Source organism: Sorghum bicolor, chromosome 5 (genome assembly GCF_000003195.3).
Source record: "Sorghum bicolor cultivar BTx623 chromosome 5, Sorghum_bicolor_NCBIv3, whole genome shotgun sequence".
NCBI classification, from domain to species: domain Eukaryota; kingdom Viridiplantae; phylum Streptophyta; class Magnoliopsida; order Poales; family Poaceae; genus Sorghum; species Sorghum bicolor.
The window spans coordinates 61,756,440-61,827,084 of NC_012874.2; the positions used below are offsets into that span (position 1 = coordinate 61,756,440).

The following is a 70,645-nucleotide window of genomic DNA, read 5'->3' on the forward strand; positions in this document are numbered from 1 at the left end:
TTCTTCTTATATAAATTTGATCAAATATATTCTTAATATGTCTTTTAGTAGTAAAGAAAAAGAAAAAAATAAATTTCCAATTTGTTTTCTAAGGACAAGGAGTTATGGCAACGGGTCATCCTCCCCAACGTAACTGTTTCATAGCAGGGCACTTCCATTAAAGTGTCTTTTCATACATGGTGTGACAACACGAATTTGCCACCCCATAACATTATATGTGGCCAGAACTATTAATTTTGAAAAAACATGTTAAAAGTAAAAATAGTATTAAAAAGGTTAAATAAGATTTAGAAAAATCACAAGCGTGGGTATAGTTTTCCAAACGGGCCAGGCCCGATGGGCCGACACGAGCACGACCCGAGAAAGCATGGCCCGGCCTGGTAACCTCCGTGCCCATGCCTGGCAGGGCCCGCCCCTGTGCCCATGACTGGGCTGACATTTCGGCCCATGGGCTAGCATGGGCACAGCATGGCAAATCGGCCTGGCCTGCCTCAGGCACGGCATCAGCGCTGCCAGCCGTCGGATCCCCCTCCTCGGATGATGCCACTTGTTGGATTGGAGCGTTGGAGATGGCGATTATATAAGTCACTGCCGCTGCGACTGTGAACCCTAATTAATTCTCCCACTCGACCACTCCCAGTCTTAGACTCCCCAGTCCCCAGCCTCCTCTCTCCCGCTGCTGCGACTACAATTGCGAACACTAATTCATTCTCCCCAGCCTCCCCTCCCACACCAGCTGTCGCTACGATTGTGACTGCGACTTTACGAGCGAGAGCGCCTCACCTCTCTGCCTCTCTGAGTCTCTGTCAACCATGGCGAAGGGCGACCAGCAGGGTCAAGGGCAAAGGCGGCTTGCTGTCGTCCCCACTCCTTCGTCTCGCACTTCGGCAGCGGCAGCTTCATAGCCGAAGCTCCAACGATGCAGGTAAGCAACTTCTCACCTAGCCACCTCTTCTTCTCATCCTAACTCTATTCTTCAAATTTGCTAACCCTAACTCTGTTCTTCAGATCTGCTGATCCGCTATTGCTTGGAGCTACTGCTCCTTCTCCATTGCCACCCACTGTGAGGTAAGCAACCCTAACCCTAACTTCTTCTTCTTCTTTGCTTCTGATCTTACTTCTTCTTCTCCGATCTGACATCTTCTTCTTCTTCTTCTTCTTCTTCTTGGGTTTTGGCAGCCATTTGAGGCTAGGGCCAGTGAGGATGCCGACCCGGCCGGCCTCCCTTTGTCTCTAAGGACACGATGGAGGCTAGTGCCACTACCATGGCTGATGAGATGGAGAGGGTCCATGACCTCCCTAGGGATGACGCCGACAACATGTGTGACGAAGAGCTAGAAGAGCTCTTTGGCCATGGAGTTGTACCTGGTGGAGTTGGTGTAGAGGACCAGGACCCCATCGACCTTGATGGTAATGAAGGTGGCGGTGGAGAAGAAGACGGTGAGAACGACGACGACGACCAAGACCAGGTATCATGCCCCTCTACCTCTGATGTGTGGCAATATTTCAAGAAGCTATTCAGGATGGGTCCCAAAGGTAAAAAGGTCAGGTATGGCGCTGTCTGCATTCATTGCAAAAAAGAGTACTCTGGTAGATCTGTGGGTGGCACTGGCCACCTCCGTCATCATAGGGATAAATGTGCTAAGAGGCGAGAGAAAACTAGGGGGTTTAGTCAGTCTCAGATTTCATTTAATCCTGATGGTTCTATGTGTAATTAGGATTACTGTCCTATGCGCGCTCATACTAAACTGTGTAGGTTACTTGCTAGATTAGATGTTCCTATCAGCTTTGGTGAAATTGCTGCTTTTGAGGAATACATTAATAATGCTCATAATCCTAAGTTTCAGGCTGTGTCTACACATACCACCACTAGAGACTTAAACAAAATGTTTTCTGATAGAAAGAGTAAACTTGTTGAGTTACTGTCTTCTGATTCTGTTAATTGTGTGTGCCTTACCTCTGATATATGGTTTGGCAAAGCTAAATAGGATTACCTTAGTGTTGTTGCTCATTACATAAACTCTGATTGGCAATTAGAGAAGAGGGTTCTTGGTCTTGTGCTTAGTGATTGTTCCCATAATGGACAGAACATTGCTCATAGGTTTGAATCTGTTCTTGGTGAATATGGTGTGCTTGAAAAGGTGTTTGTTGTTACTTTGGACAATGTTGCATCTAATGTTTCTGCTATGCGTATGCTTAGGCCTATTTTGTCTAAATATCTTGGTCTTGAGGTCCCTACAGAGGATCCAAGACATCCTGAGTCTATGGTTAGTACTATGTTCTTGCATCAACGTTGTGCATGCCATATAATAAACCTGATTGTTAAGGAGGCACTTGATTATCTTAAACCTTTGATTGAAGCTTTTAGAACTACAATATCATTTCTAAACTCATCTAACCAAAGAATTATAGCATATAAGAACTACTGCATTGCTTCTACTTATAGGCCTAGAAAGTTTTAGTTGGACATGGATGTAAGGTGCTACATATCTCATGCTTAAGACTTTGCTTCCTCACAAGGATCCTTTCACTACTTTCATACATGCCAATTATCCTAGAGATGAGGAAGGTGAGTTGCTTCTAACTAAAGAACATTGGGCTATTGCAGAAAAAGTATTTAAGTTTCTTGAACTATTCTATGATGCTACTATTGCCTTGTCTAGTGTTTACTATCCTACATCTCCACTTATGCTTCATTATCTGGTTAAGATTGCTATACACCTGAACAATTATGCTAATGACATTCACTTGAGAAATGTGATTCAACCTATGGTAGATAAATATAATAAATATTGGAGGGACATACCTTTGCTCTATTCTTTTGCATTCATCTTGGACCCTAGAGCTAAAATGAAGGGGTTTTCAAAAGTGTTGAGGAAGTTGATGAAACCAACCAGTACATAATACAGTGCTTACCAGGTTGGCACTAGAGCTAAGCGTACTGATGTTTACAATAAGTATGAGGAGAAATATGGAGCTGTTAGGTTGAGGAGGACTGTCCCTCAAAATCTATCTGGTAAGAAAAGGTCTACCTAGGATGAATATATGATGATGATTCTAGTTCTTCTGGTGGGGGTACTTCACTGCTGCATTCTACTCTTAATCTATCTAGAGATACATCTGCTACTGCTTTTTTGCATGCTGCTACTTCTACAGCTTCTAATGCTTCTGAACGTGTCTCATACTTGGACTATGACACTGTTAGCCAGTTGTTGGATGATTCATTTGACATCTTGAGATGGTGGCATGAGCACAAACTAACATATCCAATGTTGTCCATCATGGCTAAAGATGTTTAATTGTTTGTGTGTCTACTATATCTTCAGAATCTACGTTTAGTATGACTGGCAGGATCATCAAGGAGCGGCGGAGGAGGTTGAAGGCGGAGATGGTGGAGTGGCTGACCTGCATCAAGGAATGGGAGTTGGCGGAGGCAAGGCTGCAACATAGTATGGAGGACAAAGAGCTTGAAGAAGAATTTGAAGAACTCTATCTTGATTAGTGCTCGACCGCCAAGTGACTAGAAATTTGAACCTTTTGAAGACCTATAGCTAGATTAGATTTTGCCTTCATTTTTTAGCATAATAGGTCTATAATATGAACTTGGACCGGTGAACAATGATGTAAGGACTAAGGACTTTGAACTATTCTGGAGCTTGGCTGTACTTTTTTTTCTGCCTAGGGTTTCTCACCAGGGTGAGTTTTACCTAGGTAAGTTTTTAATGAGGCAGTCATTGCACTAAGCTCCAATATATTTTCATTTGCTTATCTTGTGTTGATGTGTGATTGATTGCTTTTCCTTCATTTTCTGCTCAGTTAGAACATTTGTGCAGTTCATTCTGGTAAATCTATGATGTTTTCTAGCGTAGTGCCTGGGCCGACATGGGCACTGATATGCTGCGGTGCCTGGTGGCATGACACGACACGGTTGAGACCTAGGGCCGTGCCTAGGTTGCAACCTTGGCACGACGGCACTATCAAGCACGGCACGATGGGCCACCGTGCCTCATCATGCTGTGCATCACCGTGTCCGTGCCCATGCCGTGTCGGGCGGCCTGTGTTGGAAAATTAGAGGTGTGGGGTGGTGCCAATTTGTTTCTTAAGAGCATCTCCAAGGGCTTTGCAAATCAACTTTGCATTGCCCAATTTGCAAAAAAGAGTAGAAAACACCTCTCCAATGGCTTTGCAAATGAGGTTTGCAATTTGGTAAGGTTTGCAAATAGAGGTGGAAACTTTGCATATATGCAAACCTCCTCAAGGCTTTGCATTTGGGATTCGCAAGGAATTCGGTCCGCCACGTAGGCCGCTCGGTCCCCTCGCGCGAAATATTTTGGGCGGCATCGCGGTTGCCCGACTCGGCGCGCCAAAGGACTCCCGCACGATTTATCTCCCCCCGCGATCTCCCTCCGCCGCCGCCACGCGACTTCTTCATCGCGCGGCTTCTTCATCGCTCGGCTTCTTCATCGCGCGACAGCTCCCTTCGCCGCCGCCACACAACATCTTCATCGCGATCTGGCACTGCGCGCGAAATTTTTTGGCCGGATGGCGCGTGGGAAAAAATTTCGGGAAAGGACTTGATGAGAATGCAAAACGGTTGGAGATCTCCCCCTTTGGAAACTTTGCAAACTCATTTGCAACTTTGCAAATCCCCTGAAATGCAAAGCTGAGAATGGAAAGCCCTTGGAGATGCTCTAAGGACAAGGAGTTAACGAAACCATATTATCCTTTCCAACAGAGTTGTTTTATAGTGCGACGCTCTCGCTAAAATGTCTTTTCATGCATAGTGCGGCAGTGTGAATTCGGTACCCATGGTATTAGGCGTGGCAAGAAGCATTAGTTTTAGAAAAAAAAAGCGTTAGAAGTTAAAATAATATTAAAAACAGGTTAAATAAAGGGTTTTTTTGGATTCAGGCCATCACAATTCTTCAACTTTTGATATATACCATTACTATTCGCATATTTAGAAACTTGCCATTATAATTTTTATTCAGCTTGAATGTTGCCATTTTCTACGTCAGTAGTATTGGACCCACATGCAGATGACTAAAGGCCAGTGTATTCTTGTATGGTCCAAAATACCCCTACTGCTTCTCTCTCCTTTGGTCGCTGACGCATGGGTCCCACATGTCATCTTCTTCTTCGACCTCCAGCCTCCTCTTCCATCTTCTCTTCCTGAGCAGCAGCTGCCACCATCGATGGAAGATGGAGCCGTCCCCACATAGCGCGAGCAGCAGGAGTAGCAGCAGCCACGCGGCCCTGGTTGTGTGGACGCCGCCCCTCCTGCTGTCAGCTTGATGGATCTTTCCCACCCTATAGAGCCACAGCAGCATCGAAGGGGAGTGGCTAGTTTTGTGCGTCAGCTCCTGCTTGAAGGATCTGATGTGTGGGCAGGAGATCCATCAACTAGGGCCCATATTGGCATGCATCGAAGGGGTGGGGAAGGGAGCCGCCATTGGCACTGCCAAGCGCTCAATAGGAGGAGCTGTGGAGGGATGGGAACATCTAGAGAAAGATGCTGCTGCTTACCTGCATGGCCAGCCGGCCGCGTGCGGCTGCTGCATGCCCTCGTGGCAACAACGGTGGTCGCTGCTGAGGAAGAGAAGATGGAAAAAGGAGGTTGAAGAAGAAGCTAGCGTAAGGGGCCCACACGTCAGTGTGTGGAGGCAGTTGGGGTATTTTAGACCATATGAAAATACAAAGGCCTTTAATCACCTACGTGTGGGCCCAATGCTGCTATATACGTAGAAAATGGCGATATTCAAGCGAAGGAAGAACTATAATGGTAAATTTTTAAATAGGTAAATAGTAATGGTATATCTCAAAGAATTGTAATGGGTTAGATAAAAAAGCCCTTAAATAAAAATAAAAAAAACTGCGAGCGTGCGGCCACGGGGGTGGTGGGTCGAGGCCATGGACCTGTCGCGACGTGGAGACGACGTGGGAGCCACTCTTCAATTTCTAATTTCTTTCTCAACGACAAGGAGTTTCTTCCTCAACGCAAACTGTTTCTTCAGCAGATTTCAAATCTTCCATCCCAGAACCCAAACCCCCCACAATCCGCGCCGCGATGCTCCGCCGCCGCCGTGCTCCGCTCCTCCTGGCTGCTGCCGCCGCGGCGGGCGCCGCGCTGGTAGCCAACTCTCCCTCCGGCGAAAACGGGCGAAGCGTCGCCTCCGCGCTCCACCACGGCGTCGCCCGCTCCTCCCGCGCCGTCTACACGGTTCACCCCCCCCCCCCCCCCCCCCTATCTGTTGCTATTGGTACTACTCCTGAGTTTCGGATGGTGCTTTTGCTCAATTTTCTAGCTGTTGGCTGTCACAGATTGGTTTTGTGGTGGCTGATTACAAGTTTTCGCTGAGGGGTCTGGATGCTGGGTCGGCCGATTACCGTGTTAAGCTCCCCGAGGTATGGGTTCTGCCCAGGATGTGATGCTGTCCCGTGCCACTTATATGAGATGTATGGGTGTTTGTAAGCTGGTTGAAGGCATTTGTTTTGCAACCATGTTATGAACTTATGATCGTTGTATTGTACTTATCGTTGGTCAGCTGTTTTAAAAATGATAGCTAGGTAGGTTTAGAAACATTAACTCCATGGCTCCTCTTGTTCAAGTTGTCTGGTAGTAATACATAATTATTGGAAACCGAGTTTGTTTTGAGATGATGTGAAATTCATGTTTAGACAACAAGGTCACCATGTGACCATGTGTTCTTTCTGTGCTGTCTAATTGGGTCTGTGCTGAAACATGAGGAATCAATTGTTTCTTGTGTAGTAACTATTTGGGTCACAAGTTCAAAATTGTTGCTTAGTAGGCAACATAATAGAATGCTTGATTGGCCTTGATGTCAGTAGCCTCCTGGACCTAATTTTAGTTATTTCTATGCTCTGTATTGAATATATACAGTTAGTGTTTCATTTTAGAATGTGACAGCTGATATACCTAGAGCTTTACTCCTTTCTCTGACTGAACTCATTATTCCCTAAACCAACTTGTGCAGCTGAATAGACTGTATTCTGCAGGTCCTCCACTCATTTGATTGGCATGCCATAGTGTTCTTCTCTTTTAGAGTGGCCGTACCCTGTGATATTACATCTAATGTTTCCCATGCATTTAGGAGTAGCCATAGTCCACAGATTATTTTAGATCAGATAAAGGCTTAAATGATACTCCTTTTTTTTTGGCTTGAGTATAGGTTCATCTGCGTTCAGCAAAAAAGCTACTTAAACTATGTGAAGCAAATGGAGGCTTTTATGTAAAAGCTGGCCAATATGTTTCATCACTAAGACAAGTGCCAAAGGAGTACTCATCAACTCTCTCCCGCCTGCAAGATCAGGTTCACTATTAGTCTCTACCTGAATGATATTGTATAAACATATGACATTACTTGTTATTTACTATATTTTTTTTTCCTAAAACTCAGGCAACACCATCCAAGTTTCAAGATATCAAAGCAGTAATACAGGAGAATTTTGGCAAGGAATTGCATGACATGTAAGTATGTGAAAGTTTATCCTTTTTAGATTGGCTATTTATTACTGGTACCTGTGGTTGGAATGGAATTTTTGTAGTTTGGCTTTGTGTCTTCACATACTGGTAGTTCTGCAATTCACCTCATACCTTTCATTCAGCTGCTTGTGTTGAATGTTCTTGCCAGCTTGTTCCTTGTGTACTACCGCAATTCCCTACTAGCATACTTAATAAATCATTTGGCTGTTTTTTACATTAATTTGAAATTATGGGATAGTAAAAAGAACTTTATCCTCATGTCCATGCCATTGATATCATTTGAATTCTTGAACTTGTGAATCTACAAACTGTTGCATTTCATCTCATCCTTTTGTTTGTTTTTCTGTGGATTATGTGCTATATAATTCTTTCTATAGTACCTTATAGTGTGAAAAAATCATAAATACTAATATGTGAGTATCAGATTCCTGGAATTTGACGAACAACCAATTGCTGCTGCATCAATTGCTCAGGTTCATAGAGGTCGTTTGCATAACAATCAAGATGTAGCTGTCAAGGTGAGGTTCTTGTTCAACTGCCTCAATTCCTGTTCCATTTTCGCTAAGATATATTGTTGTTTCAAGGAAGATATCATCATGATGTTGCTTACAGTCTTGTCTTAAAGAGCCGACAAGAAAATTTTAATTGCAATGTTACATGGCATATCCAGTTATCCACGAATTCAACGTTCTTGTTTATACCGCGACACCAGTTTTTTCTGTGTGAGATACAATGTGACTTACTATTTTTAGAATACAATGTGGCTGCTGTTTTAGTATACAACAATTCACCCTTTTAGAAGAGTGTAGGTATTTATGGATTAGCTTTTCAGTTCAAGAGTAACGTATAATATCTTATTTCATACTTAAGTAAAACCAACAATTTAATGGTGCACATTATACCAGTTTGGACTCATTGCATTTCATAAAGACCAGAAGTAAATTTAGAAGTTGGGTCACTTTTAAATAGGTGTTAATTGTCACCTTCAGGCATAATTTAAGTGGAGCATTGCCATAAAAAGCTATATGGAGGGAATTGGTTTGAAACTGAAGCAACTGAGCTGAACATGAATATTTCATCAGAATTGCCTTGGGTTGAAACTTTAATTGAGGTTATTTTAAGTATAGTGGATTAGTGGTATACCTAACTTGGCCCTTATTGTTTAAGTCGTATATATATATAATATATGTTTAGCCTAACGTTGAATGAACAGAATTGTTAGTAAACAAGGTAGAAACATGTCTCTGTTGCATATATTGTTCTTTCCACATTGCTGTTTTTAGCGGTGCAGTGAGCACAACACCATCACTTAGTTCATTCAGAGTATAGAAAACACCTGCAACAGATGTCCTCTTTAACATATGCATAGATAATAGATCTATACATATCCTGCCATGTACACATGTAAATTTTCTTGAGTTTGTGCTAAATCTATTAAAATCGTAGCAAGCTTTCATGCCAGTTTTTGTTACATTTAGGTTCAATATCCTGGATTGGAGCAGCGAATGAAGATAGACATCATGACAATGTCATTCTTGTCAAAAGCGGTCTCTTGGGTATGAACAGCAAAATTTTGTTTCCTTTTTATTGTGCAATGCTAATAATTTACCAGTCGGTACATATAATTCATCTTGTATGCTAAAAGCATTGGACACAGTTCATTCAATTTTATTTCAATATACTTTAAGAAGATCAGTAAATGACCCCATTTCATTAGGACTAGTGGTTTGTGTATCATATTTTTTGCATTATGTTTAGCTAAAGGAAATCATAGTCTAAGTATATACTTTCATGTGGCAACATTGATTGCTAATTGGTACAGTTCTAAAAAGACTTTATTTATGCTGAATGAAATGATGCCAACATTGAGTGTTGAAAATGGGTGCACTGGCCTTTTATATGGCAGTTTCCATTATTGGGTAGCTTTGGGTAGGTTGTGGTTCAGTGACCACCATTGTTCCCATCGTCTTGTACTCCATTGTGGTCATTGTTTTAATTCATATTTTTGTGATCCTTTTTCTTTATTGAATGAATTTTGTGGACACTCGACACTTTGACATGCACCATAATGCTGTTGCCACGTGCTTTATCCTTTTGAATGCTGATTGCCATGAATGTATGGCTGGGATTTGGTGGCAACTGTTCCCATCCTTTGCCCTCCACTGTGATGATCTTATCTTTTTATAGATTGACATGTTTCGATGGTCCTTATGGTGAACTGAATTTGTTGATTTAAAATCTGACATGTACACACTGAACAATGCATTTATAAACAAGTTATTAATTTTAATGTGTGCCTTGGTGCTAGTACTTTATTAGATTACTGTATATATAGTATGAATGGAAGTCACCATAAGTCGATTGCTTTGAGCAAGGACTTGGTGCAATAGTACCTACTGTATCATCATCTTGTTTGCTGTGTTATTGTTATAATGTGTAGGGCATGCTTTCATGATTGTTGTGCTAATTAATTTTCTACCAATCAAAACCTTTACATGAATCACTTTCTGTTCTAGCATAGTTTCATATTGTTCTTTTGGCTGGCACAATGAAAATGCTTTATCTTTTCTCTGCAGGTTTATCCTGATTATAAATTTGACAGAATACTAACTGAATTCGAGAAATCCATGACAATGGAACTTGGTAAGTGCATCCAGTTTCTTTTATTATAAACAGTGGATAACTCTTTTTTTTCTTGAACAAGGTAACTTTTATTTAAATAAATGATCTCTGAGAGATTTCCTATTTAGTATATCTGTTTGATTATTTCTTTTTTATACTCTGTAGTCATAACCAAAGGCCATTTAATTTTTTTTCATTGAACAAATTTTGCATATTCAATGCTAGTTTCTGTTGCCTACTAGTTTCTCACAATCCAATCAGAAAATAAAAGAACAATAGCCATGTGAGCAGACAAATAGGTCCATGCCTATAAAAGAAAATTCAAATTTTAGGTTCTTTGTGCACTTATTTACAATTTTCACATGGATTAAACTTTTTTTGTTGGGTATCATTCATTTAGATGGTTTGTTGATATGCTCATTAATGATTCGCTTAATATGTTTTTGTATTATTGAAATAGCTGTACCTTGTTCATTTACAGATTTTACACGGGAGGCTAAGAATTCTGAGAGAACAGCCAACTGCTTCAGGAAAAATAGTGTTGTTAAAGTGCCTTATGTGTTCTGGGTATGAGCCTAATGAAAATTGTGGAGTTGAGGTTGAAGCAGTATCTTGAAAATTAGAAGAATAAACAGATTGTGGTTAAATCAAGTGTTTTAAAGTCAAATCGTTAATTTTATTTGTTTTTGTGCAACACATACACCCACCACATATGCAGGCACACACGGTCAATAAGAACATAAACTTGTTCTTAATGACTATTCAGTTGTGTCACTTTTATTTTTTCTCAAACATGCTGGAGAGCTGAATATCAGTTCATTAAGACTTAAAAGAAGAGGTAAGATTCTTAGGATATACTCCTCCATTCCAAATTATAAGACATTTTGGTATTTCTAGGTATATAGTTTTTACTATGCACTTAGGTATATACTATGTCTAGATACATAGTTAAAGCTATGTATATAGAAAAGCCAAAATGACTTATAATTTGGAATGGAGGGAGTAGATCCTAACTGCCTAAACCTACAACTGTAGCACCAGTAACAACATGAGAGATGACCCAGCTTCCTAAACCTACCCCAGCAGCAGTAGCGACTGGAGATCCCTTGCGCCACCTGTACGCCACAAAGTTCCTTCATTTATCACACTTAAAATACTAATGAGTTCTGCGGACACACCATTGAAAACACAATCGTTCTGGTGTTTCCACAGCTCTGAAGCGACCAATTGGACCAGACTATTGGAACCTTTACGATGTGTCGATGTCTCTTGTCCATCCTTTCTTAGAACACAATACTACTAGCTAGAAAAAGATCTCTCTCTCTCTCTCTCTCTCTCTGTGTGTGTGTGTGTGTGGCATCACAGTGGCGTCACTTACGCTTTTACATGTCAGAATTTGACTATGATGTGAACTACCTGCCTTGCCATTTTTGTGACAATAGCTAAACCTGTTGCAGCAACTGACGACCAGGGAGGTTTTGACAATGGAATTTTGTTATGGACACAAGGTAAATGATTAATCATTGTGCTAACTTATGTATACAAAGATTATGTTTGCGCATCATTTATCTATCAGTGGGTTTGATTAGCAATTCTCAGAATTTCATCATGCAATTGCTTGGTTGCTTAACCATAAACCATGTGCCAAAATATCGAAAACAAGACATATTCCATTACTTAAAAGATTATGGAGGAAAAATAAAGGGAGGTCAGCCTGAAGAGAAGGAAAAGAAGAAGCAATCTGAAATCACTTACTACTCCCTTTTGTTCTTCTGTTGTGACAGGTTAATGACTTGGACTTCCTGCGGAAAACAGATATTAGTCCTACAAAGGTTTAGCTTGACTCTGACATTAATGTATTTCTATGTCATGAATCATTTGATTGAAGGCTTTTTTTGTGTACATATACATATACATATACATATGCATATGCATATGCATATACATGTACATGTACATGTACATGTACATATACATATACATATACATATACATATACATATACATATACATATACATATACATATACATATACATATACATATACATATACATATACATATACATATACATATACATATACATATACATATACATATACATATACATATACATATTATATGGCAAAAATTATTATGTATTTTTCTATCTAAATGATTTCATCAAAGGATTTTGTTATGTGGCTGCTGGGATTGAGGGAGATTGATTGGGATTGAGGGAGCGGCGGCTGAAGGCGTGAACAGTACCCCGCGGCTACTGTAGCGCGGGTATCACAGAGGTGGCTGTGAGAGCAAGAGAGGAGGCTAGGGTTTTGGGCGCTAGAAACGCCAACCGCGGGGCTCTGCCCACGGCCGGCAAGAGAGAAGGGATTTCCTTCTAATCTCTTGCTTCATTAGATTGATACATCTCCTCTCTTTATATAGAGAGGTTTACTTGACTTACAAGCAAGACTTACTTGACCCCTAAGCAAGCGACTAATTAACCCTAATGGGCTAAGGCCCAATAGGTCCTTGACTCTTCTAACAGCTTTCTTGTGTGTATACACATTACAAATTTGGGGAAAAAAAATCTTCAGACAAATTCATAAACTCACTAGATTCAGGCTCTCTACTCAGACCTCATTAAATTTGTTAAGTTCACCCACCAGCACCAGCTGCTTCACCAGAAGACAGAATCTTGACCTACTGAAGGAAGGGCGCACAATATATTTCAACACTCTGTCACTAAGGTCCCTCATGCCTTTGCCATAGACTGGGATAGAAATGGTCTGCAATTGTTCCTTATATAAATTTGTGTTAGCCAAGTACTAAACCAGGGTCTTTTCTCTAGTACCATGTTGATTCATGAACCGACCACCCAAAATCTAAAATTTGTTGAGGAAAGGTGTGGACTGGTGGTGCACAAATGTAAGAAATGAAATACTACTTTATTAATTCTCTAGTCCATAGCTTCATTCTGATGAACTTCGGCCAGTATAACATTGATGTTGCTACCATACACTCATTGTGATGGTAACTTGTACTGCTTGTTGCTTAACCACACATTTGGTTGCATGTTTGGAACGGCACATGGATTTTCATCCTTTGTCGCATCAAAAAAAGGGCGGTGTTATTTTTTTGGTATTATTTTACATAAGAATACTTAACACATATCAATAAAATGCATAGTCATTAATCATGACTGTATTACCTGAAAGCATGACACCATCTAAAGTTCTAAACTATGCACAAGCATTTTTTTCTTATATTTTTGTCATTTATTTCTGTAACTTAATATTACCTATGTCTCTTTGTACTTGGTAAAAAAAAATCACCTGCCTTTGTATCTTCCAGGTAGCTAAGGCTTTGATTGAACTCTTTGGTGAAATGATATTTGTACATGGTTTTGTTCACGGTGATCCACATCCTGGAAATATATTAGTTTCTCCTCAAGGACATGGGAAATTTTCACTAGGTACTCATTTTGCTCCTGAACATGGTATCGTTATACTTACCTATAATCATTAGACACTTAAAATATTACAAGCAATAACACTGTACATGCTATAAACAGTAGTGAAGAAATACTACTTGCATTGAAGAAAGTGGTTAGCCCTCATTATATTTCTTCTCTTCAGGAATTAACACATGAAACTCCCTTCAAACTTTTGATTGTCACAAGACTCTTTAGCCAGTAGAGGGTAGTCAGTAGTGCTACTTATCCCATGCAGTCATGTGGAAATGTTTGCATAAAAATTACTTTACTTAAATACCTATGGGAAAATTTCACCCCAGGCCCTAGTTAGGTTTCTTGTCCACATTGCATCTCCTGCCAGTAAACAGCTAAATCAATCAGTCCTGAGACAAACTGGTCAATTCATAAATAGGAGATATCAAAATATATATTTTCTTGGATGGATTGACTCTGAAGGGCAAATCTAAAATATCACTTAGACTTGAATGTTACTATTACTAAAAGTGCTGTGAGCTGGGTTTTCACTGGTTTATGTGCCAAAATAAAAACTGGCATCACCTAGTTTGCTGCACTTGTTGTCATGACCATTGTGCTGGTTCACTTATAACTGGTTTGAGAAATGAACTCATTTGCGTTGACAATTAAATATTTGAAATTTGATTCTTCTGGAATCCCCAGCAATTGCAAATGACAACCTGTGTGAGGCATTGCTCTTTTTGGAGCAGAGCTCTCTTCCTGCTTTTGAAAAGGCGCATATTTAGTTCTTGATATGATCTTTTAAATCCATAGGGGGTTGATAGGAGGCTAAGGGACTAAAGCTCCCAAAAAGCAGTACCAGGCATTTGTTCTTGTGGGAGCATCTTGTTCTCCACTGGATGCTATCTTTATAATGGGGTTGTAGGGCTTGGAGGGAGCTAAGCACTCACCATTGTGTGGAATATGAGTTCACCTCTTCTATTTTATAGAATCTGTACATCTAAAACGGTGTATGGCTTTTGCAGTTCTGTTGGATCATGGAATTTATAGAGAATTGGACCAAAAGTTCAGATTGGACTATTGTCAATTATGGAAAGCAATGATATTGTTGGATGAGAACAAAATTCTGGAATTAGGTGAACAGTTTGGTGTTGGCAAATATGCAAAGTACTTTCCTGTAATATTCACAGGGAGAACCATAGAAAGGTAAATGTTTATTTCTCTTATATATACCATGACACAGTAATCATTATCATTGAGCAATAAATATTAGAAAGTTTGTCTCATCGTTCTTGAGACAAGAATGAAAAATGATAAGTTCATGCTACACAGTTTAATTCTTCTCGCAAGTGAAGCCAATGCACACATATCCAAATGGGTAGGAATTACTTTAATCAGTTGTGAACAATGTTCAAATTTAGTTTCAAATAGGACTGGCATAAAGGAAAAAAAGATGAATCAGTATTGGTTATTTTTTTATTAGTGTACATAGTATTTACTGTATGTGAATTGGATGGAGCCTGCATCGCCTGTTTGTTCCACTAAAGTATTGAACTAGAATTAACTTTCATAGAACTTTCTATGTTTCCTAGTTTGATCCAAAAAAAAATTGCCTAACCATGGATGGCTTCCGTGTGATTATTTTGATGTGAAACTAATGCATCCTTGGTGTACCTCATGTGCTTGTAGCTGATGTCACAATCTATTTCCTGATTCCTGAGTAAACTATGTTTGTATAACTCATTCTGTCATAATTATCAGCAAGTCGGCTCTTGGCACACAAATGCCTGGTGAAGAGCAGAGGCATTTAAGAGAGGAATTAAGGTCTCTAAGAATGGATGATATATCTTCATTTATGGAATCCTTGCCACCGGACTTTTATGTCATACTGCGAACAGAGTAAGGAAATTGTTGTCAGAGCCCATCACGTTATTGTTGTTAACTTCACTCTTGGGGCACCACCGGACTTTTATAAAATATTCGATCTCAATTCCAGCCAACTATTAAGGTCCATTTTAGGGAACCTTGGGGCACCACGCCATGTTCGGCTTCTCACATATGCAAAATGTGCTATACATGGCCTTGAGAAACAGCCCAAAATGGAGTCTGGTACGTCTCAAGTCAACTGAAAATAGTATTTATCATCTTCCTATCCTAGCTTACACCCTGTTAAGGTCTTGGAGATGTTCAATTGTGTTCAGGTGCAATCAGCCGTATGTTCTTGAATGTCAAAGCAAATGTCAGCTATCTCCATCTGAGAGTAATTATTGGTGAGTAACGACACCATCACTGCCCTAATGTTTCATGTTTGTCTAGCACTAACATGTTTGCTAACCAAAACTGCTCAGAAATAGTGGGATTGTTAGCGAAAGCAAATGGTGCCACACAGAAGGTCGTGAACAAACTCAGACAGATGTTAAGTCAAGGTTTTCATCTCCTTATGTGATGCCCAGAAGTCAGGGACGTGCTGAAATTAAGGGTACGAGAAAAGTGGGGGAAGCTGGAAGAACGTTAGGAGTCGAATCATAACTGTGATTGTTCTGTTGCAACTTGTAGAATTGGAGGTTGTGTTGTGTCAAGGAGTCAAATCATAACTGTGATTGCTCTGTTATGATTCGACTCGCTGACGTACTTTAAAAAATGAATCCACCCGGACTTGTAAATTGTACGTTCGAGTCTCTGGCTCCCCAGTCCGGGTGGTATTTTTTTCATTTTTTGGGTTGGATCATGTAAGGTTCATTATCAAAGTGTCAGGCAGTAAAAAAAAATGCTGCCCCAAGAACCAAACTTGTGCTACAGAAGGTGCAATGGAACGCTGAGTGAAAACGGATTTGCCTGGAAACTTCACAGCAGTCATAATAGTAAATATATGCGTTCTGTTGAATCTGGAGCACTGACTTTTCTGGTCCTACAAAATTTCAGCCGGTCTCAGGATTTTAGCAGTGAAAAAAAAACCATACTGATTGCCATACACTGCATGAAACCCTTAACTCGAACTAGCAAAAGCCTAGCATACACCAATCTGGGGAAAAAAGAAGAGCATTGTCTTAAGGCACTCTAGATTGCCAAGCCTTAGCCATCTTCTTCCCGAGGTATTGAGCAGCAACTGCACCACCAGAGGCGAGCAGACCGGACACTGCTTGCCGCACGCTCGAAACCATTACTCGGCGCCTCAGGGCCCTCCGGACACAGTTTGCTGCCATGTCCTTTGAAGAAACTATGGCGCGTGGTGGCATTTCTACAGAAAAATTGCCTGCAGTGAGAATGTGTTACGGGATGAACAAGGCTACAAGATTGATGAGAACATCAAGGGCATTCCAACCTTTTCCATGTAATTTGTGTCTTCCTTGCATTTGGCTTTGGATCGTCCATGGAAGAACAGAGAACAGCTCATTTGTTGTAGATAGACCACAATCCTGTAGACATGCGACTCTAATAGTTAGACATCCAAACCAAGCAAAGTACATTTAATGAAGTCATGTCAGTTGTCATGATTTATACAGGCTCACTCCGATCCCATACAAGTCCATCAGGAGTTCAGGACATTGACATGATCTTTAGTGTTGCACCGACCAGTTATATCTTTAAGAATATATCATTTTATTAAATCAAAAGAGTGATATATTATGAAAGCATGTTTCATGATGAATCTAGTAACATTAATCTCATGTTAGTAATCTATAAAACTGCTTAGTTACTGCTAATCAAAGTTTACATAGTCTGACTTAGGAAACAGTTGAGTGGACTTATATTTGAGATCATGTGTAGTTACAATTGCTACTAGGATGGGAATCCATACGAATTTTCCAGAGTGGTCTGGGCATAGAAAAGGTAAGAAAAATAAAGCATTAAGGCAAGTGCAAGAGAACATTTTGTGTGGTCCACAAAGAAAGGTGAAAGCCAGAGGCAAAGCTCTTCTATAGTTTTATCTCTTTGAACAAACTGAGTACGTGCAGAAGGTAATAAACCTGCTGGAAAGTCTTATACTGTCCATGGGATGATGTCTTCAATAGCCCTTCAACAATATACTCTTGCAAGAGGGGTCTGTACATCAGTTGAAACGACTGAAAACTACCCTCAACAATCTTCTTCACCTGATTTATAGTAGGAATTGGGTATGAAATTATAAACCAAATAGAAATCCCATTAACACACTATCTTATCCTAAACTTGCAAACAACAACAAAAAGTAATGACAAAACAATAATTTATACAATCGTCGAACCCGGTATGCAGATCCAATAAAAGCAACAGAATTTAGAGCCTAAGATCTCAAAGGAATAAATTGTCAATTGTCTTATCAGTCCCTCCCAGGAAATAAAATAACTACGAACCATATTTTGCTCATCACAGTGAAAACAGTAATAAAATGGTATGCAGTACCTAGATGTATGTTCCATTTTGCCACAGTTTAGGGCACCACAAATATATATGGTGATATGGTCAAATGGGCCTAATTTGAACAGAAGAGTATTGAAGTTCAATACCGTGTACCATGCTACAATCCATTTGTTTGTGGTTGAGTTTGCAAAGGATAAGAACATACCTTTTTTTTGAAAAATATGCCATTTTCAATTTAGAGAAGTACATAAATGAGTTGGTTTTGGACGTGCCAAACAGACAGGACACATTTGTGAAGAGTGATGTAATATTAAATTGAATTGAAATGGTCACAAGTATAGATCAAAGATGAACATGATTTATTTTGTTGATACCTTATCTTTGTCTTCTGCAAACAGCATTCTCAAATCACCCATATATGATAGACTACAAATTTGAGCGTACAGGTCATACTGCACAAAGAGGGATAAAAGAAGGTAAGATCAGAAATTCAGAACCAACTACCAAAACAAAGAAAATAATTTCATGGCAGGAAGTATCAAGTTAGCAATAACCTCGGTGAACTCTTCTGGTAAAAGGAGTAGAGAAGCTGAAGTTGCCATTTCTAGGTTAATTGAGTTGACCTTCCTCATATCCCAGTTGTCAACAAGAATATGAACCTACCAAAATACAGAGAGCAAATCAACTACGATAATGTCAACTTTGCAATGCAAGATATCCATATATACACATAAAAGGCACTACAATTGTGCAGTGAGCAACTCAATACAAGGCAGCCAATGAATATTCAACCGGCAAAAGAAATAACGTAGCTACACGAATATGGTCCATATCAGGCAAACTGTGTATCGTCACAGCCACAAAATATAACTGGAGCCACTGTCTAAAAATAAGACAAGAACAATATAAAGTGCACAATCCCAATGAATCTAGCAAAACCAGCATTATGTGATTTGTACATTTGAAGAACAGGGCATTTCACATTCATACCGGTTTCTGCAGCCGGCCACTGAGGTAGAACCTGTCCCAGGTCAAGACATCCATCGCCAGGTCCCTCATCCTCACCACCCCATACTTTATCCTCTGCACCACCAAAACACAAATTTCTTCAGCAAGTACACAATTCGCGCACAGCCAGTGGAACACAAGGCACAGCCATTCGTGATACCTTGTCCCTCCACTCCACAAAGGGGTTGAAGTACACCCCGACCCCAACACGATCCGCCAGCCCAGTGATCTGAGCTCCAAAGACCAAGAAACAATCAATCATCACACAATTAGCCAACAACCAACCAGAAAGATTGCGGTGGTGTTGGTCGGAGGAAGCTTACGGCGCCTGCACCGAAGCTTGACATCCAGCGGGAGTAGTGCCCGGGGTTCCTTTCCAGGTTCTGCACCGACAAGAAAAAATTCCTTCAGGATAACATCACCAATTTAAAGAATATGAACCAATTTGACGGATTGGTTAGGTTCCTAGCACCTCGGAGTGCCACTGGAGGGGGTCAGCGACGCCGAGGATATAATCGACCATGGACGTCCCGTCGGGGCGCGCGTGGAGGAGCGTGGAGCCGTACGCGCAGCAGAAGTCCACCGGCGGGAGGAGGTCGCGGAGCGGGCCGGCCAGCTCCGCCGCCCTCTTCTCCTCCTCCGCCACAGCATTCATTTAGGTAGGCGCGCGCGCTCTGGTTGCTAAGAGGCGAGAACTTAGACCAGGGGGCGACGGGGGGCCCGGCGGTCGCCGGAGCAAGGAGGGAGGGAGACGGCCGCCGTCGGCAGCGGCGGGGGTTTAGACGGGGGTGGAGGAGATGGGGAAGGCGTCGCTGAATCTGGGCCGTTGGTAAGAGGGTGGACGGTCTGCATTGGACGCCTTGCAACAAATGGGAAACTCCTATGCATTTTTGTTTCTTTTTTTCTTCTTATTCTTATATTATGCTGAAATTGTTATTCCATTTTAGTCTCTCCATTCAAAATTACACCATATAGTTTGTTTTGAAAGGTTCGTAATTATATAATTTCGTCCAAAAATTTGTTGGATTATAAGTATTTTATTTAGTATACAAAAATTATGGAACTAGATTCATTTAAAAATATTTTTCACCAGTTTTTTTATATATTTTCTTATAAAAAAGCAATGGACACAAGGCTCAAGTACAATTTTGAGATAAAATAAAGTGCGTGTGAAATGTCTAGCTAATTCGGTGTCACATGTGGCATCGCATCCCTCACCTTTGCATCAAATTCAAGTTGGTAGTTGTTTCACGACCAAAGTTTAAAAAGTTGGAAAATATCCAAACATACAATATTCTATTTCATATTCAAATCTAAATACTCAAAATCAGATATCTAGTAGGGATATAGAATGGATATTATATATATCAGTATATTACAAAACATACAAGTTGGCCCACTTAAATAAGCATCAACGTATCCTTCAAGTGAAACAGAAGGTAAGTACAACCTGATCACAATTTGCAATGCCAAGTGCGCCTGTCTTGGTTTAACGTTTAAAAATACAAGAATCACTGATTCACTATGAGGTATCCCCATATATGCTTTCTGCGTGATGTCATCTCCAACTCCAAGTGAGTGCTGTAAGAATTTGATCAGAAACAATAGCTCCAAAATTGCTAGGCTAAGTAGACAATGCGTCATGAATCAGCTTGTTTGCGATCTCCTTTGACAGCCCCATGACGCTATCACTAGAACCAACCTGCACAAGTCAAAGGAGGTAGTTCACATTTGTATGAATGGAAACAAAAACCCTACAACACAACACAGATAAGGTGAATGAGACACTGACCACTGCTTCGACAAATGGCAGTGTCAATGGATGTTCAAGTAGCAAGCCACCTGCGACCCTAAATACTACTCCCTCATCGATCTAGCAAAGAGGGCAGTGACATAACAACATGAAAAATATGAAAATATTGAAGCTTGTGATGGTAATCCAGCATTCAAGTACAATAAAATGAGCACATACCAAGCTCTCGATGACCTCTTCTGGTATATCGTGGAAATAAACCTGCAGAGTGTAGAATGATAATGCAAAACTTACTTGGTCATTATCATCCACAAATATTACATTTAAGACAAAAGCTTCCTTTTGACCCTATAAATTTGAAGAATCTTGTCTAGCAAATATTCATTCCCCTACATCAGTGAATTTCATTTCTATAAAATAAATATATCGATACAGCGATTATGCATCTGCATTGGACCATCTGTCCTCATGCACTAGTAAATCTGTTTTGAATGGCAACATAACAAGAGTAGCCTTGATGAACGAGTCCTTTTGGTTAAAAAGAGAAAATTACCTCAGCTTTGTCCAAACTTCCAAGTCTCTTCCCAGTTGTAAGATTAGTTACAACTACAGACCCAACAGTTGACACATGACCTCCGGAATAGCCTGGAGAAGATAATGATTCACTTATAATAAACAAATGCATTAAAACATTGTGAATCAGACGTTTAGCGGACAACAAACCTTTCAGGAATTGGCGTGCTTCTTCCTTGGTGGTTGGCTTTTCTCTAATAATCCCTTCATGGACGACCACCTCAAAGTCAACTACAATTCAGTATGTAATCATACAAATGATAACATCCTAGCAAAAAAATAGAAGAGGCGATACATCCACAACCGTGGCATACAAATTCTACCCAGATTAGGACTGCAGAGGTAATCGAGACATACTATGTCAGAAGTGATCAGGAGTGTTGGTTGATTGCCTTCTTTCTGGTAATCAGCAAGGTTCAGTCTGGACATGATAGCATCAGCCTGAAAGATGCTTAAAGTGGTTAACTCCATGCTGGGGGAGAAAAAAAAAGTTGGTGCTAGAAAAACAACCACGGCCCAATTTGGTTGGACATTTCTTTAGCCTCCTTGTCCTCCCACAGAAAGAAGTATTAGTTTTCATGTAGCTTTGAAAACAAGTATGTGTGCAAAATATGTTCGTCTAACACCAGCAAAGTTGAAGCCAATCCTAACTATTACATTTTGATCACAAATCCAGGCAGACTACTGTAGGCAACTAAATGGGGCCAAGCCAGAGCAATAATGTAAATACCATCAATTGCAACACATGGCTGGACCATTTTATGCATTGAATCTGTTGTGTAATATGGTCTGCACCCAGAAAATTTGCATACAATTTAAGGAACTTCCTCAGTTATGCTTCAGATGGCCACCTAAAGCAGTTGCAAACTTGGCCAACTTACTAAAGAGCTATCAACTGTCCACAAGAACATGGTTAAAAAATATCAATATAAATCAGATCACACATGAACTTTAGTTATAATTTTGCACAAAACTTTTAAGGAAGCTACAAAATCCAAAAAAAAATTAATGATGCTTAGGAAGGACGGGCCTGGTGCAAGCGGTAGAGTCTTACCGCCTGTGACCGGAAGGTCCCGGGTTCGAGTCGCGGTCTCCTCGCATTGCACAGGCGAGGGTAAGGCTTGCCACTGACACCCTTCCCCAGACCCCGCACAGAGCAGGAGCTCTCTGCACTGGGTACGCCCTTTTTTCAATGATGTTTAGGATCACTTAATCGCACAACAAGTCACTTATATCATGTAATGCATGAACACCTCATCTTTTTCACTAAGTATCACAATGGTGCACATCTGTGCACATAACTATTACATCAATTAGTGCTCATATTGAGATGGCAAGCATGCCTCGTTGCATAGGTATGCACTGCAAATAGTGCTATTAAGATGGGAAAAAGTAGTGGTCAAAGTTGTTTTTGGAGACCGTGTCGATGTCCAAAACGACGTTCTTTAGGGACATGGAGGGAGTACTTTATTTGTTATCAGACCTATTTGTGTACGAAATTCCTGCATTCATTGATGAACACTGTTTCTAAATATTCAGAGAAATATTATCTTGTTGATGAGGGTTATTGCTATTCCAATAGAAAGCATTTTATAGGTCCTTGCGAACAACAAAAGTACCACCTACTGAACTTTCATGTGCCTTCTCGTGCAGATTGAAGAAAATACAGGCATAAGCATCACATAGTATCATTATAACACAAAATGGAAAAACAATATTTTATTTTAAACTCCCAATACAACGCACGAAGGGACTACTGTCTTACTACAAGTAGAACATTACAGCAAAAACTTGCAGCAACCAGCAACGCATTTGCAGTTGAACCACACAAAGCACCACATTGGCCACTGGATGTAACTGCAGAATTCCCGAGTTTGTAATACTGAAGCTCTGAAGCTACAACATAGCACAACGCAAAGCATTGTCTCACCAATGGAGGGGGGAAAAGCAGGGAATCTTGTGCCTACCTTGGCCTCCGCGAGGACCATTACCAGGTCATCAGGATTCTCTCTCCTGATGCTCTTCTCGTCGATGTCCGCAGTCTGAAACCACACACAGAAAGACAACAGACAGATCCATAAGCATTCCATCTCACCGGCAGAATCAGAGTCGTCAGCTGCAGGGAGCAAAGCAAGCCAAGCGGCAGAGCAGCAGGACCCACCATGACCTGGAACTCAAGCCCCATCTCCTCGAGGATGTGCTTGCGCGCCACCGACGACGACCCCAGGATCAGCTGCGACGCAACGAAGCCGCCGGCGGTCAGGACAAGCGGAGGAACAGGAACGGGTTCTTGTTGTCGGATTGAAATTGGTGAGGGCGAGGCGAAACCTTGAAGGGCTGCTGCCTGGCGGGGGGTGAGGAGCCCGTGGCCATGGTGCTCTTGCGCACGGTGAGGCGAGGGACGCGGGCGGGGGGAGGGCCGCGTCGGCGGGGTTCCGAGAAGACGGGGGGCGGCGGTGCTGGGAGCAGCAGAGTGCGGTAGCCGCAAAACCTGTGTGGGAGAGGATATGGCCTCGGGACGAAAAGCTGGAAGGTGCGCTGGGAAAATTTGCAGTTACGTCCACGGATGAACTAGTTTATTACTTACGTCACACTGTCACACTAATATGAAATTATAATCAGTACTAATAGGCAAATAATTATTAGTAAACCTAGAAAAGACCAAACATTATAAACTTTTGACTAACGTTGAACCAAATATGCACAGGTTTGGCGGATTCAGGATGGAGAAAAAAAGGGGGCTAAACAGTGAACGTATAGGATTAAAGCTAGAGATTAATAAGGATTTAAGGCTAATTAATACTAATTTAATAGATAGACAAATCAGACTCGGGGGGCTGAAGCCCACCCAGCCCCCCTTTGGATCTACCTCTGGATGTGTCGCTACATTCATATTGAAAATGTTTTGTAACAAGAATTGGTCAAAGTTGCGGAAAATGTCAAGTGAAAGAAATGTCTTTCTTTATAACTTACGTCTTCTAAAAAAGGAAAATACAATTGTTAAAAAGGGGAAAAAGTACAATAGGTGATGTAATATGTAAGTAAATCTCAATTAAGAGGTCTATAACATGTCCTCTAAACCTATATAGAATAATAACACAATGGTTAGATAAAATGTGAAGTTGCATTTGAGATGGGATGGCTAATAAAATTAATGCATATAGTTGAGGATTGCAAGAGTGGTTTTTTTTTTGTTGGCTATAGTAGCCAAGAGAGCGTATGACTAGAGTTGTATGGCTATGTTTTTTTATATCTACTTTTAATTATAAAGCAAAGAAAGCACTACAATAGATATATCTCAAGTGAGGACAAATGTGAGATGTCATATAGTCCTCTATCGCTATTGTAGTAGGCTAAGGTGATTGTCCCTCTCTATGATAATAGCGACTAATAGGAACTCATGTACACCTTTGTTAGGAATAAAAAAACAAAATACAATGCCAAGCCTCGTCTCTTCTAGTACAATTATGTATGGTATATATTCATTGTGATTCTTTTGGGTGTAGTCAATAAATCATTCCCCATTATTTTTCATTGGATGGCAACAATGTTTGTATCTAGCTAATACAATAGTGGATCACATAAAGATCCAAAGTTAAGGGACAGGTGGAATATACTTGATGGTGTATAACAACGTAAACTAGATCAAACGTTTTTTAAATAAAATAAAATAAAATATTTTTTGCACTTGCCTCCTCAACAAAATTCTTCATTTAAATACATGCATAAATCTTGACAAGATAATCACATTATGCTCCATAATTTTGTACTCTTTCTGTTTTCAATTGGAAGTTGTTCTAACATTTTAGGTACATAGTTTTTTTTTCTATGCACCTAAATGTAAATGACATCTACAAAAACCAAAACAACTTACAATTTAGAACGAAGAGAGTACTACCTTCTACCCGTACAAATTTGGAGCGAGCAAACTCCTCATCATTTTTAAAGCTACAATCATACTTTCTCAATCCCTAAATTTAGGACCCAGTTTTTTTTTAAAGTTTAGCAAGATTTATAGAAAAATAGATAATATCCATATTTACATATCAAAATATATTTTTATGAAAATATAGTTCACTAATAGTAATCTAAGTATACTTATTGCATACCATAAATATTAGTATTTTTATCATATTTTATCTTTTTTTATAAAAAAGGTTTGAATTGTTTTCAACAAAAAAAATTGTAAAATTTGACGGAGGGTCTCATGGTTTGATGCATTGCAAACTCCGACCAGCAAAAAAAAAAAACCCCGAGGACCACCTCCCTCCTGTCACGTGCCAGGCAGCGCGTCACTCCTCTGACTCCGACCATCCCCCTCTTCCTCCGCGAGTCACCCCCACCTCCGCCCGCCGCCCCGACCCACTCCGGTCCGGTCCGGGGGCTGTCCTGTCCGTCCCTCTGTCGGCGGTCGCTGTTCCCAACCAAATCTTCCTCCCCCTCGTCGTCAGCCAGCCAGCCCGCCCCCCTTGACCGTCACCGCCTCCACCCTCTCCCTTCTCCCACCCGCGCCGCCAACGCGGCTGATCCTCCTGCTCCAAGAGCCTCCAACCCTACCCCCTCGCTCCCCACCTTTCCTCCGCCGGGGGCCCGCCCATGGCGGAGATCGAGGTGGTTTCCGAAGGCGGCGGCGGCAGGCGGGACGAGGACGAGGAGCGGCGGCGGCGGCAGGAGGAAGGTGCGGGGCAGCCGGCGGACCCCGTGGTGGACGTGTACTCGGCGGCGGCGTACGGGGACCTGGAGCGGCTCCGCGGCTTCGTCGAGCAGGGCGGACCCGCCGCCGCCGCGCTCAGGGAGCCCGACGGCAACGGCTACCACGCGCTCCAGTGGGCCGCGCTCAACAACTACCCGCACGTCGCGCTCTACATCATCGAGGTCGGCCTCGGTCTCCGCTTCCCCTGCCGCTATCCTGCTTCCTATTCGCCGGCTTCGAATTTGGGTTTATCCATTCCAGCGACTCTTGCTCGCCTTATAGCTTCGCTGATGATGGGGATTGTTCGGTTTTGCCGCAGCACGGGGGCGACGTGAATGCGACGGACCACGCGCGGCAGACAGCGCTGCACTGGGCGGCCGTGCGTGGCTCCACTTCCGTAGCAGATGTGCTGATGGAGCATGGCGCCAGGGTCGAGGCCGCCGACGTCAATGGATACCGGGTATGCGGCACCCTTGTCTTTCTGGATGTACAACTCGAATTTCAGTTTTGTTGCCCCATGTTTGATGTACAACTCGAATTTCAGTTTTGTTGCCCCATGTTTGTATTGGGTTTATTAGTACCTGATTGGTCAGGATACCATGAAAACGCCCTCTGCGATAGTCTGTGGGGTGGGTTTTATAGAGGTTTATTACAATGTTTGTTTGACCATTATAGGGTCTGTGTTGATTGCCGTCTGGTTTGCTGAATCAGGTGTATGGGTAGTGTGTTTCAACATTTATAATTATATCTAGAAAATCCAGTAGAAAAATAATAAAGCACTCATAGAAAAATAATAAAGCACTCATCGGTTCCAACTTCCAGCTAAAAGCATTATCTCGTGAAGTAGCAGCCATCTTGCTAGTGCCATTTTGTTTCACAATAAATCATTTGCAGCAAGAGCAATTGTAGATTAATTTTGCTATTTGTGCTGATAGGCAAGAAATGGACTTGAATAGATAAAAAGAATAAACATATGTTATTACAGATTTGCAGAAATTTGCTTTTAGGCTGGCTAGCTCTTCTTTGGAGCAGCCTTTCAGCTTTCCTTTATTGTGGATGGAAAAGATTATATGTTCAGTTCCTAACAACAGGCAAATCATCTATATGGTTCAAGCCGAATCTTCTGTTTGACTGTTCCCTGCTTTGATTATTATGTCAGGCAGTCCACGTTGCATCTCAGTATGGCCAAACATCATTCTTGCATCACATCATCTCAAAGTACGGTGCAGATTTTGATGCTTTGGACAATGATGGGAGGAGCGCTTTGCACTGGTACACGATTATTGATTAATACTCTACTTTCCGAATGCATGCTTTCCTTCGTTTAGGTACCAGTTTCACCCTGAAAATGTAGTATGCAGTTTAATATGATTTTCTATATTCTCTTCAAATTGTGTCTCAAATTGTTCTCATGGTAAAGGATTCATTCAGAAATTGTCTTTGCACTGCTGTGTATGTATATGATATAGTGCTGTGTACTCAGTTGTCTGATTGAATAATCTCAAAAAAAAGTTGTCTGATTGAAGGACTGGAACCACCAGTCCTGAAGAGTCAGTTAATTTACTATCTACCTGACTTTTGTGTTGAGACTTCCATTCATTGGATACTTTTATCTACATTTCCATGTTTGACGTAATGTAGCCTTATTCTATAATGTTACAGGGCTGCCTACAAAGGAAACGCAGACACAATCAGATTACTGCTATTTATGGATGCTAATCAAGTAAGGCAAGACAAAAATGGTACCTGCCTCTTTTCTGTGGTATTTAGTTACATTTTTTGTCTACTTCATACATCTCTTCATTTACACATGTTTCTTATGCTATGAACAATAAGAATTGTGTGAATACTTTTCAAATATCTACGTTTTTAATTGCGTGTAGTATGCTCTCAAACCTATAGAAAAAATTAGGATGAATAATTAATTTCCCTGAGAATTATGGATGGCTGGGAATGTGGCCTTGTTATTTTATTTCGCTTAGGCAGCTAGGTTGGTATATAGTATTTAAGCTCTTTTTGTGATGCCATGCAGGTTGTACCGCTTTACACTGGGCTGCTATAAGAGGGAATTTGGAGGTTTGCACAGTTCTTGTACATACTGGTACAAAAGAAGAACTCACACTTAAGGATAGTGGTGGGTTAACTCCTGTGCAACTTGCAGCAGAAAAAGGTCATCGGCATCTTTCCAATATCCTTGTACGTTTACTCTGGCATTCTTATTTTCCTATTAATAATTAACCTCTTTCTCCTGAGAAATTACACTGCATGCTACCATTCAATCTGCTTATACACCAGTGCATCTAGGTTTCTGCTGTTGTAAATGATTGCAATGGCATGTATTCAATGACGTTTTCTTTCCCCTATTCTATCCATTTTCTTTTGTCCCCTGTTCTCCAAATATTCGTTTGGTGTGCGTTTTAGGTACTGACCTTTTCAACTCCACTAACAGAATAATTTCTCTGCTTGTAGTCTAATGCTACAAAAGTAAGCTTTGAAGACAAGTTCTTCCCTGGGAAATCGAGGAAATTTGGATACGCCCCTTTCTTGTTTGCTTATCTTGTCGTCTGCCTCATCCTTTTCCTAAACTCGATTGTATTTGGTGAGCATTTTTTGGGAGTTTTTGTTGTTTATATTAGAATTAGGGATCTTTGTTTTCATCAGACCTGATCATAAAATCTCTGCAGCACCTAATTTTTCTAGGATCACTGCTACTGCTGGTCTTTGGTCTTGGGCTGCCGTATCACTTTTCTTCGCATCACAAGTAATGTTCTACAGAGTTAGCAGGTAGCTTATGTTACATATTTGTTTATTGTACGGTCATACCATTTATGTGCACCTTTTGCAATTTCCTGACATGCTATGTTTGTTAGTCTTTGTACACTAAGTAGCTATAATAATACCTTGATGTATATAGCCATTAGAAAGATGACTGACTGTTGGGTAAAATGAATTTGTTCTGAGAGTATGAGACTCACGGAAAGAGATACGACCATGTATTTGATGCATTCTTGCTAGTGTGGAATTCTCCATTTTGAAGTTTTAATCTCAACATCTGAACACCTACTTTTATAAGTTCAGCAGATTATTTTGTTCTCATATGGTCCCTGTTCCATGTTTAAGGTTTGTGTTCTTTTGCTGTTTTGACAGAAAAAATCCTGGCTACATCAAAGCAAATTCCAAGCGATCTGATCCAAAGGTAAAAAAATGTTCTACCGCTGTTGTTCAAAGACAATGTTTCTACAAATGTGCTTGAAGGAACTGCCTTGTATCAATATTTATAGAATCTTGCTGTGTCATTTCAAGGAACAGATAAAACATGTTCCTTCAGTTTGTAGTTGATACCATATTATCATACTACAGTACATGGAAGCTAGGAGTTTCTCGGATTTGGCATTGTGAGTTGTGACCAACAGAAGTTCTGTAGTCAACATGTTGAAGACTGACTAAACATCATTTGGGCTGTCAAACCATAGAAAGTTGTTTGCACAGTTTTTTTTGGTCAGTAGATAACTATGACAATTAGCGCTTTATTGCAGGAGCCACTTATGGAAATTGATCTTACCAATTCCTCTACATGGACAGGCAATTGGTCTCAGCTATGCCCTACTTGCAAGGTACTAGGAAAAACTCTTCATCATTATTCTCACTTCTGTTATCCCCCCCCCCCCCCTCTTTTGTCTTCCATATCATTTTAGTATCTCTTGTGGAGATGGCAATTTGTGTTGGAAGCAGAAGATGATAGCATATATGTATATGTTTCCTTGTCATGTTACCTGCTCTTGTTTTGGCTATAAACCCCAACTATGTTTATTTTTACTGAATGGGTAACCTTGCTACCAGATAATTCGACCTATGCGCTCCAAACATTGTCCAACTTGTAAGCATTGTGTGGAGCAGTTTGACCATCACTGCCCATGGATATCAAACTGTGTCGGAAAGGTATAAACATTAATTTGCAAATTTTCTCTTATTGTGCCTTAACTGCCTGTTCTGCTGTTCCAATTGGCTTAGGAAACATGTTCTGGCTAGGCACTAATATTGGATAATATTTGGTCTTTGAAAGAATGCTTATCGCTAATGGGAATACACAGTTGCTTCACGCTTAGGATTCACATAATTGTGTGTGCACTTGGATTTTTTCATTTTGAAATCTGACTGATAAGTATTCAGATTGTCAACTTGAACCTCATTGTGATGCCATACATACATGATTCAATTGTATTCTGCATGCAGCTCTTTGAGACTTGATAGATTTTCCATCAGTCTCCTAATTTGAGCATTAATATATCTTATATTGCGTTGTTTATGACTATAGCATTAAGATAATAGGAAAGTATGTCGCTGTAAATTTAATGGTATCATTTTTGTACTGTGAGAATTTATTAGCCAAATTATTGGCAAAGATTATAAACTTCAATTTTTGTTTCCGTATGCGCCTTATAAACTGGGACAGAGGAGGCCTTGTTTAGTTCTGATTTTTTTTTTTTGGTTTTGAGTACTGTAGTACTTTCGTTTTTATTGACAATTATTGTCCAATCATAGACTAACTAGGCTCAAAAGATTCATCTCGTGTTTTACAGACAAACTGTGCAATTAGTTTTTTTTCGTCTATATTTAATGCTCCATGCATGTGCCACAAGATTCGACGTGACAGGGAATCTTGAAAAGTTTTTGGTTTTTGGGGTGAACTAAACAAGGCCTAATATTTTTTTTTTCTTGCAGCAAAATAAGTGGGATTTTTTTGTGTTTCTTTGGATGGGGATAGCTACATCCTTTCTGGGTGCTGCTGTTGGATTTCACAGTAAGGACGTCTTTAAACAATTCTCTCTCTCTCTCTCTCTCTATATATATATATATATATACAAGTGGTATTCTACACCCTAGGTGTAGAATACTATTCTACACCGAAGTGTTATACTGAGCAAAATTCAGTATTGTTTAGTATTCGTGTTTCAGTATTTTCATGGTCTTGAGTGTTGGACAAGATGGTGTAGAATAATATTCTACACCTAGGGTGTAGAATAGCTATATCTCTTCCTTTGCTTCGAGATGTACTTAACAAGTCAAGGACATTTGATGCCAGGACTTTGGACAGAGCCCATTATACTCTCATCTTCAGAAACATGGATGCATTTCATGGTGACAAAGCATCCTGGTGCTGTATTGTTCATGTTTCTGGATGTCTTCTTGTTAACTGGAGCTCTTATTCTGACTGGAGCACAAGCAGTACAGGTAAATTTTTGCCTGTTTGTTAGTAATTGCAATTTTGCATATTTTCAACAAACACTCCTGGGTTATCAGAGCAGCATTCTATTTGTCTCTATGCTGTATGATCAAATTGTGGTCTCATGCTCTGTGCTACTTTGGACATTGGGAATAGCAAAAGGGCATACAGTTTCTATTTTGTGCCTCATAAGATTTGTAGCTAGGCTGTTTAGAGAATATGCTTCTATCATTGTGAAACCGAACAACACAATTTCGTTGAACTCAGTTTGCTAGAACAAGTCGCAAAATGGAAGTTAGGCCACATACCCGCACTGCATATTCGCTTCAATGAGTGCATGTTTTCATAACGTGTATGGTTCACCCATTTATTGCAGATAGCACGGAACTTGACAACTAATGAGGTAGCGAATCGATCTCGCTACACATATCTTCGAGGGCCTGATGGGCGTTTCAGAAATCCTTACAGTCGGGGTTGCCAGAGGAACTGCACTGATTTCCTTATCAATGGATACAGCAATGATGAGGAGATTGCATGGCCAACACTTCAACAAACAGTTCAGGGAAGATAGAGGTACTGATCGAGGAAACAAAAGTTCAGTGGCAGATTATATGCCCAAGATCCCTGAAAAGCACATGCTTTCATCTTAGTGCTGGGAAATATTTCAGTTTGTTCAGACAATGGATTGACAATGTTGTGAAGATCGACTTCCTTGGGTCACATTCTGAGTGGCTGGCGGCACCCTTTCATACAGGTCTTTAGACGGTGCTGTGGATCATGGGATTGTTTGATACTGCAGATTGTTCGCATGCGTGGGTGTGCAGTATGATATCTTTTCCCTGGCTACGACTTCGCTTGGACAAGCCAATTATTTATGTTGTCGAGATGAGTTCTGATAGAGTGATAGATGTGAATGCGGGTTTTATGATCTCTGTAGTAAATTGAAATCACAATCTTTACTCCATTCACGAAATATACAGGGGGCAACAGGGCAAAGTACAAGCATGCACCATATTGTGGATTTTGTCTTGTATTATATTGACCAATAGCTGACTTCTGTTGTAGTTGCACATTGGTTTACCAATGACGTTTAGCAATCCGGCAAGGATGATGAAACTGCAAAAATCAAATGACACATCGGCTGTTGACGTGAGATACAGTTTGACGGCAGTTAGAGCCCAACCTGATGACAGCGGCATAGGAAATTAGGACTTTTTTTTAATGGCCCACAAAGAATTCTCTCTATTGTGCTTTTTTATCATCAATTATCAATGTAGAACTAAACCTAACCATTACTACATAAAGATTAATGGTGGCAGCTTTTATTTTATGAGGTGGATATTGTAACCGTCTCCAATCCATCCAAGGTCACGATAAATGCATGATTAATGGATGTGATTGCTTTTGTCCACCTTCATATAAATTGATTAAAATGAATCAATAAAAAGAAAAGGCCCGCACCGGCCTAGATCTGGATTGTGCATGGGCCTCGATCTCGCGCCGCCACAGTCGATCCGCTCGGGTAGATCTGCTGCCCCATCGTCGCGAGCACCGCTACAATACTTGTTTTTTTTTTTTCTCGAATACGCAAAAAGTTTGCGCATCATTGTATTAAGTAGAAGGGCGTTTACAAGTGCGCTTTGGCGCTGAGTACAGACGGCAAGGGTGGAGGGTGGTTTAACAGCAACCTACAGTACAATTCTCACCTCCCCCCCTCGCAAAGAAAGCGGACTACTCACGAATCAAACAACCAAGGTGCCAGGCTCCTTCAATCCAAAGGTCGGCGTTGGCCCTGATGATGCTCAGCAGCTGGGTAATGTTGGAGGATGTGTTACGAAAGCACCGAGCGTTACGCTCCTTCCAAATCTCCCAGGCTACTAACGCGAAGAGGGTGTCGGCTCCTTTCTGACGTTCACCGTGCCAGCGCACCCTCCAACGGTCCCACCATGCAAGAAGGGTCTCATCGCCGACCAGAGACGCGTCGGTTCCAAGGACGGAGAGAATGGTCCACCAGACCTGACGCGAGAATGAGCAAGAAGCCACGATGTGGTCGATAGTCTCTGGTTCTTGGTCGCATAGGTAGCAAATGTCGACGACTTGCAGACCGTGGCGTCGCCTCCTGTCCGCGGTCCAGTGCCGACCTCTGATGGCAAGCCAAAGGAAGATCTTAACTCGGAGCGGAGCCCAAGTTTTCCAAATCCTCGAGCAGCCACGCACCGGGAGGGAGGCCGCGAGGAGAGCACGATAGGCTGACTTAGCAGAGTATTGGCCGTCTGGCGTCCATCTCCAGACGAGAGAGTCCTCCCCGTCACCCAACTGGCATTGGGAGACCGCATCCCACAACTTCAGGTAATCCGAGATGGCCGTGGAGGTGATCCCCCCCGAAATCTGGCGAACCCACGCACGCTTTGAGAGTCCAACAGCGACCGTTGTAGACTTGATATCCCTCTGACTGACGAAGGCCAAGAGAGCGGGTGCGATGTCCTTGACTGACTGTTTCTGGATCCATTTCCCCGTCCAGAAGGCTGTTGTGCACCCATTACCGAGCACTGTGTACGTCGAGGCGTTGAAGAAAGCTCGGAATTCGTTGGAGGATGCAATGGGTAGACTGGACCACGCCCTGTCTTGATCCACCTTCTGCAGCCAAAGCCATCTGGCTTGTAGGGCGATGGATGTGAGTCGCAGATCCGGGATGCCCAGACCCCCAGGTCCGTTGGTCGACAAACAGTGGGTCACGCGACCATGCACTTCCCCCTAACTGAGCCCTCTTTTCCGGTCCATAGGAACCTGCGGCATATGCTGTTGATTTCGTCTAACGCCCAATGTGGGAGGCCGTCCGCGATGATGGTGTAAATGGGAATGGCGGAGAGGACGGACTTGATCCAGATGAGCCTGCCGCTCCTCGCCATGAGCGGCCCATGGCAGCTGGGAAGCCTTCTTTCGATGACGTCTATGGTGGACTGAATCCGCGCTCTTGGGATTTTTTTGGTACTCAGCGGCAAACCAAGGTACGTGATGGGGAAGTCAGCTCGGCGGCAGCCCAACACCTCCTGCAGCTGCGGCAGGGTGTCCTCAGTCATGTGGATCGGCGTGATGGAGCATTTGGCAAGGTTTATCTGCAGACCGGACGCTTCCCCAAAAATTCTTAGTATTTCCTTGACCGCCCTCGCCTCCGTCACATCCGGGTACATGAACATGATGACGTCGTCGGCGTACAGGCTGCAGTGGTGCCTGATCACCAGCACTCCGATGGGCCTCAGCAAATTCTCCGCGGCAGCCGTGGCGACCAGCCTGGCGAACACCTCCATGGCGATTATGAAAAGCATCGGCGATAGCGAATCCCCTTGGCGGACACCTCTCCTGTGGCTGATGGCGTTACCCGATCGACCATTGAGAATTATGCGCGAAGTGGCCGTGGACAGTAGAGTGGCTACCCAGCGGCGCCAACGGTCGCCGAAGCCGAACGCCTGCAAGGTGTTCAGCAGGAAGGGCCAAGCCACGGTGTCGAAAGCTTTGGAAATATCAAGCTTCAGCAGCGCCATGGGGGTCTTTTTTTTCCTGAGGTAAACGGCCGCACGCTGGACGAATTTGAAGTTATCGTGAATTGTCCTTCCACGGATGAAGGCGTTCTGATTCGGCGAGATCATGTTTTGTAGCAAAGGCGCTAGACGTGAAGCGAGGAGCTTGGACACCAGCTTCCCAAAGCTGTGAATCATCGAAATTGGCCGGTAGTCCCCCGGAGTGGCGGCGTCTGGCCTTTTGGGCAGCAGGATGATCAAGGCGTTGTTCAGCCTTTTGAATGCGCGGCTATCTCCGAAAGGGAACGCGTTGACGGCAGCCAGTACGTCCAGTTTGATGTGCGCCCACGAAGATTTGTAGAACAAACCGGTAAAACCATCAGGCCCCGGAGCCCTATCGGAAGGCATCTCACGCACGGCCACCTCAATCTCCTCCTCAGAGAAGGGCAGGTCCAACGCGGACAGGTCCGAGGGCGAGATCCCAATCGCTTGGAAGTCGATCGTGAAAGAAGCAGGACCGGCTTGACCAAACACGCCTCGGAAGTGGTCGAAGATGGCCGCTTCCATTTCATCGTGTGAACTGCAGACCGCGCCGGTGTCATCTCTAAGGCGGCTGATCCCGTTCCTGCGTTTCCTGCCCCTGGCCAGCAAGTGGAAGTATTTTGTGTTGGCGTCCCCGTCAGCGAGGAAATGAACTCTTGCCCTCTGGCGCGCCATAGTCCGTTCCAGGGACGCGAGGCCTAGGACCTTGAGCTTCAGGTCCTTCCGCAGCTGGTGCTCGCTGTCTGACAGCGCCCGGCGTTCAGCGGTCTGATCCAAGCGAAGGATGATGGAGCGTGCCATCAGCATCTGTTCCCGTATATTTCCGATCCTGGACGCCGCCCACCGCTGCAACTCAATCTTTAAATTCCTGAGCAGCTCGTCAAGGCGGCGCAGCGGGTCTGTGGTGTTCGGCGCACATGTCCAGCCTCTGACTACGGCGTCCTGGTACCCCGGCATTTTAGGCCAGAAAGATTCGAAGTGGAAGCGCTTCATGTTTTGGAAGGACAGCTGCGTCTGCAAGAGTAGGGGGCAATGGTCGGAGGCGTCAGAAGAGAGGGCCTGCAGATGGCAATCCGGGTGCATGGCCTCCCAATCCAAGGAGACGAGCGCACGGTCCAGCCTCACCATGGTGGGCGACCGACGTTCGTTACTCCAAGTGTAGCGTCTTCCGTGCAAATGGATGTCCACCAGCTCCAGTTCCGCAACCGTCTGCCGGAACCGATTCAGGTTGCGTCTGTTGATTGCGCCATTGCTCTTGTCTGCTTCGTCCAAGATTAGGTTGAAATCTCCAATGACCGCCCACGGTCCGGCGCACGTATCTCTGACGGCTGCCAGCTCTTCTAGGAATAGCAGCTTTTCTCCATCGTCTTGGGGCCCGTAGACAACCATGAGCCACCATGGTGGACACACAGTGTCCGGTCCTGTGTGCACCTTCACTGTGATGGAGAAGCAGCCAACGTGAACGTCATCAAGACGAATGTCCGGCTGCTGTCCAGCCACCAAGATACCACCACAAGTTCCCGCGGCCGGCACGAACGCGTAATCAACAAAATTCATTCCAAGAAGAGAGGATACAAGCATTCGGGATACAAACGATAATTTAGTTTCCACAATACAAACAACATGCGGCCTCTCAGACTGGACGAGGGTGCGGACAGAGTCCCGCCGCGCACGACCATTTAAACCGCGCGCATTCCAGCATAGTATCGTCGTATTAATCATTGTATTACAACCAGGCTACGACGCTCAAACACGCGTGACGCGGCGACCCGAGGAGCGCAGCGAGCGAGCCTTCCCAGGGAAAAGCTCCCGCATTGCCTCGACGTGAGACTCCCTGTCGCTTCCCTCGAACAGAGCATCAAAGTCGTGCTGGCTGCGTTCACCATTCTGTGCTGGCGCGATACCCAGTCTCTGCATGATGAGAATCTCTCCACGCTTGGCCACCGGCACCTTGGACAGCGGCTGCGCAACGATCCTTCTGCTACACAGTGGCATCTTTACAGACGAGTCGAACACCTTTGTCGGCAGCAGGGGCGAGGTTGTCTTCTTGAGTACCTTCGACGCGAACCTCCTCAGGCGGCCGCTGAGAGATCCAAAAGCCGGTGCTGCGGTGCTGTCTTGCGTTGCAGTCGGTGTTTGGGCGCCCTCCTCCGGACCCCTGACGGCATTCTGCGGCGAGGCGAGGGCACCCCTGACGGCGCTCTTCGGCGTGGCGAGGGCCTCACGGCCGTTGCAAGCCATGCCGCGCGACCCCTACCCGCCGCTGGCTGCGCGTGGCGCAACGGGGCTGAGTCCGTCCGCAATGCTCGAGCCCAAGCTCCAGTCCTCGGCGGACCCCCCCTCGCCTTCGGCACGCATGGAGGTGCAGCTTTCGCGCGGCGCCATGGAGGCTTCGGGCGGCGTAGCAGGGGATGGCGAGGGAGTCGACCGGGTTGGGACACCCTTATTGATTACAGGATCTCAATCACAACACTGTGGATCAATCTGGCTAGCATATGAACACAAGAACGCATGAACTGAACAAGAAACGCAGGGGAAACCGACAGGGTGACAGCGCCCCTTTTCGCTCACAACAAGTTGAGATACAGAAGTGTTTACAACCAACACTTTTGCATTAACACGCTCACCAAACATAGGACTACTTATACCAGTAGTTTACACACACAGTTTTCAAACACAAATTTCAAATAAACTGGATACAAAGGAGGCAGAATGCAACTGCTTGATGTATGATGCTCCGTGGGCGCGATCACCACGTCCACCTTCAACAACCGTTCCCGCCTTGCCTCAGTTTGAAATCCTCAGCGCCAAAACGCTTAGCCAGCTCAGCACTTGACTTCAACACATCATCATGCATCAAGATTACACCCAACATTCTCCCCCTTAAGCTTGATGCTCCGCAAGCTCCCTCACACCCAGCATATGCCTCATCTCTCCAAGTTTGGTCACTGCCATTCCTTTTGTCAGAGAATCAGCTTTCTGCTCTGATGTGCCAATCCACTTCACAGCAATCTGACCCTTTTCCACACACTCTGTGATGTAGTGGAATTTGATCTCAATATGCTTGCTTCGACCATGGAACATAGGATTCTTCATCAGCTGTATTGCAGACTTGTTATCAACATAAATGGTCACACACTGCATCTTCTTCTTTGTGAGTTCACTCAGTAATGTTCTGAGCCACATGGCCTGCATTGCTGCTGCTGTTGCAGCCATGAATTCAGCCTCACAGCTAGATAGTGCCACTGTTTTCTCTTTGTGTGAACACCATGTGATCAGTCCTCCATTCAGATAGAATGCCATACCTCCTGTGCTTCTCCTATGCTCCCTGTCACCTCCATGATCACTGTCTGAATATCCTATCAGAGTTTCTTCTTTTTCTTCTCTAGTGTAAACTAGACCATAATTCAATGTTCCCTGCAAATATCTCAATATTTGCTTGACTACATTCAGATGTAATGTAGTAGGTCTCTCCATGAATCTGCTAGCCATTCCAACTGAAAAAGCTAGATCAGGTCTAGTATGCAGCAGGTATCTCAAACATCCCACAATCCTTCTGTATTCAGTTGCATCAACAGCTGTTCCCTGCTTGTCCTCGTGCAACACTACTCCTGGATTGATTGGCACTTTAGTTGAGTTGCAATCTGTCATCCCAAATCTTGACAGAACTTTCTTGGCATAACTTGTTTGCTTGACTGTAATACAATCATTCTCCTGCTTGACCTCTATCCCAAGATAGAATGACAACAAACCCAAGTCACTCATCTCAAACTCAGATGTCATTTGCTTCTTGAATGTTGCAATTTCTGCTGGTTCACCACCAGTCACAATCAAGTCATCCACATATACACCAAGTATCAATCTGCATTTGCCAACTCCTCTTGTATACACTGCTGCCTCACTAGCACATTTCTTAAACCCCAATTTCTTCAGACAACTATCAAGCTTCAGGTTCCAAGCTCTTGGTGCCTATTTAAGCCCATACAAAGCCTTACTCAGCTTGTACACTAGCTTTTCTTTGCCTTTCCCAGCATACCCATCTGGTTGAGACACATACACATCCTCCACAAGATCACCATTGAGAAAAGCTGTTTTAACATCTAGGTGATGCACCTCCCAGCCCCAGTTAGCTGCCATTGCCAGAAGTAACCTCACTGTGTCCAATCTAGCCACAGGAGCAAACACTTCATCATAATCAACTCCATGCTTCTGAACATATCCCTTGGCCACTAACCTTGCTTTGTGCTTCACTATCTCTCCTTCTGCATTTCTCTTAAGTTTGAAGACCCACTTCAGTCCTATGGATTTGTGCCCAACTGGCAACTTCACCAGACTCCAAGTCTTGTTCTTGTGAATTGACTGGAGTTCACTGTCCATTGCTGCTCTCCAGTTTTCATCATCAGCAGCCTCCTGATAACATGTTGGTTCTTCCATGACAGTCAGCAGAGCATTCACCTCAACATCAGAGTCTGAAGCTAAATCCACTTCTGCTGCTTCCTCATAGACTTCATAGATGCTCCTATACCTGACTGGTCCATCATCATGGTCAATGTCCATGTTATCATCACTCAGTACTTGATCTGAAATTGTTTCAACATTTTCAGAACTTTCTCCCACTGAGACTTGATTGTCAACAGTACCTGACTGAGTTCCACTGTTTTGCTGCATAGAATCTTCTCCATTCTCGAAGAAGTTATCAAAATGATGCAGTTCCTGATTATCACCATCATTAGCATCACCATCTTGCTCAGGTGCTCCCCCTGAAACATCTTGTGGTTCATCAATATGGTTATCACCACCATAATTTCCACCCCAGTATTGCTGTGTTGATTCACCATCATTTTCTTCCACAGCAAACTCTGAACTTTCTCCAAATTCAGCACTCTAGTTCCAAGGCACATTCTCCTCAAACACTACATCTCTACTCACCACTATTTTTCTGGTCTGTGGGTTGTAGAGTCTATGTGCTTTGCTTCCTTCCTCAACACCAAAATACACCATGGGTGTACTCCTGTCTTCAAGCTTTGACAAATGTGCCTTTGCTGTTCTCACATGTGCTTTACAACCAAACACTCTCATGTGACCCAGCTATGGCTTTCTACCACTCCAAGCTTCAAATGGTGTTCTTGAACCCATTGGTCTTGTAGGAAGCCTGTTCAAGAGATGAACTGAGTGCCTCACTGCCTCACCCCAAAATCTACCAGGTACCCTCATACTCTTCATGATTGACCTTGCCATCTCCATAACAGTTCTGTTCCTTCTCTCAACTACTCCATTCTGTTGAGGTGTGAATGGAGCTGTCAGCTGCCTCTTGATCCCAGCATTCTCATAGATCTCCTTGAATGCTGCTGCAAGAAACTCTCCACCTCTATCTGATCTCACACACTTCACCTTGTATCCCAAAGTGTTTTCAGCTTCTGCTTTGAATTTTGCAAAAGCCTCAACAGCTTGGTCTTTAGTCTTAAGAATAGAAACTGTCATCCATCTTATACAATCATCAACCATTAGCATAAAGTATTTACTTTTCCCTTCTGTTTCTGGAGTTATTGGCCCACACAAATCTATGTGTATTAACTCAAGTGGTTCATCAGCCCTCCACCTTGACACTTGTGGAAATGAACATCTAGTTTGCTTTGCTACTAAACATGACTGACAGACTTGATCAGGATGATCTATCTGTGGTATCCCCCCTGCCATCTCCTTATCAACAAGCATTTTCAAAGACTGAAAATTAACATGACCAAGTCTCCCATGCCAAAGCCACGACACATCATTCACATTAGCTAGCAAACTCACTGGATTAGCTGTTTTCAATTCAACTTTATACAGTCTGTTCACTGATCTCTGAACCCTCATAATCATTTTCTCAGGATTCTTTTGTGCTACCTCAATCAAATTATCATCCATGAGTACTCTATGTCCAATTTCAGTTAGTTGTCCCGAGCTAACTAAATTGCTCTTCAACTTTGGAATATAATAAACATCATAGAGTACCCACTGATCCCTAGACTGACCCTGAAACACAATTGAACCCTTCCCCTTGATCTCTACAGATGACCCATCACCGAAAGTAACTTTACCAGCTACAGTAGGATCAATTTCTCTGAACTTTTCTCTATCACCAGTCATATGATTACTAGCACCATTATCTAAGTACCACACATCTCCATATGACACTCCATCACTGGTGTAATGAAGTTCAGGACAGATTTTTACCTCATTCAGAGTTAACTGACGATCGTCCGACAATAGCTCTTCTGACAGTGTCTGCTCAAGCTTGCATGGCATTGCCGTCTCAGCAAGCAACACTGTCGGCTCATATTCAACTGCCTTGACATGATGAGCTTCTTCTTTCTTCTTGTCTGCATTCTTGTCTGTACCTGGACACCGATTTGCGTAGTGACCCTTCTCATGGCACTTGAAGCACTTCACATGGCTTTTGTCACGCTTGACAGAACCATCACGCCCTCCATCACCACGGCCAGCACGCCCTCCACCGCGCCCCCGGCCTCGACCACGACCTCCACTGCTCTTCCCTGAGCTTTCTCCTGACGCCTGCTTCTGCCTCGCTTCCCACTCGGCCTGCGTCAGCAACACCTGACCATCTTCAGTCTTCATCGGACCACTGGATCCCCTCCTGATGCGTTCCTTGAACGCCTTCAATCTCCCAACTGCCTCATCAAAAGCAATCTTCTTGAGATCGAAAAATTGTTCGATCCCCGCAACCACATGGATGAACCGCTCTGGAATTGTGTCAAACATTTTCTTTACCAGAGCAGCATCATCCAGCGATCCTCCCAGACTTGCAAACTTCACTGCCATAGTTGACAACTTGCCTGCATACGAATCAACCGACTCGTTCTCCTTCATCTTCAAGTTGTCAAACTCACTCTTCAAGGTCTGAAGGCGTGCATCCTTCACCCGCTCCTCACCGACATACCTCGCCTTCAACGAGTCCCAGACTTCTTTCCCAGTCTTCTTGTCGGCAACTTGCATCAGAAGATCATCTGGCAGACACTGCAACAGATGCGCCTTCGCCTTGATGTCCTTCGCCTTCGCCGCCGCCAACGCCGTCGCCCCGGTTGGAGCTTCTCCTGACGGTTCCACCACTTCCCACACCCCTTGATCCTCCATGATCGCCTGGACGCGGATGCTCCAACTTGCATAGTTGGACGCCGTGAGCTCCGGATAAGGAATCCGATCGCCACGCCCTCCGCCACTCCCTCGCTCACTCATGATGTGGATCTGGGAGCTTAGCGAGTGATTAAGGCTCTGATACCAAATATTGATTACAGGATCTCAATCACAACGCTGTGGATCAATCTGGCTAGCCTATGAACACAAGAACGCATGAACTGAACAAGAAACGCAGGGGAAACCGACAGGGTGACAGCGCCCCTTTTCGCTCACAACAAGTTCAGATACAGAAGTGTTTACAACCAACACTTTTGCATTAACACGCTCACCAAACACAGGACTACTTATACCAGTAGTTTACACACACAGTTTTCAAACACAAATTTCAAATAAACTGGATACAAAGGAGGCAGAATGCAACTGCTTGATGTATGACGCTCCGTGGGCGCGATCACCACGTCCACCTTCAGTACCCGTTCCCGCCTTGCCTCAGTTTGAAATCCTCAGCGCCAAAACGCTTAGCCAGCTCAGCACTTGACTTCAACACGTCATCATGCATCAAGATTACACCCAACAACCCTCCCGTGCCTCTGGAGAAGGCTGTACAGGTGGCGACGGCCCGCCTGGCCTTGCTGCTGAGCAGCGCGTTTTGTCGAACGTAGGCGCTGGGCCTCTCTGTTCTGCGCCTGCTGCCGCAAGCTCGGTAGACGGCCGCGCTACCCCGTCCGCAGGCGGCCCTCCCGCTTCAGCCGCTGGCGCCGCAACCGCGTGAGACGGCCTGCTGGGCTGGCCCAACCCAACACTGAACTCAGGCAGCAGGGCGCCCTCAAGAGAAGCAGCCCAGCGCGCGTTCTTGTCCTCCTGGGCCCCACTGCTCCTGGGGTCCGCCGATGCTGGAGCGACGCAGCGCGGGATGCCCAAGGCCGGCCTAGGCGCTTCTGGGCCAGATGGCTCCACCACGCCCTGAACCTCCAGGCTCCCTCCGACGGATTCAAACCCGCGAGGGGAGGGCGACACCTTGGCTCTCCAGACCTGGCGGCGTGGCCCCACCCACCTGGCGCCCTTTTCCTTTGTCTGCAGAACAGCGGCAGGGTTGCTTGGCTTGGCGAGGCGTACTTCCGCAGCAGGGATGCCCCCGACTGCCCCCCGGGAGCGGAGCAGACCGAAGCCATGGACCGTGTCCACGGCTGGCACGGAGGTCTGGGCGCGGTGACGCTGAGTGCCCCCGCGTGACCTGGACCGACCGATCGTGCCGCCCGTCGCGTGCCAGCTCCGGCCACCGTCGGCGTCCCCGTCCGGGATGCCACGATCGAAGGCGAAGCTGTGGATCCTTGGACCGTTCCCCTGGTTGGCGAATTGGTCGAAGCCGTTGTCGCTGTCATCCGAGGAGTCCGGCCGTTTCGGCCCCGGGGAAGGCGGCCGGGGGTTGAAGTCGGCGACACTCTTGATGTGGATGAGGACCTTGTAGGCGAGATTCTTCTTCTCCCTCAGGTACAGCGGCAGAGCAGGGCCACCGGCGAAGAGTCGGCAGGGGGGATCGTCTTTCGGAATGCCCAGCCAGCAGAGCACTGGAATGTAGGACGGATGCGCAGTCCAAGCAGTTACCTTGAACGCGGAGAGGTCATCGCCGGCCCTTGTGCTCGCATCAATCTCCTGGATCCAACACGAGGGCGTGAGGATCTTCGCGGCGGTGTCCTCCCGCCACGCATGAGGCGGAATTCCCTTGAGCACGAGGCTGACGCGGTAGCGCAGCGCGGACACCTCGGCGTGACGAAGCTTGGTCCAGGGCCGAAGGACGAGGGCGGTCGAGCCGATAGGCAGCGGCGACACCCGGAGGACCTGGTCCTTCACCGCCTGAGACCCGTAGAGGACGATGAAGTTCTCCGAGAAGAAGTGGCGGAGTAGAAGGTCGTCTGCTTGCACCCCAGCCGCCGCGGCGATCGCCACCCTCGCATCCTCAATCGGAATATCTGAAGCCCCACATCGGGTCTGTGCCACGACGGAGAAGCGAAGGCTCGTCTCGGCGTTGTTGATGGCGGCATCGCGAGAGAGGTAGCGCCAACATTCTCTGGGCCGTGTTCCCGGAGCCCCTAGCGGCGCGGCCTCGTCTTCGTCATCCACGGCAGGTGAGGGCGGGTCCAGCGACGGTGTGCTCCTCCGGGCGTCTTTCGGGGTGCCTGGGGAGGGCGGAGGGGGGGGGTCTGGCCGCCCACTCCAACCGGCGTACCAGGACTCTGTCCGTGCCTTTGACGCACGAACCGGCCATCGTGCCTCGGGGGGGCCTGACCGCCGCCAGCCGCCCGCGGTCTCTTGCAGTCCCTGGCGTAGTGGTTGACTCCGTGGCAGCTGAAGCAGCGCGGCGGTCGCCGGCAGGTTGCGACCCGGTGCGCTGCCAAGAGGCAGTTCAGGCAGCGGTCCTCGACCTCCCTAGGGAGGACATGCACGCCGTCTCTGTGCCGCTGCAGGTCGTCTCTGCGCCGCTGCTGGCCTGGGCTCCGTCGAAGCGCCGCCGTCCCGCTCCCCCGCGCGCTAGGACCGTGGCGCTGGGGCAACACGAGCTGCCAGCCCTCCCGGTCGGGCGCGGTGGCACGGCGAGAGGGCCCCAGCCGCAGGTGGACGGGGATCCTCGCAGCCGCCCCTCCCGACGGCTACGGGTCAGCTGTCGCGGCATCCCCCGCCCTCCTCCTCCGGCGTCTTCTTTGCCTCCGGCGCCGGGGCTTCGGGGCTTCAGCACGGGCGCTGTCTGCCGCAGCGGCGGATTCCGAAGCGCGGATCCGGGGAGGCGCTCCGCCGGGCGCTACAAGCCCAGCCGCTGGCAGGGTGCGACGGATCTGGGGCTTGGGGGAGATCCCGCGTCGGGCAGCGGCGAGGTAGCGAGGCTCCTGGTCGAGGTCGACGTGCTCGCCGTCGCTGCAGTCCGACCCGGCCACCTCCTCCCATCTCATGGCTTTGGATCTGCCGCAGGAGGAGGGGATGAAGGGGGGGGGCGGCGGGGGAGAGAGCCTTACAGCGGACTCCGGGGGATGGGCTGGGGCTGGCTGGCGTTGCCGGGGCGGCAGACGGCAGGCTGGACGGGCTGGGGTTGGCTGGCGTTGCCGGGGCGGCGGACGGCAGGTTGGATGGGGTGGCGGCAAGTTGGGTTCCCTTGAGTTATGGCAACACAGTGATACTAGAGATGCTAATTGTGTAGTGCATGAGTTGGCAAGGAGAGCCAGACAAACTAAGCAAGATTGTATTTGGGACGATGAGCCTCCTAGTTTCATTAATGAGTTTGTACTAAGAGATGTAAGGGCACTCAGGGCACTCCCAATGCAGAAACTATCATGGTTTCTATAGACATTAATTGCAGTGCCACCTAAGCATTTTGCTAATGTGGCAATGTAGTTATTGAAGAGAGAGACTAAAAATCATAGAAAATGGGTCTAAGTTAGAAACCATGTCTACACAAAATCCGGTCTAAGTTAGAAACTATGTCTACACAAAATCGAAGACATGAAGTGATATGATTGGTTAAGAATGAAGAGAGAATGAATGTGATTGGATATAAAAATATTCTATAGAAACTATCCATTGGGACCATAGTTTCTATATATAGTGTCTATAAAATTTAATGGGTATAGAAACTATATGTAGTTTCTAGCATTGGGAGTGCCCTCACAATGCAGACTCTATCATAGAGTCTAAAGTTATTTATTACCTCGAACAATGTGGACTTAGAGTCTAAATAAGACTTGGAGTCTTATTTTTTCTACCTCTTTCTTCAATAAATATGCTGCCACATCAGCAAAATACCATAAATATTATGTAATTAATTGTCTTGGACTCTGTGATAGAGTCTTGTATTGTGGGTGCCCTAACTATTTTCAATTAAGGCCCTGTTTAGATTAGAAATAAAAATTTTTGGGGTGTCACATCGGATATGTCGGAAGGATGTCGGGAGGGGTTTTTAGAATCTAATAAAAAAACAAATTACATAGCTCATTAGAAAACTGTAAGACAAATCTATTAAGCATAATTAATCTATCATTAGCACATGTGGGTTACTGTAGCACTTAAGGCTAATCATGGAGTAACTAGGCTTAAAAGATTCGTCTCGCGGTTTTCAACCAAACTGTGTAATTAGTTTATTTTTTTATATACATTTAATGTTTCATGCATGTGTTCAAAGATTCGACGGGATGGATGAAAAATTTTTGGGTGGGGAACTAAACAGGGCATAATAAAGCTCATTTTGTCAAAAAAAAAAGTTGTGCTTACAGTCAGCAGACAGATGTACGCAACTTGAAACAAGTCCGCACAGGCACAGCGTCCTAGTTCTAATGGTTCGTGAAGAGTGATAGAATTGAATATAAACTGAATGTTATGAACATCACACTCTAAAACCATTTTTTGATAATAATACAACACATGTTCAAATTATCGTGACATTATTCTGTTCCCGTTGCAACGACACAGGCATGGTCCTAGCGAGCTAATTTAAAACATATAGATATATATGCCTGGTTTTTCATTCCACACGCTACTTGAAAAAGAAAAGATGGAGGTGGAAATTACACGTTGGTCACCATGGGTCCTCGGCTAGCTTAGCTTGCCACTCACCACATCTGATCCAGTGTGTGCACACGTATACATCAATATAATATATATGCATGATGCACGATTGATTGATTTAAATTAAACTGGTGTCGCCATAGCCTGCAGTGGTGTAGCCATCGACAGGTTGAGCCCAAGCCTCTCCCTCATGTCCAGCCCATCATCTGATGCCGGATCAGGAAGCCTCCACTCAAATCGATGCAGCAAGGACGCGAGCATGAGATGAACCATGCGAAGCGCCAGCGGCATCCCGGGGCACATCCTCCTCCCGGACCCAAACGGCAGGAGCTCGAAGTCTCGGCCGCGGAAGTCCACTGCTTTCTTCTCGTCGCCGTGGCCGTCTCCTACCAAGAACCTCTCCGGCACGAACTTGTCCGGCTCCGGCCACGCCTCGCCGTCGTGGCCGATCGCCCACACGTTCACCACGACGCGCGCGCCCTTGGGCACCGCGTAGGCGCCGGCGCCGCCACGGATCTGCGTCGTCGTCTCCGCCTGGTGCGGGAGCAGGAGCGGCGCCGGCGGGTGGATCCGGAACGTCTCCTTCACGACGGCCTGGAGGTACTTGAGCTCCGCAATGTCGCACTCCTCCACCTCCGGTCTGGAGCCCATCACCTCCGCGAGCTCCGCACGAGCTTTCGCCATGGAGGTTGGGTTCAGTAGCAGCTCCGCCATCACCCATTCTACCGTTGCTGCGCTTGTGTCGGTGCCGGCGCTGAATAGGTCCGAGAGCAACGACAGCAGCGTCTGACGATCGAAGCCCCGGCGGCCATCGTCCTCCTCGGCGCCGCCGTAGTCCAGCAGCACGTCCAGGAAGTCTTTCTCTTTCTTGGGACCGGCGGCGGCGGCGGCGCGATCCTGCAGGCGGCGCTCGATCTGCTTGTCCATCATGGCGTGCAGCCGCTGGAACAGGCTCTCGATGCGCCGCCTCAGCCCCTGCGGGTCCAGCCGGGCCACCTCGGGGAAGAAGTCCGACACGTTGGGCAACCCCACGGTAGCGTTCAGCTCGGCGAGAATGCCCTTAAACGACGACGACGACGATCTGCCGTCGTCGTCGATGTCGGCGAAGTCGGTGGAGAAGATGGTGGAGGAGAGCAGGTTGAGCGCGGTGACGAAGGCCAGGCGGCCGACGGCGACAGGCGCGCCCGCGCGCGCCAGCCGCGCGACGTGGGAGACGAGCGCACGGACCTTGTCCCGGCGGAGGGACTGGCGCGTGTCGAGGCGGTGCGGCGCGAAGAGCTCCGCCGAGCACACCTTGCGGAGCGCGCGCCAGCGAGGGCTGCTGGTGGGGAGCCACACCATGGAGTGCGTGTAGTGCGCGAACGCGTGGGTGCCGTCCAGGAGCGACCGCCCCGAGAAGGCGGCGTCGTGCCGCTGGAGGACGTCGCGGGCGGCGTCCGCGGACGACGCCACGACGGTGGTGACCGTGCCCAGGCGGAGCGCCATCAGCGGGCCGTGGCGCTCCGCGAGGCGCGCCAGGGAGCGGTGCGGGAGCGCGCCGAGGGAGAAGAGGCTGCCGACGAGAGGAAGCGGCCGGGGACCGGGAGGCAGGTTGCGGCGGCTGTCGGCGTAGAGGCCCAGGAGGTAAAGGGAGGAGAGGACGAGCACCAGGCAGCATGGGGCGTACAAGAAGAGGAGCTCCATGTCCATGGTGGCTGTGGCTGGGCAGGGTGACAACTAGCAGCTTGGTGATCGAGCTAGTGGCAACTGGCGAGAGCTGTCCAGAGCAATGTACGTACTTTTATAGCTAGGGCGGAACACAACAAATTAAACTTTACCGGAACAGAAGGAGGTTCTAATTGAATTCGCTTTGAGAAGTGTATAAATACATATCTCAAGGGTTGTATATGATACGTTGCCTATCTCAAAATAGTTTCGTATTGAGATGTGTATTTATATACTTGTCAAAGCGAATTCAATAGGGCAAAATAAATTTACCAGAACACAACTGCTGATTGCATTGGTGGATCACAACGCCACAGTGTGGATGGCCATGATATCTAGAAGAGAGAGAGGAAAAAAAAAGGATCACAACGCCACAGAAGGATTCGTATCATGGTTCTTTTCACCAGAAGAGAGAAAAAAAGAGCGTAGTTCTAGAACCTCCAGAGCGTGTCCAGCTCCAGCAACGCTATCCAAATAGCCCTCTACCTGCTAATCGACGAAGCTAATTAGCGAACGCCGCTCATTACATTTCAATTGAGCGAACAAAATTCAGACATGGCAAACTTTTTCTTTTCAGAAAAAAAAAAATCCAATTCCACCTATGCTTTTTTTTAGAATGGCTGGTGCTTTGAGCAGGACGGACATGTCCCTCCCTTGCTCCCTTTTTCAGCAGATGATGTCATCCATTAAAAAGCAGAATATTTAATTTTAAAATATTATAACTTCCAAATGGAGTCTATGTTTTCAAATCCGTCTACACTAGTGTTAGCGTGTTCTTCTCGATGAGACGAACAAAACTAGACTTTACTTGCATATATTTCAAATATTTTTTTTCTAATAAAATTTATTTGTACTAACTTAATATAAATATAACTTCTATCACGTAACTTTTTTTAACATATAATATATGCGAAAACTTAAAAGGTTGGACATAAAATTTGCAAACAAAATTAAGCATATAATTTAATTAAACCAATTTTAATGTACAAGTTAATAACTGGAAGTTATGTACAAATATAATAACCCACTTAGGTGCAAAAAGTTAGACATAAAGTTAATAGTTACAAGTGATATCTACTAGTTGTGTGTAGAAAGCAAGATATAAAAGTTATGTATAGAAATTTAGACATAAAAGTTACATGTAGAAAGTTAATAACTACAAATTATGTGGCATCTAGCATTTTAAAATATATGCTTTCTTTTTTTTATGACTTTAGAGGTGGAAAGCGCGGTGGAAGGGGAGGCAGTCTGATATTTTGCTACATCAAATGTGAGTGAATGATTGCCCAAAAAAAGAGAAAATTAAAAAAAATATTTTATAACTTTTGTGTTTCAAAGTTTTGGCATAAATTATAAGTTATATGGTATAAGTTGCATGGTATAAGTTATGTGGTGATGAGTTTTGCAAAATGATATATTGTCAAAGTTGTTAGTATATGTATAACTTAGTTAACTTGTAAAAATGAGAAGTTGCTAAAATTATTATTCCAAATAAGGAAAGTTACGGGAGTAGCTGATGCTTCGCTAGATTAGTTCCTAGTGAACGATCGTGCAATTGAATTTGGAATCTCTAATTGGGTAGTGGAAGCTAGAAACTCAGCTCTAGAGCCCCCTACTAGGACTCCTAAATTTGTTGGCTTCCTATTTTTCTCCTCCTACCACCCATTCCTATTGCCCCCCCCAACTTGACTACACAAAATTGTCCTTCCCCCGTTTGCTCTCTGCGTGAGCTTACGATGTCTCCACCCCCTTCTGCCCTTCTGGCATCCCTGCCCCAACGCCGGAGGTGGCACGGCCACCGTGGTGCGGGTGCGCCTCTTCTCAGCATGGGCGCACCTCCACGGCAGTGGCCTGAGGCCCTTCTGTGCTGATGGCTGGTGTGGTCCTTCCTTGTCTCCGATGATGGCTGAGTTTTTCAATGGCAACAAGGAAATGAAGAGCATGACTACATGTGGCACAACTAGAATTTTCTACCTCTCCTAGTAATGTAGGCTTCACCTAGTGTTTTATCATTCAAAATGTAGTATAAACTTTTCCTACTAATAAATATCTCTTATGTAGGATCCCATGTGCTATGACTAGTACTAGTGTTTTATTACTAATTACAAACTCTAGAAGAATTCCATATTTTTAGTAGTGTGGGTCTCACATTTCATTCTCTGCTAGCATGGATTTTGGAGGCCCTTTTGTAGGTAGTGTTGCTAGAGAAGACATAAAAAAAATGAAGAGTATTAAAATAGGTGGTTACCCAAACAAACAAGTAGGGAGTCTAAAATTTAGGTAACACTGCTGGTGATGCTTACAAACCAAAAGCTCAACATCAGCTGAGATCAACCGGCATATCCTCGAGGAGGCAACTGTTCTCAAAATTTATAAAGATACACCTGTCGCACGTGTTCTCAAAAACAAGACACGATCGGTAGACTGCTTGTAGCTTTCCACCAAATTGATTGACGAAATCTTGAACCTCACTTCTTGTTTTTATTTACTTGCAATCATATATGGGATTATACAAGTTACAGAGGACGAGCAAGGATGGATCATGGATACAAATATCACAGCATCAGTAGTCGCTGTCTTTACTATATATTATTGTTCATTTTTTCTTCGAATATGCAGAAGAGTTGCATACTATTGTACTAATAACAATCCATAGAATATAATGTGTCCAGCCAAACTCAAAGAGCTATATAGTTTAGATACGATCACATCTTTGAGACAAATCGACAACACGACCCCACATTCAAAGTGGCAAACACCTCCAAGTGCGCTAAATCCCTAGCACCTGCTAGACACTAGAGATCGATGTGCCTCCTCACCAATCTGTTTAATACTGTTGGTAAGTGTAAGAAATATAAAAAAGAATAGGCGTTTGGTACAATAATTAAGCAAAAGATATCAGTTTTGCTCATCGGTGGTTGAAATCTCGCTATCCATTTATCTTCTCCTTCGTCCTTAATTCAGGGTCGCTGCTGTTGCAGTAGGCTTGCTGTCTATGATTTGCTAACATCATACGGTAAGGTGCAAGTAAAAAGATAAAATAAAAGTAATGAACAAATCTGCTCACGCTTAAGACCCTAACTATAGTGAAGGATTAGCACTAGTACATGGGCACACTATACAGGCGGTTGGTAACATATTTCTACAGGCGTTTTCCAGATCCGCCTGCGCTGGAGGCCAGTAGAAATCGTCCATTTCCACAAGCGGTTGCTTGAGAGCCGCCAGTAGAAACCATTTATACAGGCGGGTCTCTTAGGGAACTGCCTGTGTAAATGAATTTACACAGGCGGTTCCCTAAGAGAGCCGCCTGTGTAAACCTATTAAAATATGTATTATTTATTTATTTTTTAATTAATTTATTTATTATTTTATTGTTATTATTTAAATATATTGATATTGGTTGGTCTTCTAACATAGCAACATGTAATTTAAATACTTCATCTCATACATACATTTGTATACATCAAAGTTTGGTGCTCAAAGGCATAAAGTTAATTACAAGAGTATATCCATCATCACACATCATATATATACATCAAAGTTTGTTTCTGTCCTCTAATAACCCTCTTCAGTAAGTTTGAGCTTACTAATCTCTGTTAGCACTCAGAACTGTGGCCTGGATAATTGGCTTTCATCATCATGATATTTGCCTTCACGTGGAATGACATGCTTCATGATGAACGAGCAGATGTCCTCAACTATGTTGTCTAAAGCACGTTCGTCCATGCGCTCCGCCGTCCCTTGCTTATATACCTGCAAAGAAAGTTTATAAATATTATATATTTTATGACTTCCAACTTTAATATACTATTACTTATATTACCTTGTCAGGGTTCCTTGCATATCGTCCGTTTTCTCTCATGTTCTCGCACACGTAGTAGCCACAGAGGACAGATAACGGTGGTTGCTTCATGCACTGTATAACAGGAGAGTGGTTATTTAATTATAGTTGCAACTGTGGTCGTATGTGTATGATTTGTATTCATAATAGTAAATTTTTATACATACCGGCCAGTTATGTATAACCTCCAATGGTTGCCCTGGTCTCTTGGACTCGCACTTTCCATGATTTATCTTATAGAACCTGTATGCCCTATGATCTCAAATAGAATCACCATGTTATTGTCAAATTCTCACTATGCTTAAGTATGCATGCATAGCTTGACTTACAGCTCTAGCAGTTTGATGAATGGAGCATAGCTTTCTTTCGGGTAATCTGCGGAGTCTAGTACCAACACCCTTCCCTCCTTGGGATAAATGATGAAGCATATCCAGTGACTCCTGCTCGAATTAAATCCATGATGCATTTATACATTGGAATAATTTAGATAGATATTTGTAAACTCACACTTACCCAAAGTGGTACAGGGCCACCACCGCTTTTCTGTCTTAAAACTTTATTAGTGAATGTCCAATGTAGAAGGCGTATTTGGCTTCAAAATCAAGTTTCAACTTTCGGAGTTTCTCATCCCGTTCTGCACCTTCCAAACCCTGTACCTCTGTGCTGTCATTCCCGATCCGGAATGTGTGCCGATCTTCGGCTATATCTATTGGGCAGAGATAGCCATTCCTTTCTTCGGCACAATAATTTAGGTCCGAACCAAAATACAAATCTTGTTGATCATATAACATTCTGCAAGACAGAAGCATGTTAGATATTGAAAATTGATGCAACTGCAATGTGTGTAACTATGTAACACTTACAATGCAAATGCCGTTACGATTTGTACATCTAGCATCTCGTGGTTCATCAGTGCCCACATGTCATCAAATGTAAGCATGCATTTCTTAGTACTCTGGCTGAGAAATGCTATTTGTGGTATGTGCATGCTTATGGTGTCGATGCCAGCAGAAGAGGCTCTCATGTACCAGTCATGAAACCTTTTTATACCACTTGGTTTCTTCATAAGTTTGGTCCGACTGAGTAGAGGCTTTCCCCACACGTACTTTTTGGGGATAGTCTTGTAGTCTTCTGCAGTTGGCACCTTGAAATTGACAGGAGTTATGACCTTAGGCGCCGACACCTCTGACTTTGCTAGCTCAGAAATCTCATGCTCTTGTATTGTGCATTTCGAAGCAATGCCTGACAAAAATCTCACTTGCCCAGCTGATTTTTTCTTTGGCTCGTATGGTGAAATCAACTTAGGTATCGGAAATACTTTCTTCTTTGGCACCTTTGGTGGATCACTTATTGGTTCTGGATCTTTGAGTTGTGGGGAAGGGGTGGAATTGAATGGTGGTGGAGATTGTGTTGATTGTGGGGTAGAAAGATCATGGAGAGGAGATGGTTGATGTTCAGGGAAAACATGGAGAGGTGATTCTGGTGGGTCAGGAAGAGATTGGGGAGGTGAAGGCGGTGGGTTAGGAAGAGGATCGACATGAGCTGACGACTTCTGGGTTAGTGGCATCTCTTGAGAGGGTGGTGGTGGCTCCCTTAGTTGCACGTCCCTCCGAGGCCAAAGGATGAAATTGTTTATCGCCTGTCCTAGTTTCACAATGTCCTCGGGACCAGGGATGTCTAGAATCTCGTCCTCATATCCTTGGACCACGGTTGATACCTCTACTCTGCAGTAGTCTTTAGGGATGTCAACACCATGGTATTTAGGTCCTCCTGGGATCGCTTTGCCCATGGCTACTTCCCTTGTACGATGATTGTTAATCCCATATCTTATGACAAGGGAGCAAGGTGTAGAAGTAACAATGTCGTCAACTGGATAGTGATCTTTGTTTGCCGTAGATGCGACACTGCTTGGAATGATTGTTTCACTTGATGCCACCAACGGTTGCGACACCACTGGGACTAGCTGCATTTGGGGAGCTTGAGTGCTCATTTGGGTAGCTGCATTTGACATGACACTCGCTAGTTTCTGCATCAACTCAGGAGGAGGATTTTCTAGCAACTTCCCCATCATCTCTTGGAACTCTTTCTTAGCCTCTTCCTGAAAATAATTTGCCATTTGTTTCTTGTACCGATCACATTTCTTATACTCATTTGCCCATTGAGGGCCGAATCCATCCTTCCATCCTTCTTTGGATGAGATGCCTCGAACACGGCCAGGATGCTCGGGGTTACCAAGGCCAACACTAAGGATGTCCCTCTCCCTTCGTGGCGTAAACTTGCCTTCCTGCTGCATGCCTGCCACTGCAAAGATGCTCTTCATTGCTTCATCAAGCATTGGGTCTTCAAAGGACACACCCGTCTCGGTTTCCTTTGGTTTCCGAGCATGGATCCAATTCGCGGACCTTTCACCGACTTGCTCGGACAGCACTGGCAACCCTACTGCCTTCTTCGCAGCCTCTTCTTGCCTCCATTTAGGAACTTGGTGCCGGTAACCACCTGTGCCTAGATGGTGGTGGTACTTGTTCCTCTTTGCGAGCTGGGAGTTGGCTTCGCTCCGAGCTAAGAAGTTAGGGTCATTACTCTGCTGTAGAAAAACAGCCCACTGCCCTTTAGTAATATTGTATTTGGATGTCGGATCCATCCCTGTCTTTGCATACTTGACATTCATCTTCGACCTCCAATTTCGGAAACTAACCGCACATTGCTTCATTGTATATGCCTTCACTAAATCTTCTGGCACATTCCTAGAAAACTGGAACCTTGTCTTAATCTTGTTCCAAATTTTGATCTTGTGATTATTCGACACACCGACCCAGTTCTTAACTGTGATATCAAGAAAGTCCCTCACACAGAAACCAATTGTGTTCCTGTATTTGGGTAGGGCCTCCTCTAGAGCTAGGGGCTGTCCGGTAGGGCTCACATCTGTGATGGCATATGTGTCATCTGGAAATTGGTTCAACCCTCTCTCGCCTCGTTTCAAACCTAGCCGCTTCCTTTTCCTAGACGGACATGGCCTCTCAGGGCTCGTCGTTGCGGTCGTCGGTTCCGGTGCGTCTTCGTGTGCCACTTCCTCTTGAGACATCATCTCTCTAAACTGAGACATTGCCTCCTGAGTATAGACATGTGAATCATGGGCGTGTTTATATGTAGAAACTATGAATAGAAATCATTTAATTACATGAAATCGTGAATGTCTCTAATTTACCTCATCGGCTTCTGGATTGTAATCGGGGTCACGTGCCAATTCACTACGAGTCTTCCTCACTTCTAGAGGCTCCATGTCGTCGCTAGCTTCTTGTTCATAGGACGAACCTGATGCTTCGCCCGTTTCTACTTGTTTCGTAACCTCACGAGCTTGTTCCATGGGGTCGGATGACCCTTCTACTTGCTCCGTGGGTTGGGACTGCAGTGCTTCGTCCTTGTGCGGAGAACTCATCGCAGAAATCTATGTAATTTATGCATAAAATTAAATTTATGTATACAATTAAATTTATGTATCTTGGGGTATATACACTAATATATCATACACTAACATATATTAAATGATTTACGTATACACTACTACATATATAAACAGATTAAATTTACATACACTAATATATACACTAATATATCATACACTAACATATACACTAATATATTAAATGATTTACATATACACTACTACATATATAAACAGATTAAATTTACATACACTAATATATCATACACTAACATATACACTAATATATCATACACTAATATATTAAATGATTTACATATACACTACTACATATATAAACAGATTAAATTTACATACACTAATATATCATACACTAACATATACACTAATATATCATATACTAATATATTAAATGATTTACAAAGAGATTATAACAAAAAGATAAAATTTAATTTACATATACACACTAATACATATGCAACGAGAAATAATAACAAATATTTATAAAATAATAACTATGAATAAAATCACATGTAAAAGACATAATAATATTCCTTGATTTTATTTTTATTTTTCTATTTTTTATAAATTTCTGCTGTTTTTTACGGTTTTATTCAATTTTTTTATAAAAAAATTGTTAAAATAAAAAAATTTCCAGCCCAATAGGCCCAGCAGGCCGTCACTCTCCCTCCCTTCTCTCCCTCTCTCTGGTAGGTGGGCCCCACCTGTCGAGGTCGTCCCCTACCTCCAGCAGCCGCCGCCACCGCACCGCTCCTTCCACCACCACCACCGCACACCGCACCAGCCCCTTCCTCTTCCACCATCGCCACCGTGGCCATCCCTTCCCCTTCCACCACCACCACCGCGGCTGCCCCCCTTCTCCGTCCGGGCAGCGCCACCACCGCACCCCACCACAGCCGCCGCCACGTCGAGGATGCGCAGGGAGAGAGAGAGCGCGAGGAGGAGAGGCTCTCACCGCGGGGCGGCGTCGGCGTCGAGGGCGGAGGAGAGGCTCACCGCGCGACGGCGTCGAGGACGGCAGCAACGGCAGCGATGGCGGTGGAAAATTTCGCCAGCCTGTCGGCTTAGTTTGAATGAACAGGGCGCCAGACTTAGAAAATTTTCGGGCGGAGAAGACCGAGGGTTATATAGCTTGGCATTAGTACATGCGGTTGTCTTAGTCAACCGCCTGTAGAAACCATTTCTACAGGCGGTTGACTAAGACAACCACCAGTACTAATGCATTAGTACTGGCGGTTCTCTTAGAGGGCCGCCTGTATAAATGTAATTTCAGTTTATTTAAAGTTTTCCTTATATATATTTTTAGAAATTATTTAAATTATTCAAAAAGTCATATCTTCAAAAATATTTGTCCTAAATTAGTGAAAAGTTTTTTGTTGTGTTCCTCTTGACCAGATACACATGTTAAAAATATGAAATTTCATATTTAAGGTACTTTTGTATGCAGCTTTATTTAAAATGATTTAAATTGAATATGTGCCTCATATCTTGTTTAATACATAAATAATTCTAGGAATACCAGAAAAATATAAATCCAATTTTGTTAGCTTTATTGTAGTGTGTAAATGCTATGAAAAATATATTTCTTTGTGCAATTTATCATTGACAATATAAATGTGAGGAACCCATATGTTTGAGCATAGTTCGGTGGAATGACTCTTATACGTTTGTGAAGCATGTATGTTATGCCTATCTCCAAATGTCTTGAATTTTTTTGGCAAGCTTCTACACTCAAATGATGACCCCACACAAGATCTTAGGATTTTCTAGTTATGCAAGCTATTATTACATTTTTCTTTGTGCTAAATGAGATGAAAAATGGTGGACGACACCTAGATCCCACTAGGTTTTTCCACCAACCACAAGGAAGTTTTATTTCCTATGGTATATAGACCCTGTAGAGAAGTTTGGCACCATTTGGAGTCATTTCAGGGGTAGACTTAGTTCAAGCGCTAATTAGTGGGTGATGTCGCACGGAAATTCAATTAAACCGGATAAAGTAACAAACCACATCAGAAAAATCCCAAACTTGGTGGATTGAACATCAATGGCACTAGTAACCCTTAGTAAAAGTTTGAGACCAATACGACATCAATGACACTAGTAACTCTTACATGTAGAAATAGAGAAGGGCACATAGCATAAGGTACACATTTTATCATAAATAGATTACATGGCAAATGACAAATAAAATCTAGTCAGCTATTGTTCTTTCTTGTCCATCGTGACGCACCCAGGGCAATGAGCTCTGTGGAATGCTTCGCTCAACATTCCTTATCTTTACTGGATGGTCGTCTACAAAGAGAGACATGTCACTGAACTGGTTAAATTTATCCAAGTCAGATACACCATCAACTCCGATGGCTTGTTGCTTTCCAGGGAAAACTATGTGCTTTGGATGGTCCGTAATTTTCTTCTTATCATTAGGAGAAAGGACCTGCTCAGCATAGAAGACCTGTGCAGCACAGTTATCCATTATGCATGGATCATCTTTGTAGCCTACCTTGCTTAGATCTAGAACTCTAATCCCATAGTTGTCCACTGTGATATGTTTGTCTTCAACCCATTGACACCGAAATACAGGGATCTGAAATGTACCATAGTCTAGTTCCCATATGTCCTCAACGAAGCCAAAGTAAGTTGTTTCCTCACCAGTTTCAGAGTCTAAGGCGTCGCATCGAACACCACTATTTTGTGCCATGCTCTTTTGGTCTTTGGACTTGGTACAGAACGTGAAGCCACTAATGTAATAGGTTTGCCAAGTCGTGACCTGGCGTGATGACCCAGATGCCAAGACCTTGATGGTGCGATCCTCGAGTGTTTCCCCATCTGGAATGTCCTGCTCCCTTAGCCATGAGGTGAACTGATTCTTATGTTCCTTCATTATCCATTCATCTGTGTGCCCATGATTATGTTTTTGAAGCTCTTCAATGTGTAGATTTGTTGAATGTCATCAGATACAATAAGATTTCTACAATCCATGCATGGACAATGTATGTGCGTCTTTCTTGTTCTTGAAGCTTGGTTTTGAGCAGCATCAATAAACCTCTAGACCTCAGTTATGTATGATGGATCTAGTCTTGATAAATTATACATCCAAAATGACCTTTCCATCAGTACTTGTAAAACACCATTCATATGATCTAAGGGTTTACAAAGGATTTATCTAGGGTTTATTAGCTAGGGTTTATGGTTAAGCTTGAGATTAAAGGAAAAAACCTAAGTTACATAATTAAAAAATAATCTAAGTATAGCATAACTATATAAATACATCATTCATTACAAATAGATAGATGATGTGGAAGGTCATAATAAAAAATCTAACTACCATATAATTAAAAAAAATCCACAATTATCTATCTACATAAATATACAAAGAACACACCATTGGTTTAATCTTGTAAAAACTAGCTAAATTGAGAAGCAAACATGTTGAGAGGCATTATCCAACCATATTCAGCAACCCCATCTAACCATATCAACAAATAAAGACAAGAAGCTAGCTATTCTTCTCTCTCACTCATAAAACATACATACATGTTGATAAATAAATTGAAATATTTATAAAGAGAGAGAGAGAGAGAGAGACATAAATTAGAAAACCTAAGTATAGCATAACTATATAAATACAACATTCATTATAAATAGATAGATGATGTGGAAGGTGACAATAAAAAACCTAACTATCATATAATTAAAAAAATCAACAATTATCTCTCTACATAAATATACAAGAACACACCATTGGTTTAATCTTGTAAAAACTAGCTAAATTGAGAAGCAAACATGTTGAGAGACATTATCCAACCATATTAAACAACCCATCTAACCATATCAACAAATCAAGACAAAAAGCGAGCTATTCTTCTCTCTCACTCATGGTGAAACCTTAGATCCAAAAAGTGGCTCAAATTGAGCTAGAATGAGCAAATTGAGGCAATAGGGACATAAACTAACCTCTTTTAGCAACCTCCTTCCTAGAAATGAAGATCAAAACCTCCCCCCTTGTATTTTGAGAAATCTGGAACTCCAAAATCGCCCCCAATGGAAGGTGGGTGCGAGATAGTGTGTTCTGGTCGGGGAGGAAGAAGGGGTATTTATACAGAGATAACACAGGCGGTTGCTTAAGTCAACCGCCTGTGTTAAATTGGAATTTCCACAGGCGGCCGAAAATCTCTGACACCGCCCTATTTATACCACAGGCGCGTCGTAACTGGAACCGCCTATGGTATAAAAAGGGGGCGCCAGCTATGAGCCTGTTTCTACTAGTGTAGGTGCCTGAGGAATTTGGAGTGCAACCTTTTCAATTAGTTCAATAACAAGCATCTCTTATAAAAACATTCAAAACAAGAAGCATGTTGATGGAGGCGCTACCTCCCTCCCCTCCCACCTCCTCCTCATGCGAGTGAGATGGCGCTAGCTCCACAACGCCCTGCTTTGGTCATACTCTCTTGTGCCAGCAACAACTCCATATTCACGATGTCGGTGTCATTGTTCAGCACCGTACTGTGTCGAGATTGGCTCGCGGACTAAACTCCAATGCAACCCCATTTGCTAAGGAGGATTAGAATGGAAGAGGGGGTCATATGTAGCATAAGTTGGGCACTCCAAGAAGGCTCCATGTGTTTTCCTACATTGACAAGCGATCAACATGTTTTTGGAATTGATAAGTGAGAACTGTCGGCCAAGGGGTAACACGGGCCTCTGCTTCCCTATCTACCACCCCGACACCCCTCCCCCTTGCTACCACCGCCTTCAAGAAGCTCTCAAGGCGTCCCCTGTGCTCATCCCTTAGGCCTTGTTTGGATGTAGTCGGATTCACATTAATCCACATGTGTTGAGGTGGATTGGAATAGAATTTGAACTAAATTCCACTACAATCCACTCCAACCCATGTGGATTGAGGTGAATCCGACAACATCCAAACAAGGCCTTAGGAGCTCACCTAGCCCTTGGCCAACCACACTCTCTCCCCGCAAGCCTGGGGGTTATGACATATGCGACCCTATAGTACATCGGGATCTCACGCAACATTAGTGCCAGCGTCTAAGGCCACCTGTCCAAAGGTCCGCGCTGATTCTATGCCTTTGTAAAAGTACCTACCAATGTTACTACTTACTACTCCTGTGTTATCGTGGGGACTTCACTTGCCTCCTACCACTACTGCAGATAGGATTTTGCCGAGGGCCTGAGGCCTTCGGCAAAGGCTATAAGAATAGGTATGCCTCTGCAACGGAAGCCTCAATTCTGGCTTTATTTGTACATTTCTTGCAAAGAGTCTTCAGTCCCCTCTCCACTGTAAAACACTAGCGAAACTGCACAGGCCCCCCCAAACGTACTTCAGTGGGAAGGTGCACGATCAAATGCTGCATCGACAAGAAAAAGCCCGGTGGGAAGATCTTCTCCAGCTTACAGACCAACACAGGTGCCTGTTTTTCTAACTCTATAGCGACGTTTCGAGATACCTCCTTAGCACACAACAGGCAGAAGAAATAGCTCAACTTAGCCAACACTTTCCAGACATGCTCAGGGACATACCCACAGACCATTGCAGGGAGAAGCCGCTCAATCCATACATGGTAGTCATGACTCTTCATCCCGTTGACTCGCAAAGTGGTTAAGTTCACTCCTCTGCTCAGATTAGCGGCATAGCCATCTGGAAACATCAAGTTCTTGATCCATTCAAGCACTTCCCTTCTCGCATCTATTTTCAAAACGAAATCCACCTTAGGCTTTTTCCACTTCTTGTTTCAGCCACTAGGAGGTTGCATCTCTTGTTTATTTCTATCGCATGACGTCGACAAGTCCACTCTAGCCTTAACATTGTCCTTCGATTTCTCTATGTTCATAAGAGTGCCCCAAAGGGCCTCAGCGATATTCTTTTCAGTGTGCATTACATCAATGTTATGCGGCAAAAGAAGGTCATCAAAATAGGGCAGCCTGGTCAACCCGGACTTATGAGTCCACATATGTTGCACACCATAACCCACAAAACCACCTCCTTCGGTGGGCACAAGAGCATCAATCTGAGCACGAATCTCGGCACCACTCTTGATGTGGGGTTTAGGGTCTGTCACTACCACACCTTTTGTAATGTTCTTGACGTCCCTTCTGAATGGATGGCTAGCAGGAAGAAACTGACGATGCTGGTCAAACGACGAATACTTGCCACCCTTTTTCAAGCAAATAAACCTCATAGCTTCCATGCATACGGGACACGGAAACTTCCCGTGAACACACCAGGCGCTGAATAACCCGTACGCCAGGAAATCATGTAGAAAGTAGTGATACCAAACATACAGTTTGAAGCTTGACCTTGTAGCTCGGTCGTATGTCATACCCCTTCCCAAGCTTCAATCAATTCGTCAATCAGAGGCTCCATGAAGACCCCCATGTTGCTCCTTGGGTGTCCAGGAATTATCAAAGACAGAAAAACGTTATGTCGTTGGAAGGCAATGCTAGGGGGAAGGTTGAGAGGGATAGTGAACACAAGCCAACATGTGTATGGGGAAGACATCATTCCATAAGAATTGAATCCATCTGTTGCAAAGGCCACACGTACATTCCGAGCCTCAGCTGCTTTCTCAGGATGTCGATCATTAAAGTATTGTCATGCTTCAGCATCGGATGGATGGACCATCTTGTCCGGATGGTACCGCTTGCCATTCTTATGCCAAGTCATCTGTTTCGCAGTTTCCTCGGTCATGAAAAGTCGTTGGATCCTCGCCATGAAAGGAAGGTGACGTAACACTCTAGCGGGGATGGTAAGCTGCACCTTCTGGCCAACACCGGATACTGCCTCGAGGTATCTTGAGGCTCCACACTTCGGACAGTACTTCGCATTCTCGTGTTCTTTCCGAAATAGGACGCAACCTTTCGGACAACAATGTATCTTATCATATGGCATCTTGAGCGCACGAAGGAGTTTTTCTGACTCGTACAAGTTGGGGGGCAGAATATGATCCTTCGGTAGCATGGTGCCAAACAGAGTCAACATCTTATCGAAGCCTTCTCGACTCAGATTCAGCTCGGCCTTCAGCCCAATCACACGCCCAATGCCATCCAGCTGAGAAATAGTTGTATGCTCGTGAAGGGGTTTAGACACCGACTCCAACATTTTGTAGAAGGCTTCTACGTTTGCCTCCATCTCCTCCTTGTCACGTCCTTCAGCGAACTGAGCTTGGTGAGTGTCGTCTAGCATGTCGGCTACCCTAGCATCATCATTAAAAGGCTCAAGACGTGGTCTCACCACCTCCTCTCTTATACGGTCTTCACCATGGTAGATCCACCGGTAGTAGCCCGGCGTATAACCATGGTACACCAAATGTTTACCCATGGTCTCCTTGTTCACCCTCCTCTTGTTGTCACAGTGGCTGCACGGACACCAAACTAGCAAATGCCCTCTAGCTACATCCGCGCCAAATGCGTGGTTCAAGAAAGCATCTGTCCTCTTCACCCAATCCATGTCGTAATCATTTCGGCTTCTTCGCCCTGTGTACATCCACTGACGGTCCTCCATCCTTTGACAAATACGGCACCAAGTAACGTAACCACCTAGCCGGTATTCCTACTGTCTAATAGGTGAGGATAGGTCCTAATCCCACCCGCGTATGCGTAGATGAGGTCAGTTTCCATGCTCCGCTACGATCCAAGACAGAATTCCGGTAGCACCTCCCCGCTGTTCTCCCAATACACATCCTGTAAAGGAGTTTGTGTATTCGGAGAACAATGGAAAGGTGATGCCGAAATTCTGGCTAAGATCGGAGCGGAACATGGAAGCTAACCTCATCTACGCATACGCGGGCTGTCCAAGAAACATGGACAATCCGAAACAGATACGATCGGATACACACTGATCTATATGCATCCAATCGTATCTCTTTCGGACGGGAGACGCCTAACTCGTTTACGCATTCTACGACAAAGACAAAGGAGTAGAGCTGGTTTATACCTAAGGTGGCGGTGGAGAAAGGGTAGCGGGGCAGTGACGAGTCGGGGCAGTGGCGAGTCGCAGCGGTGCAGGCAGACCAGCAGCACCGACATAGACGATCAGCTCCTCCGAAGCTCCTCTCACGTCCTCTGTTCTCTAAAATAAAAAATATTAGTTAAAAATTTTGGCAGAACCTCCCCTGTACGGGGAGGTTCCCAAAACCTACAAAAAAAATCGACTCGATGGCCGACACATAGAAACACGGCACGACGACCGACATATTATCAATAGGAGGCACGAAGGCCATCCGCATCAAAAAACGCCGCGATGGCCGAGAACCTACTACTACTAAAAATAAATTTTTTAACCTAACTAAAATTTCTAACTATACTAACAAACTAAAAATTCTAACTATACTAACTAACTAAAATTTCTAACCTAACTAACTAACTAAAGTTTCTAACCTATATACTAAATTAAAAGAGGGGAAATGCTTACCTGAGCAGCAGGGAGGGAGATCGGGCCGGGCTCCACCAGCGGCGGGGTGGAGCTTAGGCGGCCGGCTGCGGGCGGTTCTCGGGCGGGCGGCTGGCGGCGGCGTCGAGGCTCCGGCGAGCGGCGGGCGGCGGGCGGGGGGGCGCGCGGGCCGACGTGGCGCGCGCTGGGGGCGGCGACGCGAGCAGCCGTGAGCGGGGCGGGCGCGAGCGCGGGCCAGCGAGGCGGCGTGCGGCGAGCGGCGGCGGGCGAGCAGGCGCTGGGAAGTCAAATGACCCCCAGCGCCCGCTCGAGCGTTTTATTACGGCCGAGCTCTTTGCCGAGGGCCTAGATCCAGGGCCCTCAGCAAAGAATTTTTTTATTTTTTTAATTTCTTTGCCAAGGGCTTGACCTAGGGCCCTCGGCAAAGATTATTTTTAAATTTTTTTTTCGAGCTAGTCTTTGCCGAGGGCCTTGGATACGTGCCCTCGGCAAAGATATTATCTGGTGCCACGTGGAAAATCTTTGCCGAGGGCCTAACTGTAGCCCTCGGCAAATAATTTAAATTTTAAATTTCTAAATTCTTTGCCGAGGGCTATAGTAAGGCCCTCGGCAAAGAATTTATTTTTTTTGCTTTTTTGATTAGTTTTTTTCTTTGTCACACCTACACATGCTAAAGTTTGGTTCATTTTGAAATAACTTTGGTATATTTTTTGGATTTTTTGAATTTGTTGAATTTTTTGACAAATTTCAAATTCAAACTACAGGTGCATTAAATAATATTATTTACTTATTTCAATCTTGACATTTATGATTGTTAGTGCATTTTCAGGCCGTATGCAGAAAGTCACATGAAATATCGAACGTTTACCCCCCGAAACATGTCGACCAAGTTGCGTGAAATCTTTTATGAGATGTTTGGGTTTTACATGTGATCACACATGTGATCACATATGAGATGTTTGGATTTTGTGCACCGGACGTTACCATAGACTCAGAATTTTTTGAAATTTTTATCATAGCCTTCACATGTGATAACATGTTATGTCGCCAAGTTTCGTGATTTTCTGAGTTTGTTTTCATTTTATATGTTCGAAAAAACGATTTCACGCAGCTTGGTCGACATGTTTCGGGGGGTAAACGTTCGATATTTCATGTGGCTTTCTGCATACGGCCTGGAAATGCACTAACAATCATGAATGTCAAGATTGAAATAATTAAATAATATTATTTAATGCACCTGCAGTTTAAATTTGAAATTTGTCGAAAAATTCAACAAATTCAAAAAATCTAAAAAATATACCAAAGTTATTTCAAAATGAACCAAACTTTGGCATGTAGTTTAGAATAGTGTAGGTGTGCCACAGAAAGAAAAAAAACATGGATCAAAAAAAAAATTGCCGAAGGCCCACGCCAGACCCTCGGCAAAGAGGGGAATTGCCGAGGGCCGACCCAATAGCCTCCTTACACAATTATCAGGTCATTTTGAACATCTCATCCTTGTTCCCAACTATTCCCCTAATGACATCAAGACTCTCCGTCTGGGGGACCACCTTCTGCCATCTTCTTCAACGGAACCTTCAAGATGGCTCTGAAAGTTTTGAGGGGTGCTTCCGAGGGTATCTTCAAGACAGTCCTGCATGAAAGTCTTGAACAATATGTTCCATAATAATGAATATATACATCCTTTTTTTTGAAAGAGTCATGAGGATCCGAAGCCCGTAGAAAAATTATATTAGGAAGCTAAACAAACTTACAAAGTTAACATACAAAAAATGAAATAAAGATGATGTCATCCTTTGTCAGAATGATAACCAGCTTTGGATCCATGAGCAGGCTCTCTTTCACTCTTAACGAAGTTAAGGCCATTTCTTTGTTGAAGGTATCTTTACTGTCTTGAAGGTTTGGTCCAATTCCTTTGAAGATCAAATTGTTTCAGGTACCCCATATGGTCCAACACATAATCATCAGCATTCAAGAAAATTCAGAGTTCAATTGATGCTTGAGTTGCATGCTGACTTGAGGAAAGGCAGTCTGAACTTGAATCTGAATATTGATTAGGTTCCAGCATGACTGGCAAAGGGACATTCTAGGAACAGGTGAGAAACTGTTTCTTCTGCTGAGAGCTGGCAGAGCACTCAGTTGTAGGATTCCATTCTTTCCGTTCGCTTGTCTTATAAACCGTATTTTTTCTATTAACTTATTTTTCTCTCACAATAAATCAACGAACAATATTTTCAACCATGACTTTTCAGACCAGCAAATAGGCAATGCTGTCCTAGCTACTAGTTTCTTGTATGCCTTGGTAGCTGCAAAGAGATCAGATCACCAAACATATCCTAGGAATCGTTTTCAGCTGTTAACTATGTAATGTCCAGGATGTTAGCTTGGCCAATCATCTGAGTATAAGCCAAGTCAGACAGTGGCAGATGGAAGAGTTGGTTCAACTGATTGAGGTCTCTTGCTTTACTTAATGGAAAATAGGCACCGGTTTCCACAATTAATCAAATCGAAAGGCAAACAATGATCAAGCTAGTTTTTTTTTTAATTCCTGTCTCTTCCTAACTTAGGCTTACAAATGACGATCCCCAATTTTAAAAGGGCCGAGGTTTTTGGTGATTTTGAGTATTGACCAATGCCTTATTCTGTATTAGTGAAGGCCTGGACTAGAAACAACTTCCTCTCTCAAAGGCTAAAAACAAATTAAAAAAAACGAAAAAGCTAGCTACTCATACCCATGCTCCGTACGGTTTGGGTACTGGACGTCGAACTCCATGGACACGTCGTGTACTTGTACTGTTTGGAGTTGTTCCAAATTCACTTCAGGATATTGGTCGAGTTTCGTAGAGACTTGATTCTCTTGTAAGCTGCCATAGGCGTGTAACCCAAAACTCTAGACATAGTGAGATTGTTGCCGGCTGGTGCCCGTGGTTTTTCCTCTTCATATTGAAGGGGTTTTCCACGTAAGTGGTGTGTCTTTGCTGTGATTAATTTCGTTTACTTCATATTCCTATACGTCGTTCATATATAACATGTACAGCCTCTTCTTCCTCGACGACGACCTCGTCGTCGATCCTCCACCGGCCACCTCCGACGAGACCTGCTGGTGGTACTCGTGCAATCTCTTGGCCTTCTTTGTCGTCCCTATCCTGTCCACCGCTCGCCTGCCGCCGTCTAGCAGTAGGTCTCTGGTCTCTTCTTGGTTCCCGCGCCGCCATGGATGGCGAGTTGTTACCTGCGCAGCCACGCTCCATCATCTAATTGATGACCAGCCCACATGATGGGATGAAACGCTTGTGAGAAAGGTACTTTTATGCATGTGATGTTGAAGAAATCTTGAATCTCAAAAGTGCTTTTTTTTCCTGTTAGAAGTGCTTGTAGGCTAGCCATGAGAACGGAGCATGGGCCTTGTTTAGTTCCTTCCCGAAATGTTTTCGGAACATTGTAGCACTTTCGTTTGTTTGTGATAATTATTGTCCAATTATAGACTAAATAGGCTCAAAAGATTCGTCTCGTAAATTTCGATCAAACTGTGTAATTAGTTTTTATTTTCGTTTATATTTAATATTTCATGCATGCGTCTAAAGATTCGATGTGACAGGGAATCTTGAAAAATTTTTGGATTTTAGGTGAAAGTAAACAAGGCCATGGTGAAGGGGAGGTCTCGGTAGCAGCTCTACTACAGCTGATGGGAGAAAGGTAGGGTAAGGCCTGTGGTATATTCAAGTTCCTGAAAAGGTGAAAGTTTTCACGTGGAAAGTCGTCAACACAATAGAATTTCAACTCAAGATAACAAGTGTTATCATATCGACATATTGCTCTAAGGCTACTTGTGAGATGCGTGGCCACTGGAGGGGGGATTGTTTCCATGCTAGGATTCAGTGCCCCCACGCTGTTGCCTTGCACCAAGCCATGGGAGATCACAGGGTTCTACCGGCTGAGGAGGATCTGAAATATACTGGGCCTGAATGGTTTGCTAGTTCTCAGAGGTAATACCACCGTCAAAGGAGGATCTGAAATTTTGCTACAATGAATAGTGGTTTGCTAGCTCTCTTTTTTGGCAGAGGTGAATGCAAATTTGTTTATGCTCCTTTGGCAAGTTTGGAGTGTGCGTAATAGTGTTTTGGGTGCCGGCCGGGCAGAAGGTCTCTTTGGAGGGTTCTACTATATTTTCTAACATGATACATGGACTCTTTTTTTTTGTTTTTTTTTGAAAAGAGAATATATTAATATCCAGCCTCTATATCGATCAATGTATATAGCTGTTCTTTATTACAAGTCAAGCACTGCCAACCAAGCAATGGTTTGCTAGCTCTCTTTTTTGGCAGAGGTGAATGCAAATTTGTTTATGCTCCTTTGGCAAGTTTGGAGTTGTGTAATAGTGTTTTGGGTGCCGGCCGGGCAGAAGGTCTCTTTGGAGGGTTCTATTATATTTAGGTCTCTTTGGAGGGTTCTATTATATTTTCTAACATGATGGACTCTTTTATTTTTTTTTAAAAAAAAGAATACATTAATATCCCAGCCTCTACATCGATCAATGCATATAGTTATTCCTTATTACAACTCAAGCATTGCCAAACCAAGTAATCTCAAACACAACATGGACTTTCTGCATCGATCAATGCATATCACTACCAAAATGGTGGAGTTCTCCTAGTGTTTTTAGTTAGTAATAAAACACTACTACTAGTCAAACACTAGGGAATCCTCACTAGGAGGCATTTACTAGGGAAAGTTTATATTAAATTTTAAATGCTAAAACACTAGAAGAACCCCACATTACTAGGAGAAATTGATATAGTCGTTTCTTATTATAACTCAAGCACTGCTAACCAAACAATCTCAAACACAACATGGACTCTCTTGTGCACTAACGCCACGCCACGCCACGCCACGCCAGTTTGCAGTCTGATAAGAAATGAAAACAATGCGCTCTTGTGGGGAGCCCAAGGCTACAAGTAGATAGCTGGAAGCCTCAGCAGAAGTGGATCCCGCCTTCAACAGGTATGATGAAGATCAATGTGGATGGGGCTTTATTTCATCCCCGTCCAGTTTGGGTATTGCTGCTGTAGACGTGCTAATCAGAGATCATGGCGATTGCTTCGTCATTATATTGCAGGGACGCCGAGGAAGCTCAAGCTGTTGCATGCCATGCATGAAGGAATCGTCCTCGCTGCACGGTGGCCAGACGTCCAATGATGTTAGAGACTGACTGTGCCGTGGTGGCCACAAAGCTGAAAAGTAATATGTGCAAGTGCAAGGCTGTTCGATTGACTGGTCACTTATTGAAGTGTGGATGGCTATGGAGGACTTGTGCCGTTTGGAGATTGCTAATGCCTTGTTTAGATCAAAAAAAACTTTTTAGATTTGTACACTACAACACTTTCGTTTGTATTTAGTAACTATTATCCAATCATAAACTAACTAGACTTAAAAGATTTGTCTCGCAAATTACAGGAAAATTGTGTAATTAATTTCTTTTATTTATATTTAATGTTCCATACATGTGCTGTAAGATCCGTTGTGATGAGGAATTTTAAAAAGTTTTTGAATTTTAGAGTATACTAAACAAGGCCTAGGAGTCAAAATAATGTAGCGCATAAACTTACTCATTTTGCTATTAGGTTGGGTCATAGTAAAGTCTTTTTTTTCTTCTTTTCCTGATTTTGCTTTGTCTCTAGTCTGTAATGATACTATTTTATTGGTATAAAGTGTCTGTTTCGCAAAAGAAGTTATTTTCTTTCTGTAATGATACTATTTTCTTGCTAAAAATTGCGTGCGACCAGGATTACGTACCTGACTGCTGCTATTTTTTTTTCTTTCTTGCCATCATGTCCACCACCTTTCCATCCAGTTTTATTAAAGATGGAAACGCATGTAAATACTAAAATACCCCTCTTTTACTTACACACTATATTACTTTTTAGACATCACTATGTCAAAAAAAAGACATCACAGACGCGCGAACGCCTTAATCACAGACGCTTCACGGCGCGTCTAATATAACACGTCTGTAATAAGGAGTATTCACTGTCTAATATAACACGCCTTAAACTTCTTTTGATAAACACGTTTAACTGGATTCACTGTTATGATTAAGAGATAATTGGGGAACTCAGCTGGCAGCAGCCATATCCTCTATCTGGGAGATGAGTATATTCCTGCCCAGAAGTAGAGGGAGATAGTAGTCAGAAAACTTGGCTAGGGAAACACTCAGACGCTTGTAAGCTATCGTCAGAAGACGCGTCTGTGACCTCCAAATAATAAAGACACGCGTACCTTACAAGTGTCTGTAACTTAAAGCGTGTCTGTGACATTTGAATTAGTACAGACGTGTGTTGTTAATGCACGTCTGTACTACTAGTTCAGACGCTTGTTCTTGACGACTGTCTGTATTTCTTAAAATTACAGACGCGTCTTTGACTATCACTGATCGCTGTCTTGAGCCATAGGATTGCTACAAACGAGCGCTTGTTAACATGCGTCTGTGATAGTTTGCTAGAGACGCGTGTTGGTTTAAGCGTCTGTATCCGAGCTGATGATTATGTGCCGTTTTTACATAGTGCATGTCTATATATTAATAAGTGAAGTAGTGAACAAACCAATTATCTTTTTTGATTTTTGATTTCCGGTTCTACGTTGCATAGCCGGCATCAAAGGCCACCGCTCAGCATCAGCGCCGCACAGTCGCCATCGTTACTATGCTTTGGGCCATGTTTAAGGCCCTGTTTTAGATGCTTTATCATAAGATGGTTATATATATGGAGCATTAAATATAGATAAAAAATAACTATTAATTATACAGTTTTTTCCTATAATTCGCGAGACAAATCTTTTG

At 44.0% G+C, this 70,645-nt stretch overlaps 5 protein-coding genes across 9 annotated transcripts; 2 read left to right on the forward strand and 3 right to left on the reverse strand.

Annotated features, from left to right (window-relative positions):
* LOC8058585 (uncharacterized aarF domain-containing protein kinase 1) lies at positions 5,949-16,397 on the forward strand. Its single transcript, XM_002449622.2, has 16 exons — positions 5,949-6,220; positions 6,322-6,405; positions 7,191-7,331; positions 7,419-7,489; positions 7,929-8,022; positions 8,983-9,060; positions 10,081-10,147; positions 10,608-10,693; positions 11,584-11,634; positions 11,911-11,958; positions 13,459-13,579; positions 14,581-14,761; positions 15,317-15,454; positions 15,552-15,664; positions 15,757-15,825; positions 15,904-16,397. Exons 1-16 carry the CDS (start codon positions 6,068-6,070, stop codon positions 15,999-16,001), a joined length of 1,593 nt encoding a protein of 530 aa, XP_002449667.1. The 5' UTR covers positions 5,949-6,067; the 3' UTR covers positions 16,002-16,397.
* LOC8057027 (phosphatidate cytidylyltransferase, mitochondrial) lies at positions 16,386-19,743 on the reverse strand. 2 transcript variants are annotated; one of them, XM_021461448.1, is made up of 9 exons: positions 19,377-19,743; positions 19,228-19,287; positions 19,065-19,133; positions 18,887-18,979; positions 18,451-18,555; positions 18,271-18,348; positions 17,524-17,649; positions 16,878-16,971; positions 16,386-16,808 (listed from the first exon to the last, which is right to left on the reverse strand). In XM_021461448.1, the coding sequence occupies exons 1-9, from the start codon at positions 19,557-19,559 to the stop codon at positions 16,603-16,605; spliced, it is 1,014 nt and encodes a 337-aa protein (XP_021317123.1). In that variant the 5' UTR covers positions 19,560-19,743; the 3' UTR covers positions 16,386-16,602. The 2 variants fall into 2 exon arrangements, with proteins under 2 accessions (XP_021317123.1, XP_002450930.1); XM_002450885.2 differs by having other exon boundaries at positions 16,386-16,793; positions 19,377-19,742.
* Positions 20,237-23,738, reverse strand: LOC8058586 (maf-like protein DDB_G0281937). 4 transcript variants are annotated; one of them, XM_021460785.1, is made up of 10 exons: positions 23,559-23,737; positions 23,392-23,463; positions 23,198-23,272; positions 22,285-22,413; positions 21,588-21,671; positions 21,381-21,450; positions 21,211-21,302; positions 20,877-20,918; positions 20,697-20,777; positions 20,237-20,606 (listed from the first exon to the last, which is right to left on the reverse strand). In XM_021460785.1, exons 1-10 carry the CDS (start codon positions 23,601-23,603, stop codon positions 20,529-20,531), a joined length of 768 nt encoding a protein of 255 aa, XP_021316460.1. In that variant the 5' UTR covers positions 23,604-23,737; the 3' UTR covers positions 20,237-20,528. The 4 variants fall into 4 exon arrangements, with proteins under 4 accessions (XP_021316460.1, XP_021316459.1, XP_002450931.1 ...); XM_021460784.1 differs by having other exon boundaries at positions 21,381-21,434; positions 21,545-21,671; XM_002450886.2 differs by lacking the exon at positions 22,285-22,413 and having other exon boundaries at positions 23,559-23,738.
* On the forward strand, positions 25,540-32,300 carry LOC8058587 (probable protein S-acyltransferase 23). The gene is made up of 13 exons (XM_021461504.1): positions 25,540-26,105; positions 26,243-26,383; positions 27,083-27,195; positions 27,586-27,665; positions 27,956-28,119; positions 28,393-28,522; positions 28,608-28,707; positions 29,071-29,119; positions 29,460-29,537; positions 29,764-29,862; positions 30,646-30,724; positions 31,007-31,155; positions 31,524-32,300. The coding sequence occupies exons 1-13, from the start codon at positions 25,827-25,829 to the stop codon at positions 31,716-31,718; spliced, it is 1,656 nt and encodes a 551-aa protein (XP_021317179.1). The 5' UTR covers positions 25,540-25,826; the 3' UTR covers positions 31,719-32,300.
* On the reverse strand, positions 46,199-48,372 carry LOC8058589 (geraniol 8-hydroxylase). The gene has a single exon (XM_002450889.2). It carries the CDS (start codon positions 48,082-48,084, stop codon positions 46,519-46,521), a length of 1,566 nt encoding a protein of 521 aa, XP_002450934.1. The 5' UTR covers positions 48,085-48,372; the 3' UTR covers positions 46,199-46,518.

Excerpts from the sequence above, each read along its gene's own strand:
- LOC8057027 (XM_021461448.1), bottom strand. The coding sequence starts at position 19,559 with ATGAATGCTGTGGCGGAGGAGGAGAAGAGGGCGGCGGAGCTGGCCGGC. Across the intron at positions 19,134-19,227 it reads CAAGCTTCGGTGCAGGCGCC|ATCACTGGGCTGGCGGATCG; the intron begins GTAAGCTTCCTC and ends TTTGGAGCTCAG. Across the intron at positions 18,349-18,450 it reads TACCAGAAGAGTTCACCGAG|TATGACCTGTACGCTCAAAT; the intron begins GTTATTGCTAAC and ends CTCTTTGTGCAG.
- LOC8058586 (XM_021460784.1), bottom strand. The coding sequence starts at position 23,603 with ATGGCCACGGGCTCCTCACCCCCCGCCAGGCAGCAGCCCTTCAAG. Across the intron at positions 21,672-22,284 it reads GGACCTTCCGGTCACAGGCG|GCTGATGCTATCATGTCCAG; the intron begins GTAAGACTCTAC and ends AGCATCTTTCAG. Across the intron at positions 21,435-21,544 it reads TCCTAATCTGGGTAGAATTT|GGATTATTAGAGAAAAGCCA; the intron begins GTATGCCACGGT and ends TCGTCCATGAAG.
- LOC8058585 (XM_002449622.2), top strand. The coding sequence starts at position 6,068 with ATGCTCCGCCGCCGCCGTGCTCCGCTCCTCCTGGCTGCTGCCGCCGCG. Across the intron at positions 7,332-7,418 it reads TCTCCCGCCTGCAAGATCAG|GCAACACCATCCAAGTTTCA; the intron begins GTTCACTATTAG and ends CCTAAAACTCAG. Across the intron at positions 9,061-10,080 it reads TGTCAAAAGCGGTCTCTTGG|GTTTATCCTGATTATAAATT; the intron begins GTATGAACAGCA and ends TTTTCTCTGCAG.
- LOC8058589 (XM_002450889.2), bottom strand. The coding sequence starts at position 48,084 with ATGGACATGGAGCTCCTCTTCTTGTACGCCCCATGCTGCCTGGTGCTC.
- LOC8058587 (XM_021461504.1), top strand. The coding sequence starts at position 25,827 with ATGGCGGAGATCGAGGTGGTTTCCGAAGGCGGCGGCGGCAGGCGGGAC. Across the intron at positions 27,196-27,585 it reads GGGAGGAGCGCTTTGCACTG|GGCTGCCTACAAAGGAAACG; the intron begins GTACACGATTAT and ends ATAATGTTACAG. Across the intron at positions 29,120-29,459 it reads CCAAGCGATCTGATCCAAAG|GAGCCACTTATGGAAATTGA; the intron begins GTAAAAAAATGT and ends GCTTTATTGCAG.